Source organism: Pavona decussata, unplaced genomic scaffold (genome assembly GCF_977016875.1).
Source record: "Pavona decussata unplaced genomic scaffold, jaPavDecu1.1 SCAFFOLD_49, whole genome shotgun sequence".
NCBI lineage: Eukaryota > Metazoa > Cnidaria > Anthozoa > Scleractinia > Agariciidae > Pavona > Pavona decussata.
The window spans coordinates 627,418-692,500 of record NW_028145471.1 but is presented as its reverse complement, the minus strand read 5'-3'; the positions used below and the strand labels follow the sequence as shown (position 1 = coordinate 692,500).

Genomic DNA, 65,083 nt, shown 5'->3' with positions numbered 1-65,083 from the left:
TTTCCTTTAAATATTTGTACAGTGTACATTTTAAACCAAGCCGTGTTTTTGTTGCCTCGTGATTCAGCTAATTTTTGCTGGCAGGAATTTGCCGCATACATATGAATAACTTGCTGCTCACGTTGGCTTTATCTGATTGTGGTTGGCTAATCATTTTAGCCACCTGAGTGCACAGTACATTAGTGTGCCTTTGTTTTATACCGGCTTTGGTTATTATCGTTGCTTGCAGTATACCGCATGAGTGTACAATCCTTTTTGATCGCCTATTTCGGTAGGTGTGTCCAATGCACTGGTATTTCTGTCAAGCTTATCGATTTATTGGTGAAAATGGGCTTTGTTAATCTCCCAGGACAAAACGTCGTCGTATCAGTCGGTAAACAGCTTTTTCCTGTTTGCACATACCGCAAAAACTTGGCGGTTACTTTAATCAATTCGGCCCCTCTGAGGTTGTAATTTTCCCGCTTTCGCTTCCGTTGCATGTGGGTTAGGGCTGTCCGTTAACATCCGTTATTGTTTAGTTTATTTCTTCTCGCTGCATCATGCCACCTAAGAAGCGTTCTGCTGGTCCTGCAAGACGTGCTAAGCGTCTTCGCCCGTTGCCTGCATCTGATCTGCAAGTGGCCGAGCCAGCTACCATGCTACAAGTTCAACCTCCTCCAGCCCAGCCTCCTCAAGGCTCGGGGATGATCCAGTTGAATCTTCAAGCGCTCACCTCCACGATTACCGCTGCTGTTTCTGCAGCCGTTAAAGATGCCTTGGCCGTGCAGCCCCTAGCGAATGTCTCTGACAGCCACCCCACAGCAGACCGTTCAGCAGACCGTCAAGTTGCTCATGTGGTGGACGAGGAGGTTACCAACCTTACAGAACTCACAGGTACGCAGTCCACAGATCCACAACTTTCTACCTTGGGTGCTGGAGATCAACCCCGTCAGCTATTTACCAGTATCGGTATGAATTTAGGTGCTAGAGTTAGTGCTAAAATCAAAGCCCTCTGTACGACCCTCTTAAAATGATCACTAATGTAATAATTTTGCGCATGCAAATACGTAAAATTAATTCTAAGGCTTAGAGGTTTCAGCATTTTAAATAGTGTACGTGTACTCCACAGTTGTCAGTTGTATGTCCAGATATAAACGTTTACGTCAAGAAACAAAGGAAAAATGGTGGATGAATGACATTTCAAATATAATATGCTAGTAGTATTTTGTATTCAAATCACGGTATTTTTTTATCAATAAGCACATAAAATAATAAGATAAAAACGTATTGAACTAGTCAATCTCATTTCAACTAGTTTTTTTATTTTGTAAGATGCCCTGCCTCAATATTCTGGTCTTCAGGGTTTCATTTTTATTTTTCCTCTCCGTATAACTTTCTTAGTAAAGAGCTAGCTGTCGTGATCAATATGTCCGGTCATGATAGCACTCAAACATGTGTTGATCACCTCTTTGGAAGTGCCACGAACCCTTTAAAAATTAATTATTGTTTTACTTGTAGGCGGATCTTTGCTTACGTGGTTAGCACCACTAACGTTGGGTCAAATTAGCTAAAAGTAAATGGTCTCCACAAATTGAAAGACCTCGGCAAACTTAAGATTTTCTAAAATTCAAGATTTTACAAGAGTGTATGACCGGGTGGCTTTCCACCAATCCATACATTCTTTGTAAATACGGCAGTTTTCTCAAGCTTATCTCTCCCAGAATATTGAACATATCACAGTAATATTTACAATGATTATCAACAATGACGTGGTCTTTTAGTCACCATTTGTTCCTAGCCTGAGGCGTGATATTTGCTAAGGAGTCAAAATAAATGTAAACAAGACGTCAGCAAACTGAATGCACGTTAGTGTTGCGAGGCATGTCCATTGAAGGCAGAACACAATATGGAAAAGCCGAAACGAAAGGGCAGATTCTAACCGCTTCAGTTCTGCGATATTTTCAATAAATTGCTCCAATTTATTTTAATTTTATTTCAAATTAATTTTTTACACATCACGAACTCCGTTAATAAAACACGTACAAAATAAAACGTCGAGGATGTTTCCTTTGAACTCCGTGGTACGGACTGGATTTGCAAAACACTGACTGTATTTGACATCATTCTTTATGCTAAAGAAAAATATCAACATGATGCGAAAGTCAAGAGGCTGCTAGAAGGATACCAACGAAGAGCGAGGTTTAACACTGAAGCTTAAATATAATAATGGTCTTGCAAAAAGAAACGCACTATCACATTGCTTTATCTGTATTGTGTTTCTACTTAAACTGTATGTTAAGCACGGTGCCTATTGCACGGCTTATAACTATGCTGGGAAAGCAGGGCCCCCGTTGATACCAGTCCTGCGACTGAAGGGATCACCCTTATTAAATATGAATTATTATATCATTATTATTATTATTATTATTATTATTATTATTATTATTATTATTATCATTATTATTTTTATTATTATCTTAGCCAGGGCTATTGGATATCAAAAAAAAAATTGCGGGTAACCACGAATTTTTCGGAGAAAATTAAACAACAATAATTCCAAAAAAAAAGTTTTAAAACATACCAATGTATGTCTTTGTTATAATTATTATTATTATTATTATTATTATTATTATTATTATTATTATTATTATTATTATTTTTAATTGAAGCTCAATTAACTCTAAAAAGTAGTGGTTACCATCAATTTTTTTTTCTTTCAATAATTCTTGCTCAGATCTTCATTCCCTGCATAGTTATCAACCACGCCAGAATACCTACCTTCTGAAAGAAATTAGAGGTTCGCGGACCATCCCGAGGTACGCAGAACGGATGCCCAGTAGCAAAAGGACGAACCATCCTTAAGACTGCAAGATGTTTTTTAAATATATGTTTAATTGAAAGAATCTAGTCGTGCGATGCCAAAATTACTTATAACCCAATGCCTTCAAGCCTCGCGAATTTTTCAGAAATAAATTGGAAACAATTTCATGTGCGTTGTCAATGTTTGTTGAATTTGATTTTACCATAGCAAGCAATTTTTGACATGCAGGTTTTCCAGACAATGGAGCATTCATGTTTCATTTAATGAACGAGAAAAATTGCCCTTATCGCAGTCGACTTTTATTTTTGACTACATTTCCTGTTTTTCTACTACTCTAATTTCTTTTCGGTCAATTTTGATGGCTTTCTGAAGTTTTGGGAATCTAGAAATCCAATATGGCGGATCAGGGCGGATTCAAGATGGCCGCTGTTTGGAAATCATGACGTAATTTATGAAGTCACCACTTACGGTTACGTACCTTAAAGTAAATATGTTTGGACGAACTATTCATTCTCCATACTGTCGCAGTTTTGGCAGGGGACGGAAACCTTCCTCCCTTCCCCCGGCCACAGTTTATAGTTCGGTTTCACGAGCATTGCTTCTTTTAAATTGCGTAGAATTGCAATTCTTGGTTTTCAGAGGACGTCATAAAAAACTGAAATTCATAACTAAACACCATTTTGGGTTTTTATCTTCATCACATATAAGAAAATCTAAATTTCCATCGGCTTGCTTATTTTCAGCCGGATAGCATTCTTTGTTTTGAAAATAGAGCAGTTTGAATTTTAGATTTTTGCGCAGTGCGTGACAGAAGGATTGCTGCTCTAAACATGTCACGTACATGAAAACATCGATTTGCCTCGTGTTTTTTTTTAGGTCTGATCAGCTAACATGTAATAGAAGTGTTAATGTCAATGTGTGGAAGTTCAGCAGAGAGAAGAAAGGCTTTGAAATAGCCAAGGTAAACTCCAGATGTTTTTGATGGTTTCCGGCCGCCATGTTGGTGCCCATCAGACGGGGCACCAACATGGCGTCCCATACTAAACTCTGTAATTTTCCGTGGTACATTTTCTCGAATAACTCGATTAGGAGATATCGCACAGCCCTGTGGCTTTCACACGTTGTTTATGTATCACTCTTCTACAACATATCAATTTCTTGACTTTATCTATTGAATGGTTGAGTATTTTATTTTTTCACTTGCGTGACGATGTGTGAGGTGAAAACCACCCATAGTTTACACACTTACACACTATACACTTTCCAAATTGAACGGAATGTAAAACGTTAGGACCACGCTTTTGTTTCGTTGCAAACTTTTTCAGAGATTTTCCCTCTTCCGAAAGTTTATTCGTCTGAAAATGTTTTCGTGGTTAAAGTACAAAAATGTAGGTTACTGAGCGAACGCGAATAGACCTTGAACGCGGCGTCCATGTTGAGTCTCAGGAGAATAAAAAGCTTTGTGTTTGCACGGCAAGCCTCGCACTGAATTCGCGTCTGGGCGAGGCTTGCCTTGCGAAAATAAAGCTTTTGCCGCCGAGTGTCAAAGGTCTATTTTTCACACAAGGCGATGTGACAAGTGCATACGTGTCGCTGCTCGTAAGAAAAACAGAAAGATTCGCATGAACTAAGCAGCTTTTAAGCATGACAAGAACTGCAAAACGGGAAAGCATGGTCCGAAAGTTCCGTTGCCATGGTAGAAGTGACGTAAGCGTGGACGGGAAGTGAAACGAAAATAGACTAGATTGCAACGATATTGTTACAACATGCACACAAGAATATCTAAAAGCAAGAGTTACCCAAAATTAAAATAATCCTCGAAGCCCTTTTTTGCCAATCCTGGTGCTTCATACAAAACATACACCTTTTTTGACTATTTAAGTTAAGGCTAGATTTGTAAATTTAACTCTAGAGGTCATCTTCACTGGTTTGAACGCAAAGTTGAATCTAACGTCGTTTGCTTGAAAACTACAATTTTAATTTTTTTTTCAACACTTTTTCTATCCACCTTGCGCATGCGTTTCCATTCATTTTTGCTGTCCACCACACGTACGCGTGCTTGCTCATTTTCGCTGTCTAGTAAATAAAATGGTCAAGAATGATAATTTGTGGTGACTTTCTTGCAGGTTACTGAGTTATTCAAACGCGCTCAAAACGCGTGGCACGTAAAGCAAAAGCATGCACAAAGTGAACGTGAATTTATTTGGAAACATAATGGAAGACCGATCTAACACAGTGAACTAATCATGACTCATGGAACCACTCCCCCGGTATCCCCTCCCTCCATGCACCACCTCCACAACCCAATTTAGCCTACAACTGGTGTGAACCGCAGGACAACATGTAACCGGTGCCAGGCGCAGCGAACCGGGAAATGTTACCAGTAGTTCCACGGATATCTTTGCTTCTAAAACAATCCAACTTTGAAATTAATTTTTACAAACTTGATCATTGGATAATGCAATTCCAGAGTTTCGACTGGCTTAGTGACCATGGGATATCAACCATTAAACCGTTCTTGAGAAACAGCGGCCATTAAATGGAAATCAGCAAGATCTAGCGATATTTATTTTAATAAAACAAATATTTGTCTCGCACTTGTTGGATATAGAATGATTATAGTCCGTTAGCAATCTACCATCTCATGTTCCACAAGCGTGAGGAAAATAACTGGTGAATCAAAGAGTAAGAATGATACTGTGAAGAAAAGTTAAAAGTTGGAGGAGGGAAGAAAGTTAGACATATTTTTCCCTTCAACGTGGTTGCTAATATTCATTAAGCATTTTGTTAGGTTCAACCTTTAATTTAAATGATTAAGCCGGTACAATGCTTGTTTCTTGGCTATATGTTTCTTTTCCTCTATACTTTCTAACCTTCTAATATTTAATAACATTGTTATTTTTTAACATTTATATTTCGATTTTGATAAGAGATTATAATATTTGAGGTTCATTCCCATGTTACTCTGCACTTAATACATGTCCATATACATTTTGAAGAGATGCCACTATATAACTTTAACATGCCATTTTATTTAAAACCTATAATTTTTTTGTAAATTATTTTTGTGCGTAAAATCTCTTCATTGACTATTCAACTGACCTGCCGTTTTATAACTTAAAGATTTTTGGTGCTTTTGGAAACTTTTTGTTTGGATCACATAACTTAACACTTAGAATTTCACAAGTCTTGTTAATAAATCAACAGATAATATATTTGTATTACAAATATGTCAACATACGTATTGAAATAATGCCACCAAATACTGCTTGTACATCAGCCTAAGTGTTTTTGTCTTAATAAAAAACATTCCATTTGTTTTTATTTGTTTTTTGGTTGTTGTTATTGTTGTTGTTCTACTATTTATCTAGTTAGCTATCGAATGATGATAACTTGATACCATAAGCTTTTATAATAACATAAGAAAGGATAACAAAAACAAGTTGTTTACTCAAAAGAACCTTCGCACCAAAAATGACGGCAAGTTTTCATCGCAAAGATAAATAGACAGAAAGGTAATAAACCACTCCCTCAAAGTCACATACAGACTGTGTTACTAAACTACTCTTTTTATGTCTTTTTTTCTAAGAGGTACTAAACTGTCTTATTAATACTTATAATATACTTATAATATGTCTTGATTTAAATTCACCTTCATATCCTTTCGCGATTTGCCATCCTAAACTCAATATTAAAGAGCCTATTCAACGCTTCATTTAATTTACTTTCAGTTTCTTAACAGGGTCGTTTTCTGAAAAACTGTGAAAACTATGAAAAAAATTACATCTTACAAGAGAAGTCTGTGAAATCACTCTCACGGTTTCCGCTGTCTTACTTCAGTATTTTTTACACGACCCTCTCGATCTAAACGTCACAAGTTCTGGAAGGCTGTCATCTGCTATGTATGTTGAAATTCTCTTCATTTTACAACATGAACAGCGTTTACCGAGAGGGAAAGGGCAAACCTGAAGCATAGCATGGCGGAAATTGGTACTGAAAGCATACAAAATTATGGGATTGATCATTGCGTTAAGAAACGGAAATACAAAGTAACAAACACCCATACTAACATTACATTTATCTTTCACAAAAAAATTATAGAACAAAGGCTTTAAAGTGACATAGAGTCCAAAAAACGTAAAACAAATTGCCAGCGCTAAGACAATGGAAATAAATATTTTCATGATGTTCTGTTGCTGTTTCATCCTTTTGTTTTCAATATCGCTTAACCTTCTATCCATGGATTCTGGCTTCAGTCGATTACGTAGGATACGCATAATACGAAAGTAAAACACGATAGCAGTTACTATTGGTGTAACATTAAAAAAGACTATTCCTATCACGTAGTAAACTGTCGCTCCCAAACCACGCCAGGTAAACCTACAGGCCGTTATTGAGCCCACTTTTGTAACCCTCGCGAAATAGATATCAGGTATATGGCATGCCAGTGAAATAGCCCATGTCGCACATATCAAAGCTACCCTTAATTTACGAGTAAGCAGAATAGCTTTCAGGGGAAATACAATAGCGATGAACCTGTCCGTTGCTATCAGCACCAGGCTTAGAATGGATACTGAATGGGACACCATTCTGCCATACAACCCGACTTGGCACCCAATGGTGGCCAGAGGATTTTCTATTAGACTTCCAGTGCTCGTGATTATCTCATCAGTAAGGTAGAGAGGCCAAGTGATGATGCTGGACATAAAATCAGAAACCGCAACATTGACGTAGTAGTAGTTGACGCTTGTTCTGAGGCTTGGGGTCTTGTACACTGCAGCCATCACGAGAAGGTTACCAATGAAAGCTGCTACGCTAATCATAGTCATAACTGTAGTGAAGAATGCTGATACGTACTGGCAGGACTCGTGCCCAGTCATGGTTGTGGAATTATTCATGGCGAGCTATCGATCGTGTTTGCCTTCAACAGTCAATTTTTTGGGAAAATAATAGTTGTTATTAATCTGCAAATACAGAAACAATGTAACCCAAAAAGGTCATGTTTCGTAAGGACACGTTGGGTGGTTATAAAAATAAAGCGTTCAGAAGTGTTGATTCAGTAAGGTAAAAAATGGTTTCTCAAAACAAGGCTGTTTATTTTAAAAGGCCAGCTACTTGTTATGTCGAAAACTACCCTCAAAGTTTGATAGTTCCTGCAGCAAGTGGAAGACGTATTATGATCATTGTCAATAGACATCATTTACCTTCTAGGTTGAACACAGCACTTCCGAAGCAAGCGCTTTTGCGAATAACCCATTTTTGCCAATTTCGATTTTGCATTGGATGAAATTTTTCAAGAAAATGTAAATTTAATTTGTTTTATGATGGAAACAAAATATACAAGATTAGTTTTGCTTACCTAGGATATTAACTCTTTTGAGTTCAAGTTGTCTTCTCAGAAATATTGCCACTAGTTTTTCGTTAATGTCACCTTCAACGAAAACAGGAAAAACATTGCTAGCAATCCAAACCGAAGCAATATTATGGGAAGAGAATAGCCTAAGGGGCGCTGCATCTATACAAATGAGCTATGATCGATAACCTAAACAAATAAAACACTGTAAAATTGACTTTTAGATTATGGGTCAAATTAGTGTTTAGGAAATGATATCGCGTGTCTTTAATTAATCTGTGTTAGATTGGATTTGTACTGCTAAGTGCACGGTGTAGAGTTTTGTTTATTGAAACATGCTTTTTACTTTTGTGAGACCTTTTAATGTTTGTACGTCTTAATGCCTTTATTTTCGTGATAGAAATTTTATATTTATACCGGTCAGTTATTATACATCCATTTATTAAGTATATTTAATTTATCCGGCTTACCGTAAAACTAATGGGATCACCCGATAAGGCTTTCTGTGCCTTATCATTTAAAGGCCATTCTTTTCGGACCAGTTAAAATTTTTGGCCTCTAATAGTGTGCCGATCAAGAATAAGCTTGCTTAAAGGTCTTCAATGTGTCATCGTTCACTTGTACAAACAAAAGTAGTTGGCATTTTAAATTTAAATGTCTCAAATTTGTTTGAAGAAACTTGTTTTTTTTTTTTTTGTCTTGAATGGTACTTATGTTACAGTCCAGTTTTAACGTTTGTCGCTCTAAATTATACCAAGGGGTTCTTGTATTACAGAAAACACGTATTCTTCAGAGAGGTGAAAATAAAGATCAAACAGTCAGGAGAAAAAGTTGGCTTAAGTTAATTTACATAAATGATTGACCTTAAGCTTGAATATCTAGTGGGCCATATGGCGAGTTCTCATTCTCTTTTACGGAACCAATAGGTATTCAAATCTCTTTCCCTCCATTTAGAGATATCGTTTTTGTACAACTGTTACTTGTACAGAAAATGCTTTGAGAAAATATCATGAATAACATTAAGAGCACATGATGAGCACCAGAAAGCCAGCGAACTTGGGTAATGACTCGAATTTTTTAAAAAGTATTGAAGGTTTTGTTTGTTTATCAGTAATTGACTGCCAACTCTCATTGTGTACGCCTGTCTCGAATTTCTCTCCATGCCCTAAAGCGTCTTCGATAAAGGTAGAAAAGTTCTATTTTATAAGATAAAGGGAACTTGTCATTTCTCTAACATTTGTTTGACAAAACTGGGGATAATGGCATAATTCATCTTGTTTTAGGCAGCTAGTAATCGTCACTAAGAGCGTGTTACAAAATCGAAGCAAAAATTTATTCCTCAAAACCAACGGATTCAAAAGAGTGTTTGTTGTGTTCCTGTCCCTGTTGTTTCCTTTTTTCTGTTTCGTTTTACCTCGAAAACAAGAAGCTTCAACATGGCTGCCCTCGAGAAAATTAGACATCACCAAAGACCTGCGATGCCAACAACATATCATCGGCTTATTCTTATTTTTATCCTATTCAACCAACGTGATAAGCAAACGTCCTCTACTTTTAAGGAAATTTAATCGAGATGAATCATTCAAAAGACAGGAAATTTTTGGAGTTCAAAGTATCACTGATTCGGGCAAATTTAAAATTTATAGCACACAATAAAACTTCAAATGCTGAGTGCTAACCGAATGAACATTTTTTTTTTTTTTTTGGCTAGTTAAAAGGTCGTTTGAACGCGTGTTATTTTATTCTGATACCATTAATATTTAAACAAAGTTCAAGTAAGAAATGTACGTCCTATTTAAAAGCATATGATATTTTATATGCAAAATTCTAAAACAAGTAAATGCTAATGACGTTTCAATGGTTGAGTACTCGATGCTATCATTAGCTTTGCTAGATTATTTCGTTTCCTTTAAACAAAAGAGGGTGCTTTCTTCTATGAAAAGCTTTTACTGGCTCCTTTTCTTTCAGGAATAGCCCCGGGATCCTTTCGCTAGGGCCACAAGGCACTGATAAAGCTACTCGTTTCACATGATGGCAACGAAATACCCTACCTTTGACCACCCTTCCTCAACAGGATGACTTCGTTGTCGCCAGTGGAATATTCACCGGTAGCTAGCATAAAAAGTAAGCCCTTCTTATTTTAGCGAAAACGTGACTCATTAGTCAAGCAATAATTACATATACCAACGACGTTCAGAGGAAGTGTAAACTAAATAGATCCTGGAAACACAATAAAACTTAGCGTGGATGTTTAACAATGAACAATTCTCAATATATATCTCGACATCTTAATATTTTTCTTTCAAATTTAAATCATAATCCTATATTTTGATTTATCAGTTCCGAATTAAATATTGCCAGAATAATTCTTAAAGCATGGCATTGACATCTGCTAATTTCTAACATGAAAGTGTGATACATGTAAATAAAAAGAAAATACCATAAAAACTGCGAGTGGTAAAGGGATAACCATTTTTGAATCAATGAATTAAAATCGAGCTTGTAACGTTGTACATACCTACAAATGGCGAATCAGAGCCACAAATGACTGTTTCTTAGTTCCAGAATTGAGACGCGTTCCCAGAAAATGAGGAAAATAAGCGCAATTCCTGCACGTTTTAAATTTAAGTTAATGAGATTTTAAAATATATACCATTCGTTTCAATAATTTGCATTAAACCTGTTAACGTCAACACACCAGTTCTATATATATGTCTGCAGTTGATCAGCGTGGAAGACTACATCACCATCGTCTTTATCTTTCAAGCATTAAAGTTACGAGTCGTGTTGTAGCTGTTCAATGCAATGTATTGTTGTTGGGGCAAGGATAATTGACCAGCGCTTGCCCATAGAAACATTCCAAATGCCATCACAGGGTTTGCAGTTTTTTATGATGCAAGAAGGAACTCGCTACCCACCACTTTTTACCTCCCTTTTTTTTGTATTTTACTACAAACCGCTTACCTCAATAAACATGATTTTCTCCTAAGTCGTGAAATGCTTATGAGTATATAGAAAATAACTCCAACGTATGCAGTAAAAAGCAGGAAATGGTCGACCAAACCAAACACCGGTACCAAACCAACCCGTGGTGTCCCTGCAATACAAACCGAACAATACAAACGGACTGAACACCACACGAAGGGATCTTAAACATGGATTGTACCTAAACATAGCTCGCATTTCATTCAAGGTTTTTACAACATTCATTCCCATAACCCATTTTGCATGTGCAAAATATACATCACACTGAGATACCACAATCTCTTGCCGTCTCAGATAACCCTATGAACTAGCACCCATTTGAAGTCTTGCATCGCTGTTCGGCTTACTGGTCTACCCCTGGCCACCACACCTCAGTGCGCAGTTGTTGTTTAGTTTTAACTATGCCTTGATGGCATTTTCGTGCAAGACCCAAAACTTGCTTGAGCAATTTTCTCGGTTCAATCACTAATCTACTTCCTCTCAATACCAGTTTTCCTAGCACTGTTACTAATTTCTTACGGCTTCGTAGACCGGTTCACAGCAGTCCAGTCAATGGTGTGATGAGCACAGTTCTGTGACATAGAAATTTCCTCATCTTCAGCCGATGCTTCTCCATTGAGTTTCTCGGATTGGAATGACTGTGGGGGCAGCATCTTCTACAACATACATTCTTGTATTCAGTCGCCGACCTCGTGAGTTAGACGTGTCATAGAGTTAGCTCCATTCTGTGGGCCTGGGTGATGCTTGACAGTATACTCAAAGGGTTGGAAGGTAAAACCCCACCTTTCGATTCTTGTTGACGGTTGCGACTTACTTGAACACAGGCCATAGCTAGCATGAGGCAAGACGAGGCACTTGCCTCGTCTACGTTTTATCCCCAAATTAAAAAACAAAAACTGTTAGCTAAGTAATAATTCCCAAATGGTATTTGCGATTGCGTTCCTAGAATTTAGTGGAAAATTCAAATGATTTCATGGGACAACTTATTTAAAATGAAATTTGAGTGGCAACAAAAATTCTTCAAATGTGGCCGGAATGAGGGAACTTTTGAAAACAAGTTTTGAATGATGAGTTCACAGGCATCCTAACCTGGTCCTCTTAAATTCCTAATTTCCTTCGTCATGTACCTCAAGCAACAGCCATAAGTTCTCGTTTTACCGTGTGAAGGTGAAAAGCCTGTGCGACTTCTATTCCATGTTGGTCGCTTCTTCTCTCCTATTAACTTCTTGAGAGCTATGTCTGAAACGAGGAACGGGGAACAGGGAATGTCTAAAAGGGGACTTTCTAAAAACGAGCATCCCTTTAAAAAAGAAAGCCATTAAAATTACCTTTGTCACAAGTGTCACGCACCAGAGGAGCTTCGTCTCTCGTTCTGCGAGTTTTCTAAATCATTATCAACAAAATGGATAAATCTTTAGACTATTCATACGTGGAGTTTCGCTGAGAGACCTTTCACAATTACAGGATTTCCCAACAACCAATTATTATATTGACAGTTGTTGTCATAATCACTAGATATATAACATAAAAATGAATTGTTGTCTTCGTTTGCCCCAATATCTTTGACGGGTGTTTTAAAAAAATATGCCAAGCGATACCAAGGGGCCACATACAGCGAGAGAAATCGACTCCAGGGTTTTCTACAGCATCTTACTGCAAAACGATAAAGATGAAAGTGCCATAGGCCTTATCACGGTTTTCGACGCCATTTTGACAAGCGGGCAAACACGTCTTGAAATAACAGTGTTGTAATATCCGATGTCAAATAATTTTCATAAAACATCGCTTCTGAAAAATTCATGAATTGGAACCTTTAGGCACTATGCAAAGCATTTTACAGAAATTAACTGAGGAATGTAGCTGTGCTAGAAAGCATCCAGTTGCGTTTTAACTTTTCTATACATTTGTCTGTATAGCGAACCAGCCGTGAACTGCTACTAAAAATAGTTCGTTGGAAAAAAATACAGGGAAATGTATGGAAAGCTCAAAACACGACTGGACGCTTTCTGGCACAGCTACATCCCTCCAATTTTCTTTTCTTAAAATCCTTTTCCTAGCGCCAAACGTTTCCATTCCGTTTCCGTGTTTTTTATCCACCACATTTTCAAATGCTCCGGTCCACCCCACCCTATTTTGTTCTCGGCTGTGTTGGAGTGCCTACTGGACTCCTTTCGGAGTTTCAATGGACTCCATGAAACTATAGTTCTGAAAATGTAAAGCTTTATGGCTTAGAATCATGTTGTCAGATTTAATAATTTTGCTCTGCTGTGTTGAAGTGCCTAATGGAACTCTTTCGGAGTTTTCTTGGACACCAGGAAACCAGTACTCAGAAAATGTGACGCTTTAGGGCTTAGAGTTAAGGCACATACTGTTGTCAGATATTGGACATTTGATATTTATTTGCCTTTTTTCCCAATAAATCAGTCACTGGGATTTTAGAGATTCCCCTTTTAGAGATTCCGGCCTTTAGGGGTTCCTCACTTCTGAGATTCCTCCCCCTCCCATTTGATATTCCCACTTTTAAAAGATTCCTCCTTTTAGAGATTCCCCATTTAAGAGATTCCCCCTTTTAGATATTCCCCATTTTAGGGCCCTTTAAGAGATTTCCCCTTTTAGAGATTCTCCGTTCCCTGTTCCCCGTTCCCCGTTCCCCGTTCCCCTTCCTCGTTTTAGACATACTTCAGAGCGGACATACGGTGGGCACTTTCCGTTTGTCAGAACTAGCCGGCCAGACCGGTCAGTTCATAAACGGAATGTACCGATTTGAAGGACACATTTTATCCTAGTCCTTCGAATTTTTTCAAAATAGTACGTACCATTTTCGGAGTGATTGCTCTTCAAGATTTTGCAGCAATATCCCTTCAAAATGACGCATTCGATTAACACTCTCCAGTCTGGCCGGCCAGTTCTGGCAAATCAGGAAAGCACTCCATGAATTGGAGGATTTGATAATGTCTGAATGGAGCCCTCTGTCCGAACTGAAGGTCATTATTTTATTATGAAAGGAGTGGGAGTCGTGTAGGCCATATTTGAATGCTCCTCCACCACTCCCCTGGGTCACAGCAACCGAGGGAGGAATTAGGAACAGTGATACTTACCAGTACAAGTATCACACGACCAAGGAGCAGGTATAAATAATGTCAACTTGTCAACGACAAAAAGGTTACCATTTCACTTTTTAAAGGAATATCCATAGAGAACAGATAAAAATAGCATTTCGAAGCTTCAAAATTTCGAAAATTTCCAGGGAAGCATGCTCAGCCCCACCCCCCCCCCCCCCTCCCCCTTCCCCAAGAGCCTCGCAATACTTTGCTCGCCTCTTCTGAAAGTCTGGCTACTGGCATGGAATAGACCATCTTTAGCGGTTTATGGTCGTTTTCCAGCTCAAATGTTTCCTGTAGAGACAGGAATGAAATCTTTCGCAAGCCCAAATCACGGCCAGTGCTTCTAGATCGGGATGAACTTTGCACTAAATTTCACAAGACCCATACAACGTGCCACTTCCAATGCGGTTTTGGCCGTTCTTCCTCATGAACTACCGCTTCAACTACTTTGGATTCTCTTGGGCCAATACCATGTGCAGATAGTAAGTACCCATGAACTCTAACTTGCACTTTTTAAGATTCAGCCGGTTAAAACTCGCTCTTTGTTGGAATCCTTCTAGCAGCTTCTCGATTCTCTTATCATTTTCATGAATACAGTGAAACCTCTATTAAGCGGACCCCCAATTAAGCGGACACCCTCTATTAAGCGGACACTAAGCCGGGTCCCGAAATTAACGTCTTATATTTCCCTTTATAACGAACCCCTATTCGGCGGACACCTCTATTAAGCGGACGCGGACACTAAAATAAATTGTATTTGGCTAATTGCTCTTGTTAAAAACCTCTATTAAGCGGACACCGAACTGAATTGACAATATAAAGTATTGGATTACGTCCTTGAAAGTACAGTAGTCGGTTAATAAAGCTGTCAATAAACTGTCGATTAGACCGATATCCGGCCGGATTATTATCATCCGCGATCAAAGTTCACTCAAGAGTCTTGCACAAAGCACAGCACAGCTATTCACAATCAAATCCTTCCCTGGCAATTTTTTTCTTCAGCCACTCACATGAGAACTTATCACCGTAAAAGAGGTATTCGCAGGGAAGCTCTAAGCCATATCCGGCACCTCGGTTTACTCTTTTCCCCGTAACTGTTACCTTGCCAGAATTTGCCGGTCTCTTCAAAAACTTTGTCACGTGTAGTGCCATTAGCTTAGGAAGATGGCCAACCACTTCTTCGCGTCCGGGTTCAAACTCGTTGGGGTGTTTGAGTGGTTCCGTATTCGAGAATTCTTGCTTCCTCGCCATGGTGTCACTTGCAACACCACCTACCACTGCGACTGCATTAGAGTCCCATTTGTTTTAAGGTTCTCGCATTAACATCGCTTCTTGACCAATGTTAGGTTCCCATATTTCTTTGTACTCGTGATACCCTCTCACGAACGATTTAACTCGTAGAACATCCTTACTTGTCTCCATCTCGCAAAGTTGAAGTGAACCAACTACGTAGAGTCCACTTTTTGCCAACTTCATTAACTGCTATTTTAGCAAACAATCACTCGGGCTGGTATGTTTTGCTGGGGCAAAGGTCAACATGATCATGATGTAAACTTCTTACTGTATTACATGCCCTTGACTCATATGTTTACAGTATCAAACTTCTCGGACTGTGCTGTTTTCTGATGTTCGATGATGTCTCAGTTAGCTTGTTGGAACTGTAAAGAGAACACGACATATCGATGTCTCAAATGTGCTAAGCCTGTGTGTAATCGCAGCAGTAGTTGCCATGTAGCTGCATCGGAGGATGAGCCAGGATGGAAAGCAGGACATTTCGTAGCATTCTGTGTCCCGTGCTCTGCTTGCTCAAGAGAATCTTCCGAAATCGCAACTGAATCCATTCAGTCCACTTCATCATCACCAGCATCATCATCATCATCATCAAACTCCTCTTTTGTGAAGCCGTCAAAGAAGAAAAGCTGTAACTCCAGCTGCAACAGAGCCTGCCTGACATTGGAAAGGCGACATGAAATAATACAGTTTGCAAAGGACAATCCGACATTGGGCTACCGAAAGCTCGCTAAAACGTTTAGTGTTGGCAAAACCCAAATACAAAGCATCATAAAGAAGAAACAGGAAATTCTAGAGGCATATGAAAACAACCAAAGAAAGGGGTTAAAACGGCAAAGATCTGGAAAGTACGCAGACGTCAACGAGGCGGTTTGGGACCGGAGTGGTATTGTCTTTGCAGGTCCTCCAATATTCCAGTCTCCGGGACAATGCTCCAAGAGGAAGCCTTAGTAATAGCTGAAAAGCTACATGTTGATGGTTTTGTTGCTTCCAATGGATGGTTACAACGTTTCAAAAATGCGCACAACATTTCTACAATGGCCGTTGCCGGAGAGGAAGCAGATGTCAGTCCGCAAACACTAGAGAGCTGGAAAGAACGATCCAAAGAACTGATTAAGGGATGGAAGCCAGAGAACGTCTGGAACATGGACGAGACTGGGTGCTTCTGGAAGAGTCTTCCAGACGTTAGCCTCGGTGAAAAAGGGAAAAGATGCAGTGGCGGCAAGCAGTCTAAGCAAAGAAACACTTGGGCATTTTTTGTGAATGCTGCAGGTGGAAAAGAAGATCCCGTAATTATTGGCCATGCTGTTCAGCCTCGTTGTTTCAAACGTCTGAAAGACAGGAAACGGTCATATGGATGCTACTATTTTAGCAACAAGAAGGCGTGGATGACTAACGATATCATGGATAACATTCTTAGCTCACTAAACCAACGCTTACAGCAAAGGCAAAGGAACATTTTGCTCTTTTTGGATAACGCGCCCTGCCACTTCACAAATCTCGAGGGGAAATTTTCGAACATCACCTTAAAGTTTTTGCCCAAAAATACCACGTCAAAGACGCAGCCACTTGACAGTGGAATCATCGCAAACTGGAAATGTAAATACAAGAAGCGCCTTTTACGTCATGTTTGCAGCAAAGTCAATGTATCCAGTAATGCAAGTGAGATTGTCAAATCCGTTGATCTCCTAATATCCATTGAATGGGGAAAACAGGCATGGGACGAAGTTTCCAGTGATACGGTCATTAAATGTTTCAAGCGTACTGGCCTATATCCCGAGGCGGAAGTGGAGGAGGATGAGGATGACCCTTTTGAAGGTGAGGAACTGTCAAGCTTGCAATTTCTGGTGAATTCTCTCAATGCTTCTTGTCCAGCGCAAGAATTTGTTTGTTGTGACGACGACCTTGAAGTTTGCTCCGGCCTCGTGGACCCCTCTGACCCAGAATGGAGAGCAAAAGTGAGGGAGGACGTTTTGGTTCAAAATGATCAAGACCCAGAAATACAAGAAGAAGTTGGTGCGAAAGCGCAATGTGTGAATGACGGGGAAGAGAAGGCACCGGAAATCAAATCCGACCGGGAAGCGCTACAAATGGCCGAAAAGCTTCTCGAATATGCAAGATATAAAGGGAATGAGAAACTTTCGCTGGTCCTGTCTAAATCAACAGATCTGCTTCAGGAAATAGTTATTCGAAACCAGAAACAATTTTCAATTTATGATTACTTTAAGAAATAACTAATTTGTACAAACACTGAAAGAATCCATGTACCGCGCGTATTATCGTTTCTGTTTTGCTGTTATGTTTTTGCATTTAAAACACTAATTAAAATTGGTAATGAAAGGTATTGAACTTGAACTCTGGATAGCTTCCTTAAGGAAATGGAACTTTATCACAGTACAGAGTAGCCGTTGAATGTTAATTGTTAACAAACATTGCGCAATTTTTTACAAACCTCTATTAAGCGGATACCCTCTATTAAGCGGACTCTTGGGAAGGTCCCGTAGGTGTCCGCTTAATAGAGGTTTCACTGTAATTTGTACAAACACTGAAAGAATCCATGTACCGCGCGTATTACCGTTTCTGTTTTGCTGTTATGTTTTTGCATTTAAAACACTAATTAAAATTGGTAATGAAAGGTATTGAACTTGAACTCTGGATAGCTTCCTTAAGGAAATGGAACTTTATCACAGTATAGAGTAGCCGTTGAATGTTAATTGTTAACAAACATTGCGCAATTTTTTACAAGCCTCTATTAAGCGGACACCCTCTATTAAGCGGACTCTTGGGAAGGTCCCGAAGGTGTCCTCTTAATAGAGGTTTCACTGTATCTTTAGCATAAAGAATGATGTCAAATCCGTGTTTTACAAATCTTATTTTATCAACCCAGTCTGGGATCTATAAATCCTCTTTTATAAAACCCAGTCCATGTTTTACAAATCCAATCCAGTCCTGCTTTTAATAATTTACCATTTGCCGGCATGATTTCCTGCTTGCACCCGACTGACAGTCCGATATAAGTAATTATATACTCACGTGACAGTTGATATTGAGCAACATCACTCGGAATTGAAGTCGGTGCAGTGCGACATCATCACTGCTCTTATTCTTTTCCAGATAACACGGCGTTGTGTTTCATTTCTTTTTCCCAAATATGCGAAGTCGAATGTTCATTTGTAGAGTCAGTGGTGAGTTGTACTTCTGAAATAGTTAAATAGGATTGATCGTAATACTCAGTGAGTCATTAATTGCTAGTCGCTTATTATATAAATGAACATTGGCTAAACTGTGTAAAGTTGATACAATATTCCTATCAGTAATTGTTGCTTGTCTTCCCTCCTCATTGGCCGATTCTCGTCTTATTGTTTTGGACCCATCGGCATCATAGTTATCTGTAAGCATCTCGGTTTTGCTATAAAAATGGACGCGCTTAAGTTTTTGCTTCCATACCTCAGAGTCTGTGATGCGTGGCGGTGAAGTAAACAACTCACTGAGCGTCTTTGTATATCGTATTTTTTTTTATACTGAATTTAACTTACTGGCATTCTGTTACAGGTTTGGTGTCTGAATTCTTACCGTCAGAAGTCCAAGAGCCTTGTTTTCGAGAATACACGGCAACGGTAGGAATTTATTTAAAAATTGGATTAACTAAAATGTAGATTGGTCTCAAAGACACAGTCTGACGTAGTAAGTTGGCTGAGCTACTGAGCTGCCCAAACAATGCAGAATAAGAAAAGCGATACATCAAAAACTCCTCGAATTTCTCAAGCAGAATTGACAGCCTTAAACAATCCTTGGGTACTGTTTTAAGCTTGGTTATTGCCGTGATGAGCCATGCTTTAAACATTAATTAATAGGACAGTGAAGGCGTCATGGCCTCTATCATTGAACGTGTGGTTTTCTGACTTTACGAATAACCCGTATACTCGGTTCTATTCATTATAAATTCAACCTGTTTAGTTTAACCTGGGGCTATAAATGGAAACGTCAATAGGTCACAGTTGCTTGAACCCTTTCAGACCATGGAATCACAATACACAACTTGTGGCACTAACTTGGCATATAAAACTTTAACTTGAATGCACTCCTTTGTAGTATGAAGACAATGAATGAGGTTACGTTCAGCTGACGCATGACCCAAACTACTTCTGCACAGGACTAACCGGAAAACGTTATTTAGCCCTCAAAAGATGCACTTAATTCCTCAGAGGGTCTTAATATATCATGATTTTGATTTTCATAAAAGGAAATAGCTTCTAGTCGCTGTTCAAGTCCACTCTTTTTTTACAATAGAACTTGCTGCAGACGTTTTCTTCAGCTTTCATTATTTCAAAATGGTCAGAAGAAATCGATCTACAGATAATACCTTCTACTTTCTTATAATTTAATGCTTCAAGTCACTGCCTTGTTGATTCACACGGGTTTTCATGAAATCTAATTAAAGAATCTTGATACTTTGAATTAAGTTCTTCCTCTATTTATCTCTCTCTATCTTTTAACAATTTTTTTTTGAAAATTCAATTAAACTTGTTTTAATCTTAAATTTGAGCCAGTCCCATTTGGCCCGATTATCTGACAAATTTTAGCATCTTCCAACCAATTACGCAATACATTGCTTATCATTTCTGTGTAATCTGCTCCAGCAAGTAAAAAGGTGTTTAATTTCCAAAAACCAGGTCCTCTGCAGCTCTCCTCAATTTCCTGAATTTCTACTAGTTCTTGTATTATAGAAGTGTGGTCGGTTTTTATCGCAGCCAAAATATCAGCATGTGTACCTAAATCATTAAATAAGCCAATAATCGAGTCTGCAGAAAATGAAGGGAGAGTTTTTGCTCCAAGTATAGCTACGAGTATTCCAACTATACTGAATATTTTCAATTGAGTTACCACCGATTTCATTGATATGCGACCCTCGAATAAAAACTCCCGCGAGCATTTGGCGATTCGCTTCCGTCAATCATGCGCTCCTTATGCGGTGTTATAGGAACCGTGCTACACAGTCGCTGCATGCCATATTTTTGAAAACAAGAGCGGCATTCCTATAACACCACATAAGGAGCGCATGATTGATGGAAGCGAATTGCCAAATGCTCGCGGGAGGGTCGCGTATCAATGAAAATCGGTGGTAAGCGGGTGCTGTCGTGCCTCGTGGAATTAGTATTCTGCCTCATTTGTCCATAGTTGGTGATTTAAAGGACAATAGCCCAATTCAGGAGCTTATCACCCGGAGCCTCCATCTACCCTATACAGGGGCAACAGCGTATTTACACCTTGGGCTATTTTTAGGATTGAGCATTTCCCGCGAAATTTGTTACATGATACCTTTTGCGTCCGCATTTGAACATTGAAAAAAAAATGGTGGACAGAAGGCAATAGTTTTGCAAGGAGGTGGTAGCGCAACTCCACCGTTCCAAGTCCTTTATTTTGCTCTCGTCGATTCCCCCCTTTTCCTAATAAACTACCCATGATACAATGCGGTGTTTTGTGATCTTCATGTACAAGAGCGATGGGAAATGGCCGGGAAGTTTGTGTCCGCGTGAAGACATTTGGGCTTGTGGAGGCGTCTTGTCTTTGAGGGGATACAGGTTTTTCGTTCATTTCCTGTTGGTTCTTTTACATTTTTACACGTTCGTATCGACTATATGAATAATAGAATTGAATTGAGGAATACTAAACACACCGTTGTGTGCGCTCCAGCGTGTCCGTGAATGTTAGCAAAAAGCTTGTGCAGAAGTTGATTTTCATCTTGGCTTCCGCTGCTGGTAGCGTCTTTCAACTTATAAATGAAGCGTTTTGGCAAAACAGTTTTTTCAGGAGATCAGACGCAGGAAAAGTTTGCGAAAAAGAGCGACGATTCTGGATCTTGTACGCCTTCCAACGATGGCAATGTTCCGGCCTCTACTTCGAGCTCGCCTTCGACTTCTGAAGGACGTCCTCTCTCAATAAAGAGCCTCTTGAGACAGAAAATCCAGGGAAAACTCAGTACCGAAAAGGAATCTGGTGATTCATCGAGCAGAGAACGAAGGCAACTCGACGAGTGGTGTGGGAATTTGAAAACATCTGGATTTATTTGCGAAGTGATTTCCTTGACCGATCGTTACTCGCCATTTCTTCATGAAGAAAATAATGACATCCCTGGTTCATCAGCGTTAGTAGTTTACCCATCTAAGGATCATACGTACAGCAGTGAAACGGGACCTTTCCAGCCGGTAAGACTTGTCATTTTCCCCGATGGTTCTTGGCGTTTGCAGTGTCCTATCTATGAATTTCAGGATGTGTCAAAAGGGAAACTTTCGCCTTTCAGTTGTGAAGAAGTGCTTTCTCTAGTCTCTAGTTGGTTTACCCAGTACCACGCGTTGTGTCCTGGTCTAATTGGTCTAGAAGATGTTGAAGGTAAACTGGGTTATATTCCTAAAAATGTGAGAGTACTAGCAGACCCTGTTAAGATTGTGCAGGCGGTTTCTTGTAAAGTTTGGCATGTTCCAAGCTCCCAAGCACGTAAGGATGAGTCTGATGCAAGAAGGTTTCATGTTTGTGGAGAATGTCTCAGAGCACATAGCTATGTTCAACGGCGAATTACTGAAAAAAACAATGTCGATACACCAACTAAATGTAAACGTCAAAGCCCTTCGAGCAACTATCCCATCAAATACCTCTCTCCGAACAGCAAACAGAAGCGCTACTCCCATCTGAAGAATGACCGACTGCGCCTTAAAAGGAGAGTTGACCGGTTCTACAAGAAGACCAAAATTGAGCTTCCAGAGAACCAATCCATTGAGCTTTGTCAACTTGTAGAAGCCATCGAAGATTCAGAAGATGGGAAAGACGAATTGAAAAAGATAGTGATGGAAGGAAATGCATTAAAGGACAACAAAGGAAATTCCTCTGGTGTTATCTTGGAAGAAGTGTGGAAAAAGGACCGTGTAAGTTTCTTTAAAGATCAGCAAAGAAATGGTAAGTTGTTGTATCTCTCATTAATAATTAGATTATGAGCTGAGATTAGTTCCTACTATGTGATAAATGACAAGGGCACATCCCAAATCAGCTATCGCACATAGAATTGAGAGCAAATCATTGGTCTCAATACTTTAAATAGTAAATAGTATAAATCTCCACTAAGGAAAAGGTAGATTATGATCATTAACAATGTAACAGAAATAGGTCAGGTCAGGTGCATGTGTTTGGCTTATTGCTTTTTCATTTGCTTTTTAGTAACTGGTAAAAGAGGAAACAGGTGGTCCCTGGCTACCATACGAGTTGGTAAGCTCTAAGAATGGCTTTGATTTAGAAATCTGCATCAATTTTGCTTTGAAACAACATTGTTTGATTATGTAATTCATCCTTAATTACATCCTCAATTTGCCATGCACAGTGGAAGCCTTGGTCATACATGCAGCTTCTCTGATGTTTTGCTGCTAATATTTATGACTACCTTTATATTGTTATTGCATGGTTTTATGATTGCTTCTTAGCTCTTGCAGTTTTCACCAGAAGCCCCTCTGCATTTGACGCACTTCATGGTCTCAAAATCCTTCAGCTTCCTTGCTCTAAAGTCCTTAGGAAAGTTTTGAAAGATGGCGCCGAAAATGCTGGTATCGATGAGGAGTACCTTAAGGCACAGAGTTGTAAATTTCAAAGTTACCAAGAGCAGCGAGAGAATGACCATCATCCTAGACCACTTGGAATTGGAGTAATGATGTGGGATGAAGTTAAGGTATATAGAGTACATATGGTTGAATTGTGATACCAAGACACATCCAGATTGTGGATGTAGATCTGGTTCCTGATGTACCTTTGGTATTTAATTTCAGGTCCAAATGAAGGTTGCCTGGAACTTGAAGGGTGGAGGAATAACAGGCTTCACCATACCGGAGGATGAGCTAAAAGTGCTGCATGATGTTTACACCTCCACAGTGGAAGGTGGTGCCAAGAAGGCCAGCTACATCATACAGTTCTTATGGAGAGATCTCACCTCTGGATATGATCTAGTGGGACCATATTTTCCCATTGAGGCTTCCATCACATCTAATACTCTCCAAGAATTTGTCATGCTGTGCTTGAAAGCATTCACATCATATGGCTTCAAAGTGGCAATCATCCTGTGTGATGGAGCTTCTTCTAACCTCACAGTATTGAAGATCCTTACTGGTTATGAAAGAAAAGAACTTCCAGTAAATGAGGCAGCTGACAACTTGCGTGATAAGTTTTTCTTGGATATTTCTTTTCCTAATCCAGAGGATCCCTATGGCAGGCCCATATTTGTCATGATATGCCCAAGTCATCAGGTTGTAATTCTTAAGATGAACAAAAAGGTGTTCCAATTTAATAAAGTTTCAATTGGATTTTTTTTTTGTTCAGATCCAACAGCTTACAGTTTTGAAACTACTTGACAGTCCATTACCTGCACTTCTTGTTGATCTTTGCAATGATGAAAATTTACATTGTACATTATGATTTGTAATCTAGACTTGTTAGTGTTGTAAATATGATTCGACCATCACAGACACTGACAGGTAGAAATATAGTGGGAACCGAATGAACATGTTTCGGCATGAGTATGCACAAAATAATAATATAATGATGATATATTATCATAATTTTTTTTGTTCTTTTAGCTAAAGAACATGATAGCAGCATTATACAGCTCCAGGCTTAATGGTTCCAAATCATTCACTCGTGCGGGGTCAACATTTGGATGGGAAACCATTGAAAAGGTTTTCAGAGAAGAAATGACTAGAGCTGAAACTGGGAGAAGCCGCAAAGTGCCTGGACTGAAATATGCCTTTGTGTACAGAGACAACTGGACTCGTCTGAATGTGAGACCAGCCAAGATTATGCAGGTACATGATATTGGCGTGCATGAAATCGAACCCAAGCAGTTTCAAAAATAATGCTTGGAATTAAAGTTTAGCTGTCAAAAATTAAGGACTTGAATATATGACCACATAGCTTATAGTTATATCATATGACATTGTGCTGCCTTGCATGCAGTCTAGTCTTGTTTAGGGTACAGTTAGGCCCTCCCTAGCAGTCTAAAAATCAGGTTAAAATCACATGCGGCTCCCATTTAATAGTAAAAGATTTATACTTCTGTGCACTGATCAAGAAACAGGTAGACATGAAAATACACTGGACAGGTTTAAAATTAGTTCATTTTATGCTTACCGGTAAATGCTTCCTTTAATAATTTCAGCAACGATTTATGATAGCAGCCATCAAGGATCTCACAGGCCCATCACCACAACAAGTAGCAAGATATTTAGATGCCTGCAACCTCATTTTTGAAGAAGGATTGTTGAGTCGGCGGAGGATAAACAGTCTTCAGAGCCCTGTCCTGGCTAATATTAGAAAAGGCATGGAGTTCTTTGAAGGATGGCACAATACCCACTCTGAGACAGGTATTTATGTTTATTTATAATTTACAGAATGGTTGCTTGTTGTGCTGTGATAATGGGGTTGCATGGACAAATTCAAACGTTTCTACCACTAGTAGGGTTACAGATGCCATGAGTGCTTTCAAATGTGCCAAACTCCCTTGAGTGTTTACAGCTCAGGATAACACAGTGGCAATTTTGCATTTGTATTATCAGTCACATCTGACAACCCTGATCATAGTATTTATTATCCAATGACTGGTATCAGATGTAATAATTAACCCTTTTTTCACTGAGATGGAGGTGAATAGTCATGGGTATTTATACCTAGAGATTGCATAATAAATCAGAATGTGTATAAAGTACTATTTACTTCTGTGGTATATGTACAAATAAATATTGTTCATGTAAGTAATAAAGGAGTTTCAACAGGCCGCAAAATTCTTGGTATAATTGCCCTAAAATTTATTGTTGGGGTATGAATTATTGTGTACTTACACTTATTGTGTACTTACAGTAATTTTGTTCTACTTTTTTTCTTGTATTAAATAGTTTATATTTGTATATCTATTCAACAGTGTATCCTGATAACTCAAAGAAGGCAAGGCAGAAGAGATTTCTTGCTTGGCAGGTCAGTGTCACTTAATCTTTCTTTGCACTGTTCCAGCTAACATAATTTATATAATATGTGCACATGTGTATGTGTTTGAGGTGTTTTACTGGTAAGAGACTTTGTGATGTATTGTTTGCTGTCAGCAGACACGTCTTGAAAATTATAGTATAGTTATGCTCAGTGAGCATCCACTTGAGGACTTGCATGTGAATTGAACTGCTCAATTGTATTGTAACTTTCAACGCACTAACAACATGCCACTTTTTTTCAGACATGGGACCTCCTGCGAATTGTTGTCTATGGCTTTCTTGCATTCTGTGAATGGTTTTTCACGAATGTGTCTCCAGATGGGAAGTACTTTATAAGCCCATTGAGAATAAATGGGAGTGCTTTAGAATCTGTTTTTAGTGTTCTAAAGCACACCAGTGGGGGAAACCTTTCAGCTTTGAACTATGGGCCTAGTCTTGGGAGGTTCATTTACAGGAAAGGGCAGGTAGTTGTCAACCAAAACTCTGAGACAGGCTACCGTGATGTAACTTTGAATTTAGATGGAGAACATTCTCATGTAAATAGTCATTTAATCCAGGTCAAAGGCAACCGTGTAAATAATAACTTATGCCAGTATAAATTCCCCTTGGAGATCTCTCAGTCAACAATAGGAGGGAGGCAAGGTAGTAATGCTTGCACTTTAATAGCGATACAATTTGGGGCATACTGTTTCAAAGAACAACTCGACATTTCTCTTCTTTGGGAACAGCTGCCTCAAATTTGGACTAATTCATTTATCAATGCAATATGCGAAGGAAATGCACTATATGATGAACTATATGGTGACACTGCAGTGTATCTTGATGTCGAGGATGTAGTGAATGCCGCTGGTGATGAATGCTGCATTGAGTCCATTTCCCCATTATATGGGTTTACTGATGCGGACCAGTTCAGTGAATTGATTGAGCATGTGAGCCAGTCCTTAACCAAAGATAGGTATGGTGTTATGATAGGATGTAATCGAACTGTTGGTGTTTTCATAAAACAAAGTGGTATATGTGCACTTATTGACAGCCACCAAGACATTGGAACCAACAGTGGGGCAGTCATATCAATAGCAAGTTCGTTTAAATTTGCAATTCTTGAATATACAAGAATGCTGAAAGATGTTCACTCAGTACAGCAGTTCACAGGCACATTAACATGGATTGAATTCATGTAAATTTGTTGTGTGCCTTTTATCACTGCTTCTATGGAATATTGAAAGTATACAGTTTATGTTGTGACTTAATTTTGTACAAACAATAACAATTAATTTTATAATGAACAATGTAAGGAAATAATTTTTACCTAGGCCATGTAAATACCTTTCATACAAATAAGGGGTTACTGTACATACTATGTTCAAATAAAGGAATTTATTACAAGCTAACTGTTGATGATACATTCATACAACAAAATTTTATTCAACGACTAGTTTTATCTGATTGCTAAACAAATTACGTGCCCTGATGACCCTGAGCAATGTAGAATTTACCGGAATGAAATTACAGGATATGACCAAAATCCTGCGTAGGCAAAATAAAGTTAAAGTTTGTTGTTGTTACATCATTTTTCCCACGCAGGCTTAATTTACCTCCAAAGGCCAACTCGATTAAAGCGTAATTATACCTCACGTGCCATTGCTAGTAATATGAAGCGAGCAAGGTCATCCATTGTTCATTTTTTTTTGCGCTTGGAAACTATCGCGTATGATTTTAGTTTAGGTCTAAGCATTTCGTCTGCGTCCACCACTTTTCCTTGTACTTTCAAATCTCTCTCAACTTTAGCGTTAAGAAACTCGTTTATCCTCGTGTTTGCTAGCTTCGAAACTAGTACCCGATAAAGTCTGTCTACAACAGATGCTTCCATTGCACATTCAACTTCGGGCAGCAATGAGCCCACAAGTTCTCTAAAATCCGTTTCCAAACGCTCATTGTTTTTAACACAGTTCTGACACATTTGCAGAAACTTTGATGGGTATTTCCGCAAATTACTGTCTGTGGTGAATTCTCGAACTTCGTTGTCCACCGAACGCAAGAAAAATATAAGTTCATCCCTAGGAAATATTAACTTGCCCGCGTCTAGGTTTTTTAAACTCTGGGAAATACCCGATTTGTCTTTCATGACAAGACCCTCCAAAATTTCCAGCTCTTTAGTCATAATAGGTCTTTTTTCAGAAGACGGTTTTATGCGCTTCTTTTTCCCAGCCAGGGATTCTCGGCGTAATTTCAACATTCTTTGAAGCGCTGCTCCACAATATCGGTACAATGTATCGTCCGATTCTTTGCTCAGCTGTCTCGCACTACTACTGCTCTCAGCAGTGGAATGCTCTTTCCGTGATCGAACGTGGTCGTGTATTAATGTGTACACCATCTCGTGGATAACACTGAGGACTGAATGAACATCCTCGTGGGAGAATGATTTGGACGCCGGCAAACAACGCTCGATAACAATCCTCTCTTGTGACGTCTTTCCCGGCTGGAAATTAGATAACATTTTCATCCACGCTACGGAGAATGCAGCTTTCCTCTCTTTCGGTACATTACTACTATAACACTCTTTTGATAATGTAGCGAATTTCCTGCAAAAGCCGACGATCAACAGGCTGAAATTGTCCTTCTGCCCTTCGCTTGTCAAATGCAACGCGAAGTTTCTGCGCTGTTCGAAAGCTTTCAATCTGGTTGATTCTAAAAGCCGTTGGCGCAATTCGCTTTCTACTCTCTTAGCCTCTTCGGCGGAGAAAACCCAAGATGATAATTCATCCATTTCGGCAAAGCTGATTCCCCTTGCAACACTTTTTTCGGTAGTTTTGGCTTTTTTCTTTCGACTTCCACGTGCGGTCGTGTTCGTGGCTTGGGGTCTCTTTGTACCAGAGTTTGAACCTTTAGCCGAGGGATTCTTAGTTCCACTGTCCGTTTCAGCAGTTTCGCTTTCTGAATAGCTTGATTCTAGCGAAGAAAGTTCATCGCTGACGTTTGAAATTTCAGATTGACTATCAGAGAAGCACTCGCTTTGGTCCGCCATTTTTTAATGAATGCGTAATAAAGGTAAAATGAAAACAACCACCTGATTGGTTGAAAGCTGTGGGCGGGATAGGGGTGTGTCCGACCGCGAAATATTATCCAAGTAAAAGTGGTTCCAAAAATAACCCAAGGTGTAAATACGCTGTGTCGTAGGGTCAGTATGGGAGATGGAGGCTCCGGGTTATAAGCTCCTGCCCAATTTCGATATATTAAGATTCAGCCTGAAACAGTAACATCACTGCGAGGCTCAGGGGAATAAATTGTAGAGTTTATATGGGTTTATTCTCGGAGCCTCGCAGTGATGTTTATTGTTTCGGCTGAATTTTAATATATCGAAATTGGGCTATTAAAATCTCCACCAATAACAATATTATCATCGCCATCGAGCTCCATCTCTCGTAATGCTGTCAACATGTTTTGATAAAATCGAATTGTTTCCGCATCTTTGTTTGGATCACAAACATTAGCCAAATTAAAAGGAAATTTTTATCCATAATTTTTGCCTTAATCATTATAATTCTAGTGTTACTTAGCCACCTGTTCTCGTTGAACGAAAGGAGGTTCATTCTTGGGAAAGACTAATTAATCTTCAGTGTTTTCTCTTTATTTCCATAACTTCCCACTTTTCATTTGTAGTAGAGAGAGTGTTTTCGATAATACCCCAGGAGGCTTCATCGGGTCACACCACAATCATTAATACAATAGGTTTTCGTATCCGTGGTAAGGAGCTAGGTTACCTCGATAAATATAACACGCTTAACATTCAGTTGCCAGTTTAGTAGGGTGGAACAAACCGTCAATGTTCTTGTTGCTGTAAATTCCCAATTTCTTAATCTAAAATTAGTAATAGTTCACCGGTTGTTATATATTGTAAGCAACCTAGACTATAAATAGAAGGTATTTTTGTCAACACGCTAATTTTTCAAATTAATTCTTCAACTGTGATCTCACGAAAGGATAGAGTCTTGGTTCAGTATGTTAGCCATGTTAATTACCGACTGAGTTTCCTTAACAGTCAATCATCTATTTTGATAATAGCGAAAACGAAGAGAAAAGGGCGCAAGGCTTATTGGAGAGCTCCTCCTTTATTAATCTCTGCTGAATATGACGAAAAATACGTGCTAACAAACTTGACCTCTCGCCTCTTATAAGTTTTAAGGAGTTTTAAAACATAAACTACACTTAATGTGCAGATTTCAAGACAGATAAAATTTGTTTAACGAATGGATCACAAATGGAACATACTTATTCGGTAAAATAGTAAAGCCTAATCATGAAATTGCCTCAAATAATTTGAAGACAGCTCGTGTTGAAGAGACTAACGCCAAATTCGCATAAGTATTATTTTCTTACTCTATTGAATAAAAATCGTTTAATTACTTATTAAAAAGTTATACCTACGATTAAACTTTTGAATATTTCATTTTGGTTTTGGTCTTTTAGATAATCAGTGGACGTGATGCAGAGATTTCCCTCGCATTCTTGTATATGAAGTGACTGGAACTAAATTCGATTAATATAAAATAATACAAATAATATCAAAGAAATGAGTCATAGAGTCGAGCAAGAACGCGCTTGTGAGAATCTTGGTGATGCCTGTGATAACCTCGGCAATTTTGAACTGGCCATAGAGCACTACATGCAGTATCTTAGCATTGCCAGAGACGTAGGCGACAAAGCTCATGAAGCGCGTGCCTGTCGCAAGCTGGGTGATGCTTTCGAGAGTCTTAGTAATTTTAAAGAAGCAATAGAGTATCACAACAAGCATCTCAGCATTGCCAAAGCCACTGGAGACCAAGCTGAAGAGGGCGTCGCCTATAGCAATCTCGGCAATGCTTATGAAAGTCTCGGGATGTTTAAGGAAGCCATAGAGTATCACGAGAAACATCTATCCATTGCCAAGGAAGTGGCAGATAGGGCTAGCGAATGCGCTGCATATTGCAATCTTGGCAGAGCAAGTCGTTGTATTGGTAATTTTCCAAAAGCAATCTTGTGTCATGAGAAGGAATTAAAAATTGCCGTAGAATTAGGGGACAGAGATGGAGAAGGAACCTCTTACGGCAATCATGGGAATGTTTATGAAAGTCTTGGTGACTTCAAGAAAGCCTTGGAGTACCACAACTTAGATCTCAATATCGCCCGAGAACTGGGAGACACTTTGGGCGAAGGACAGGCCTATAGCAATCTTGGTAGAGCTTATAGTGGTCTAGGTGACTTTAAGAAAGCGATGGAGTGCCACGAACACCATCTAAGGATCTCTGAAGTAAAAGGCGATAGAGCTGGAGAGGGGGCTGCTTACTGCAATCTCGGCATTGTGTATCAGCGTCTGGGTGATTTCAAACAGGCCGTTAAGTATCATAACCTCGACCTTTCTATTTCCAAAGAATTGGGGGACAGGGCTGGAGAAGGCAGTTCATACGGCAATCTAGGCAACACTTATCATAGTATCGGTGATTTTAAGCAAGCCATCGAGTACCACGAAAAGCATCTAAGTATTGCCAAAGAGGTGGGTGACAGAGCCGGACAAGGAGCTGCTTATTGTAATCTTGGCAGGGCGTATCGTTGGGTAGGGGATTTTAAGCAAGCTGTGATGTACTTCGAGAGTGATCTTCGCATTGCCCAAGAGCTGGGGAACAGAGGTGGAGAGGGGACTTCATACCGTAATCTTGGCAGTGCCTATTTTGATTCTGGTGACTTTGAGCGGAATTCCATGGCCTACCACCAGATGGATCTTAGTATTGCACAAGAAGTCGGCGACAATGCAGCAGAGGGACGTGCCTATGGAAAAATTGGCAGAGTTTATTTTGCTCTTTCCAACTTTGAGAAAGCCAAAGAGTATCAAGAGAAATTCCTCAGAATAGCCAAAGAAATAGGGGACAAAGTTGGAGAAGGAAAGGCCTACGGAGATCTTGGCAAGATATTCTATGGCCTCGGAGACATAAGCAAAGCCAAAGAATACTATAGAGGAAAACTACGCATCGCCAAAGACATTGGAAACCGCGCTGGAGAAGGAGGTGCTTGTTTTTTGCTAGGTCGTGTTTTGGAGTCCACAGGTTCTTTAGATGAAGCCGTTGGTTATTTTAGATCGAGTCTTGAAATTTACAACAATTTGAAAGCTCTTCTTCAATCTGAAGATTCGTGGAAGATAAACTTTCGTAAAAACTATTACGATGCATATACCGGTCTGTGGAGAACTTTGCTTAAGCTTCGAAAGACCAATGAGGCTTTGTTAGTTGCCAAACAAGGACGAGCAGAGGCCTTGGTGGATCTTATGAAATCACGATATGGAACTGACGTACCTACGTCTGGTCCAAATGAATATGAAGAAATGACATCTGACATGCTGACTGACATACCCACACAAACAGTTTTCGTAGCGTTTGAAGGTAACACAATCAATCTTTGGGTACTCTGCAAAAGGAAAGAGATTCATTTCAGACAAAAAGAAATAGATTGGGATGCCTCACAGCGTCTACTAGAAAATGCTGAAAGAGTCATTTTCTCATTGGATGAGCACAGTTCTTTGCAGCTTTTGTACGATATTGTCATTGGGCCCATTGCAGACTTGCTTCAAGGTGATGAAGTAATCATTGTCCCCGATGGTGTCTTAAACATGGCTCCTTATTCCGCCTTCATAGATCACGATTCAAAGTACCTTAGCGAATACACCAGGGTCCGTGTTATTCCCTCACTTACAAGTTTACAACTGATAAATCGGTGTCCTGAAGGGCAGCACCTCAAGAGTGGAGTGTTGCTCGTGGGAGATCCCCATACGAAAGAAATCGTCACGAAAGCAGGTTGTGAAATTTTTAAGCCGCTGCCATATGCCAGAGAAGAGGTGGAAATGATAGGAAAACTTCTTAAGACAACTCCTCTCGTTGGGAAGAATGCAACCAAAAGCGAAGTGCTAAAACAGATCGGTTCAGTTGCACTGGTGCACATTGCAGCCCATGGACTAATGGAAACCGGAGAAATAATTTTGGCTCCAAATCCCTCTCGCAAATCCAAGATTCCTGAACAAGAAGACTTTCTTTTAGCGATGAGCGATGTGCAAGCGGTTAGGCTACAAGCAAGGCTTGTTGTGCTTAGTTGCTCTAATAGTGGTAGAGGGAGCACTACAGCTGAGGGAATAGTGGGCATTGCACGGTCTTTTCTGGGTGCTGGTGCACGTTCCATTCTTGTAGCATTCTGGGCAATTGACGATGAGGCCACCATGGAGTTCATGAGAAGTTTCTACCAGCAACTAGTAGATGGAAAAAGCGGAAGTGTGGCTCTTCACATAGCGATGAAATCTCTTCGAGACTCTGAGAAGTTTGCTGACGTGAGGTACTGGGCTCCATTTGTACTCATTGGTGATGATGTCAGGATAGAATTTGGAGAAAAAGGAGAAGAAAATGAGGCAGCAGCAGATAGAGGAGCTCGCGCAGATGCAGGCGCAGATGTTGATCCAAGTCGACAGCCAGAAACAGAAGCGGACGCAGCGATAGAGCGAGCAGAAAAAGTAGACGGAGGCGCAAGCACCGAAAACACTGTAAGTTGAATATTTTTAGACAGCATAATGAGTGCCACACAGAGGCTAAACGTAGAAACGTAGACGCCATTTCTCGTTTCGATGCCACGTCCAACAACGGGTCTAACTACTTGAAGTCTGACAAAAGTAAAAAACACTATAAGCAGCATAATTATATGTAATATAACGCGTCCCGTACGTCCAGCAACTTTGCGTGTATACTCAACACAAAAACTGCTTTTATTGGAAAGAAACTACCAGGATTTGTATGAAAAACATCACAAGAACATTTGTCTGAATGTACTTTTTTTTTCTAGCAATCCGTTAAGAAAGTTAGGAAGCAACCACGCTGGCATGAGGCCTTAGTTCAACCCCTTTAAACAACGTTGTTTTACAGAACACTGTATATCCTATTGGGCAATGTTTAGAGCGTCCAATGACAAGCAACCTGAAGATTTTTAGTTAAAAGACTGGGTCCAGCCGCATAAAGCATCTTAGGATAAGTGGAAATTTTCTGCAGTTGGTTACTTCATTCCAAAGGATCCTCCTGCGCTTTCTTTGTGTTTCCCGCCCTCGGTCAACCGGAGGAGAATGGCCGGGTTGCAGAAATCTCCCACTTGTATTAAGATGCTTTATGCACCCGCGTCCTGATCTCTTGCGTTATAATGTTGCCTCGGTGTCAATGTCTCTCCCCACCCAGAGACATAAATCGGCATTAGCGAATCATTGCGGAAGCCCAACAACATTCTAGGATACTGAGGTTAGTGATCCATCCAGGAGGGTCCAATATTGCTCCTAGTCGCTTTATGGTACAGAAACGGAGACTAAGTGCTGTGCTGGTGAGCCACTAAGCTCTACGATCTATAAGATTATAATAGACTTTATGTTTGCCTCTATTACGATTTGCGATTTTACTTCGTATGGTAGCTTGGAAAAGAGCACGTGCACAGATCTTTCTTATCGCTATAAATTTGGGCTAGTTACCTTAATTTTAACAGTTTAAATAGGCTTAGAGCTACGTATATATGTATCATTCGTCATTAGGTTTTCGGCTGTTTAGCTTTCACTATCGCTTCTGTAGAAGTAAGTGACAGTAGGTCACAAAGACATAGAAAAGTGGAAATTTAATGAAATCTTTGTGTCCGTGTAAAGTTATTTATTCAGCTACGTCTGATCCTTTACGTTCTTTGTTGTTTCTATATATGTCTTCAACATTTCGGCTTTAGGTCTCGGAAGAATAATTGCAATTAGATTCTTCTCGCCTTGACAAAGAATTAAGGTGCATTTAAAGAGATTATGCAGTTTTGAAGAGGATGGGTCTTCTGATCATGAACACAGCCCAACCTCTCTTAAGCGGACGCCCTTGGGATAACATTTACGTGTGCGGTTTGGAGAGGTAGCTCCTTGTGGAAGGTTGAAAATGTTCTGTTTCGATATGGCTGGGAGCTGGAATAAACCTTGGAATAGGTATCCGCTTAGGGGAGGTCTATAGGACGTGTCTGATAGCAGTGGTTCAACTGTATAACATTCTGATAGTAAGCTTTTTTTTGCAGAAGTAGAACAATCCGGACAGGTTTGAAGCCGGTTGCACCGACGTTGTGGGAAGGAAAGTAACCGAGAGATTGTACACACACTTGCTCTTGGAGACATTGACAAAAAGCCTAATTTTAATTCAGCTCATACTATTTTTGCTGTAATTGAGTGACCCTCATACAGTCATACATTTGTCCTATATAATTGGAGACATTCATCGCCGTACAAAGATCAGTGCAGTATCACCGGAGATGTACATTTTTGCCCTAAATTTTAGATTACCATAATTAGCTGTTTACTTTACCTAACCAAAGAAAATATCCAAAGTACACTGCAAGGTTAAAAGACCAACAATCGAATGAGAAGCGGAGGGTGAGGAGCTACAATAAAAAAACAAACAAACAAAAAAAACAAGCCACCTTGGAAAGTGTGAATGCCCTAGCCCACAGGTCTACCAATCGCGTTGGAACTATCTTCAAGATTAGAAATGCTCAAAAGAAGGACAATCGATGTAATGTAATAATTTGTAATGACGGTTCTGGCAAAAGAGGTCACAGGTTTACCAGAATCATAGTACATAAACCAATATAGTCGGAGGGATTTTTCTGTTTCTGTCGTTTTACTTTTAGAGGGTGATGCTAAGATGACGTTTCATTCTCGTTAAGCTCACAATAGCGCAATTTGCAAGCAATTGACGATTACTTTATGAGCTTGCAATTTCTGTAAGGTGTTATAGTTCACCACAAAATTTTATCGTAGTCTGATTGGTTTAATTTGGTCATGTGAGACTCATCATATCTTAACCACGGTCAAAAGTTGAAAAATAAGACAAAACCATTAAAGATAAAGTTTTCACTTTGAGAGCTCAAAGCTGATACGTTTTTTGTTAGTCTGTGAGTTTACTAAATCATAATACCATTTCCTAAAAAAGTTTCAAGTATATTAAAGTGAAGTATGCCACATATTCAAAGAATAGACATAGACACACGGTGCGATCAGTCTCCACATACTTCACTTTTAAAAACTTGAACCATTTTTAGTAAATTATAAAATGATTTATTAAACAAAAACACGAAAACGATAATAAATATTAAAGCTCATAAAATACCTTTGTTAACCTCGTTTTACAGTTTTGTTGTTAGTCTTACAATATGGGGGTGAGTCATCTTGGTTGAACACAAGATAATGAAGACTCTTCATTATCTTGTGTTCAACCAAGATGATTCACCCCCATATTGTAAGACTAACGACTAAACTAAACGATAATATTCTGAAGACCAACGAACGACTAAAGAATGTTACTGCAAATACCATTAACCATGAAGTGAACGAAATGTATACTGGTAACGTTCTGATTGACATTCAAGAGATGACCTAGCCTCGTTCACAACAGTCCCTTTACGCGTTATTTGAATGTGATGTTAAAAGAGATAGCGCGCTCTGCATTTACAATTTGCCCACGCATTGGAGAGGAACAAAATGACACTGAAATGGTACAGAAGTTTCTGACATTGAAAAGAGGAACACTTCTGGAGATACCACAAAAATTCCGGAAGGAATTTCCCTAAACCTTGTGATCTCTCTGAAAGCAAATTCCGGATTTTCCCAGCTAGTATGCAAACCACATTTGAAGTTTATATTTAGTTATAGTGGTTCTGTTTTCCGGATTACCTCAAAACTTAAGCCAAACGTTATCGCTGACTGCGTTTAGTGTCCAAAATAACTGTCAAGACGTCCGAAATACAAAACTTGCCTCTACAAAAGCGTTTGAAACTTGACTGAGTAATTTGTAAGGTGTGTTAATTATGTCGGAGAAAAACCTTCTAAGGTTTACGAAATTACAATACATCTACTTTATATAGAAGAAAGAATTTCGCAGTTATCTACTCAACCAGACTGTTGGGAAAAACCCTGAAAAAATTCAGGCTTGAAATCCCATTCAAGCCTGAATTTTTCAGTTTTCACGCGTTTTCAGTTTTTTCGCAACAGTTGATTGCGTAGATAACTGCGAGATTCCTTCTTCTATATAAAAAACTTATACTTATAATCTTTCATCCGCAGTACTGCGTGCCTCACAATATATCTTCTGCGTGCTTCACAATATATCTTCTTCATTCTCAATCTCTCAGCCATGCTTCATTACATTTTACTAAAACCAGCGCCAGAAAACAGTAGACGTGCGACAAGGTCACGAGGCAATTGTGTGAAGTAAATCAGAACGTGATACCAGCAACTAAACTACAACGCATGACAACGGAGAAGTGGACTTTCTTTCGCTCTCGCTTCTCGTTTCCGGTCTTTTTGCCAAGTCAAACTCCCCAACTGAGAAAACAAATTGAGCTCGATCAGTGGGGGCAATTCTATTTATGTGGCTGCTGCTGATGTTAGCGATGATATATAAAGTTAAGGAATAAATGAACGTACGTATACGAACGTACAGAACGAACGAAGGAGCAAGCGAGGGAACGAACGAACGAGCGAGCGAGCGAACGAACGAACGAACGAACGAACGAACGAGCGAGCGAGCGAGCGAGCGAGCGAGCGAGCGAACGAACACGCAAACCGAAACTCGTTAGTCTCTCTTCAGCGCGTATAAAGACAGTAACGCAAGAAAAATATATGTTGTGGCTCAAATTTATGTTTGGTTTAAATTTATCTCCCTTCTTGGGCATGGTAACGTGTGATAATAACTTTGAAAAAATTGAAAATAAAATTTAAGCCGAGGATAAAATTGAACCACAACATATACGCCAGCACATACAAAAATCATACTAGCTGAGTGAGACCTCTCTCGTTTTACTGTGTAACACGAAAATAAGCTAAAATATTGTGGGTGTTTTATTTTGCGGATGGGCGATCTTTTTGCCATTTACTGGAACTAGTTTTTGCGGTTCGAGATGACTGAAATTTCTGCTGGGAACTAATTTTTGCGATTCTCTGTTCAAGCAGCAGAACATTTAAGTGGAAGAAAGGCCATAATAGTTTCAACTTTCATTGTACGGTGTGTTGAGTCGCAGTTCACACTAGTTACATATTACACTGTAATACCTTACTGCGCAAAGGGACCCAACAACAACGAAACACAAAAAGGCCTACCACTACCATGCACAACAAAACACTGTTTCATCAATACGGTTAAATAATACAGACTACCGAATGCATCTAAGCTCCGTGGTTGCTTAATGTTCTTAATGTTCTTAAATCATCTTAATGTTCTTGTTTAAGTCCAATGTATTTCGTCCCAGTGGAGCGGTGTTTTTAATTTGTCTTAAGAGAGTTAATTTTTGCGGCGTTTTATTCTGCGGTTTTTTTTTTCTGCGAGAACTAATTAATCCGAAAAATGAGCAAAAATTAAAACCCGCCAAATTTTCATGCGACACGGTAATACAGAAGGGCGCGGATTTAGGAAAGTGGGGTGGTTGTGCTTGTACTTAGCCTGTCTCTTGTACGCTCAACTCGCTGAAAGGTTCTATTTTTTAAGGAAAGGTCAACTAAAAATAGGAAAACCGTTTTTTTTACAAGCAAAAAACGATTAAAAGCTTTGCAAATTATAGCTGTTTTAGCGTGCACCACCCAGTTTTGCTCCACTGATGCTCTAATGACAATTACAAAATCTGTTCACTCCCCGGAGGTTTTACGGATTACAAAATTAGTCTCAGATTTCCGCATCCGTTTACGACAAAGCGAAAAGTTTCACTGCACGCGAGCACGCAACATTTTTAAGATGTTCTGTCATCGTGTTCACCGCCCACGCTTAAAGGATAAAATTAAAACACAAATTAAAATTTTCTACTTTTGTAATCAATTCTTGCAGTGAGCGGTATCCACCAGTGGTGGTGATGGAGGGGAAGAGGAAGACTACTGCCCCGACTCTGGGACGGAAAATGTTGGAAAATTTCCCTCTGATGCACTGGTAGGGGGCTGGGCACTGCCGGAATTTGACTGATGGTGATGCATGGGATCACTCCAGAATTGATTTTATTTCCCCACTCCGGAAACTACGAGGAGAGTGGTATGAATGAAAGATTCTGGGATCGTTTGGGTAAACGGACGGAAATTGCGTCGATATAAAGGTGCATTTCTTGGCAGTCAGTTGCATAGGATATACTACTGTTGGGTAAAAACTATTTAACAAGAGACACGCTATCAGGAGAAAATGCCGAAGAATCAGTACTTATTTGTCGGGGCATGCGCAATGTCCATCCCTCTACCCAAACGATCCCACAATCCCTTACTCGTACCAGTCTTCTCCCCTTTTTGTTGGGTGTGGAATTGAAGTCTCCACTTAATAGGCAATTTCCGAGTTGCTGTGAACTTCTTTATGAAAGCGAGGCTAAGTGTAAAAGCTTTTCATATGAAAATTAGTTTTGTTCTTTCATAATAAAAACTTTGCACTTAGCCTCGCTTTCATAATTAGGTTCACAGCAACTCGGAAATGGCCTATTGGTATGTCAGCTGCTGCGTCAAGTTATCAGCTAATCTAATGAACACCAAAATTATACTCGCACTATTAAACAATGTCTACTATTATTAAACTATGTACGACAAAATATTTCAAAATAAAAAGTTGCAAGATTAAAACATGACGTTTCGGCGACGAAATGTTTTTCCAATCTTTCGTTTATGCTGTTTTAATTTTCTTCTTGACGAAAATCGAAATTTTGTTTTCTTTAAATTTTCGGATGTCGAATCTACTCGTTTTAAATGGAAAGGACTTCTCAAATAAGGCTTTCTATAATTTCGTGCTGAAACGACGAAACAAAACAAAAGAAAAAAAAAAACAGCTGAAAAAGAACATACGAGTTTATCAGGCTTCGGTTTCATTCCGAGTTCAGCTGATTTCTGTATCGGTTGTTACACAATGGAAGCTGACTCTATGGTGCTCCTTTATCGACTGCAACAAAGACTACTATAAGTGAAAACACTTATCGATCGTGTTCAGCGACATGATAGAGACCAAACCGAGAATCAAAAATGCAACCGTGGACAGCTGTTTCGATTTGGTTGCTTCGTCAGCACGGCTTTAGCAGCACGGAAACAGCCTGCAGCATTCAGTTTCGTTCGCGGTAGTTTGCAGTTTATTCTTAAAGGGGAAGTATCACGAAAATTTGCTGTCATTTCAAAACCCAAAAATTTTTGACTGTCAGCAGAAACAACGAAATAATTGTCAAGTTTGTTAAAAATTATCACCCCTATGCAATAAAACTGTCGATTAGTGCCTCTGGCCAGAGACAGAGTAGGGCGGTATGGATTGAAACTTGAAAAATATTAGGCTAATGTTTTTCAAGTTCTCGCATTTTTGTTTCCAAAATGCGCTAGAACAGATCACAAGTTGTTTCTTTCAAGAATTGAGTTGATTTCGTTCCTCTCGTCATTCTAGAATTAAATAAGTGACAGGTGATTGAAGGTCTTATTTCATCATTTTTAACAAAAGATATCAAAAACCCCATGATACTTCCCCTTTAACTGATACACCTGTAGTACACTATACAAGAAGATCCAACGAGAACATTAAGTAGATCAAAATACTTCAAATGTTGTCTCCTGTACGTGTTCCCATTTTGTGCTGTCATTTTGCCGAAGAAAACATATGTGCAGATTTTCTTTACGACTAAATCCTAATTTCTGAGGCGGTTATATTCAGTAAGGCCTTCGGAACATATCCACCCAAATGAACGTTGGCTGCCCTTGGCAAAAGCTGTCAAGTATTCTAGCCGTTTTATTGTGAAAAAAGGAAAAGAATTAGACTGGCTCGGTTAGGTATCATCATATGTACTATACCCGAGCTGGAACACATCCCGAAACTGAAAAGTTGTCTCAGGACCAGAACAAGCGCTGACGTAGTTATTATTTTCAGTTCTGACAAAGACGAAAACATCTAAGTAAGATTTGGCCCAAACACTCAAACTCTTGGGCTGTTATCGCAAACTGGAGAAAATAGCCTTTGGTTTCAGGTTTGTTGGTTGCTGTCTGTAGTGTTAGTCCAAGGGTCTACAACATAGGTGTGACTGGAACTAATATTTTGTCATCGGGGAAACCGGTTTTTCCTCCGTACGTCAAATTTTAAAAAGCTGTTTCGTTAATCGTCATCCCCTTATTTATAATTGTTTTCGACGCAAACTGACTCCGATCCACTTTCAAAAGAAAACTGTTTCGTCTACAAGTAGGATCTAGTTTATCTGCGATAAGGTGTGAGAGAGTGTAAGTGCAAAAAAATGAGAATGTTGTATATTTAAAGTTTTTTCTAAATAAAGATATTGCAAAATTACGGAAATATCTCGAATGCTCACGAATCTTGTGTCAAACGCTAAGGGCGTGACGTAATTCAGGCGTAGGATCTAAGCTGTCTTCTGATTGGCTGCGGTTAACACACCTAATCATGTTCGCTTCCAGTCACTTACTTTGAATTGAACTTATGGCCGTCCTCGGTAGCTAACGCTACGTTCTGTAATCCAAGGCAAACGAACTTATATTTAAAGAAAGAAGTTACCTATTTTGTCGTTTGGTTTTTAAATTTTTAATTGTTTATCAGAGGTTAAGACGAGGGAAAGTTGCACGACATCTATCGCCATTACCTTACTTTCAAGTATGGCGTCGGGCAAATGGAGCGTTCGGCACGTTTTAGTCGTATGGAGCACCTTTATTTGTGCTTCTCTTGTCATAACAGCTCCAGGTAAGCCTAATTCTGCTTATTTTATTTAGTTTTCTGTTGAGTTGGTTAAATCCTCGTGCCTGCGGCTACAATGCGATATACTTTTTCTGTAGCCGTCGAATTTTTAATTGAGCGAAGTGCTCTCAAACAAAATTAAGACTTATCGAGTTAGAAGCCTTTGCAAAGGCTTGTTTTGATTTCATTCTAGTTTAAATTACCACCTAAATTATTGTGTTGAAATAGTTGGTGCTACTGGCCTGGTAAAAGCCTTTAAAATGTTGTTGAAAATTCGAATGCTGGTGGAGTATTCGAAGCTGTAACAAATACGAGGTTGAATGGGCTTGCGCTTGTCGCTAGAAAAAAACATGTGACCTCTCAAAACATCGTGTCGATGCGTTGAAAATCTTTAAAATCACCGTATCGATCTCGTAGAAATCTTTAATTTCATTTTATAGGTTTTGGCGAGTTCCAAGTTAATTTTTGGTACGTTAAATTCAGTTTAGTTCGGGTTGGGACTACAAGCTTGAATGTGCATTTCGATCATAATTTCATCTTATTGGCCTCTGTTCTAGTGTTATAACTTAATCATCGAGTTGACCGATCCGATTTTTCAGAGACGATAATATTGTTTACACACACTGCTATACAAATTGCAGACACGGCTCCATTGTCATGTCTTCAATGCATAATTATGTTATGATTGGCTTTTCCTTTTGTCTGCTTGCTTGTTATGGCATCCTGCTGTTTATCAGCCCTGGGAAAATTCTTCGCATTGTGTAATTTATTAGATTGCCCTCTGATGCTGGAATATGACACGGGGCAGTTGTTTAGTCCGGCAGTAGCTGGATAATCCGCTCAGACAGTTTGAGAGTTTGGCATATAAGTTGCGTCGATACCTTAGGCAGCGTTTCTTTTGAGTCCAGAGACTGGACATAAATTATTTCTTTGTGAAGTTTAATGGTCAGCCCCACTAGCACTTGTGCTATAAACACTGCGGAGGATAATTAAAGCTTATTCATTTATTTTTGTTTACATAAAGCTTGATTGCTTGCTGTTGTGAGGTTCTTATAATTCATCCTTTGGTTCTGATGAGGACCTTGGTCAATCCACTGACTACAGTCAACTCCCTTTATTGTGGACACCCTCGGGACCACGAGTTAGTGTCCTTAATAGCGAGAGTCTGTAATAGCTGGAATTTATTTTTGCTGGAAATTTAGCTGCTGTCCGTATTATTGGGGAGTCCATAATACCTAGGTTTCCCCAAGGCAAGAGTTGACTGTAGTTTACAGCCAATCCACCTCATGTGTAACCGGTATTTTTTTAAATTTGAACTGAGTTTTTAAATTTACATGTCAGTTTTGAACAATTTTTTTTTCTCTTAAATAAATCTTTGCACCTGTTCGAAACATATTGCGCTATTTGGCGCCTTTTTCAACAAATCTTGACTTTTCAAAGGCTGTAAAAGTTAGGAAATCTAGTCATCATCTGTCCCATGACCGAGCTAGTAAAGGGCATGGGTCTATTCCTTACTTGACGTCTCAAACTGATTTGCATTGTATTATGTCTTTGTGAAAATGCATGCAAAGCAGTTTGTGACGTCATGTAAGGAATAGACCCATGCCCCTTACTAGCTCGCTCATGGAACAGATGATGGCTAGATTTTGTAACTTCTACAGCCTTTAAAATGTCAGGATTTGGTTGAAAAAAGGCGCAAAAAGGCTCAATGGGTTTTGAACAGGTGTAAAAATATAAAAGCTATTGATTTTTCTCTAAATTACAGCATTAAGTATTTCAAGAATAACAATAATATTGTTTCCCAAGTATTTTGAATAAATTTTTTCTAGCTAATGTGTATTTTTCGGAAAGATTTCCAGAGAAATGTTCATTATTCCATTCAAATGCCGGACATTACAAAGAGAAATTTGAATGTTCATTTCATTCTCTGAAATACTGGTCACACGGATGTGGGTTGACTGTAATATTTGAGAGTTTTGAAACATAAAGAAAGTCACAGGACACTAGATTTACAGTGTCCACTCACTATTCCAAGAAATGGCAAAAGCTACATGTATAATCCAGGGCTAGAAAACTGCTACTCTTGTCTCAGGAACACTGTCTGGCACTTTTCAGGATAGATCCAGGACACTCTCAAAAGCTGCTGAAAACCCTGATTAGGTTGGCACGTGCGAGGGAACTTATCCTCGAAACTAGTCTATGTAAACAATTCCAAGCGACAAAGCTCCCTAGTGTGAATATTTGCCCATTCCATTCAAATTGCAGTTGTGGGGAATGAGGCTTGTCCAATCACAGAGCATCCATAGGGATCCTGTGACTTGTTCAGTTGTCAGGTCTTGTATCTTCAGGTTCTTTCTTTTCATCTTTGTACTGTTTATGCAACTAGTCCATGCATATTATCTACATGTATTCCAATACCAACTGGACAAGACATTAGTGCCCTTGTATAAACAATTCTATTTTATGTCCAGACTTGTTGCTATGACTTGCTCCTTTTTGTATGGTGTGTGTACAGCGTGTTGCAACAACTGTCACTGCAAGAACTCACTGTGACTTGCCCCGTTGTGTGTGTTGACCTTCTTTTAAATTAGACTTTTCATTTTTACCGGCTTATTTTCCTCTTAACTGGTTGTGTTTTCCCTTGGAGAAGCCAGATTCATTAAGCACAGAGTATTCACCAATGACTAGTAACGGAAACAAGAAAACATTGTTTATCACAGCTGTTAACGTTTCTTTTTTTCATAGACAGCTATTTCAATTAAAATTGTTGAAAAATCTGTGTGGCAAGGCCGCAAGGTGATATGGGTAATTTATTAAAGACTTAGCCAATAGCTCACCCTCCAGAAAATAATCGAAGGGGTGCCTGGAAAAAAGCCCTACATGTTAGTGACATCTGATAAATTGCTAAATTCTCCTTCCAAATTGCCTTGTTAAACAAAAGGAGAATTTTCAAGACCTTACATACATGTACATGTCCATCAAAAGTCACTTAGGATCCTATTCCGTGCACCCCGTCAAATCATGTACAGCTGTATATGTACAATGTATATACAGTGTTATTAAGCATTGGTATTACAAGGATGAATTGATGCTGATCACCATCAGGGCTTAAAGGGTTAAAACTGAACTTAACTAACACTGAAACATTGTGAGATTGTACAATGTAATACAGTTCACTTGTATTCAATATGGATTAAAGAATATTCATGATCAGATGTACATGTATTTATTTAATAATTGTTTATTTTCTGCTACAGGTGTAGGGGCCTTAAGATTCCTCAATGATCCTGAAATGATCCTGGTAGGGCACTTTGGCTATAATGTGGACTTTAACTGTACGACTGATGATCCAAATGCTACCGTAAGCCTGTTTCATTCCCCGCAGTTTGGACCTTTGACTGAAAGACCTCTTACACCAGGCAAACTTATTTTAAATGGACAAGTTTTTACGCTGATAAACCTTGTGAGATCAGATGGTGGGATGTATGCTTGTAAGGCAACTAGTGAATCAGGTGAAACTATCCAGTGGCCATTTGGTACGGGAAGGTTGCTGCTGTCTCAAAGTGAGTTGACGTACAGTTTTAGAATTATTGTTTAAAGGGGAAGTATCACACAAATCTGCTGTCATTTCAAAACCCAAAAATGTTTGTCTGTCAGCAGAAACAATAATATTGTCAAGTTTGTCATAAATTATCACCCCAGTGCAATAAAACTGTCGATCAGTGTCCTTGGCCAGACACAGAGTACATGTAGATCAGAATGGATTGAAACTTGAAAAATATTAGGCTAATGTTTTTCAAGTTCTCGCATTTTTGTTTCCAAAATGCGTTAGAACAGATCACGAGTTGTTCCTTTGAAGAATTGAGTTGATTTCTTTTCTCTTGTCATTGCTGATTGAAGGTCTTATTTCATCATTTTTAACTAAAGATACCAAAAACCCCATGATACTTTCCCTTTAAAGTACATTTTGCATCCCAGCAGTTACATGCACTACTGTAATTGCATGCCACTCAACAAACTTCCCTCACGTTGTCCAACGTTGAATCGTAGTAGATGTCAATCAGAGAAAAGGTGTTATAAAAGTCATTTATAAACATTGCTTCAATTTTTCTGTTCCAGTCTCAGTAAAACAGAGCCTTAACATGAATTCAATTATGGATCACTTGAATCAAATGCATACCCTAAAATCCCATGATGCATTTACTGTACATTGAAATTTTGGTGTTGTAAGTGGGCATGTTTCTACTTACATTTGAGATACTATTTTACATGTAGCACAAAGAAATTGTGTGTGAAAAAATGTTACATTATGTCTTGTGAAAGAAATGTGATGTTATGTCTTATGTCTGGTGAATAAAATGATAGAGTAGTTTTTCAGTCAATGGCACAGGCATGAGTGGAATCAAAGGCTCCTGTGAGCCAACTCGTGAATGTAGATGACACATAGTAATTGAAATTTAGACGGCTACGGAAACTTCCTTGAAAGCTAAAAAAAACTATATCTTTGCCCGATTATGTAACGAAAAATAACCATTCTTATACTCTTGTATTCTGATGCGCCGATTAAAAAAAAATCACGTGTTTCGTTATTCAAAGTTCATAGAAGCACGCCATGTGCAGCTATGTCATGCAAATTCGTGTCTTCGATAGTCCGGGGCTACTGGATTTTGCGATCGGGCTAGTGGATTCTAACCATCACTTGCCCGATGGGCAAGTGAAGTTTTTTTGGGAATTAAAATTACAAAATTACTGTAGGGCAAGCCGATCTCACAAAGGGAAATCTGTTCAACAAAGTATCGCATTACATTTCATGCCCGACATAAATGCGTGAAATTTTTCCTTTGGAGTTCAGTCCACGTAATCCTCAAGTAAAAATAATGAACTATGACAAGCTCTTGCTAAATAAGAATTATGTATCGACCGCGTCCTTTTGCTTTCCCATAAATTACCAGTTGTAAATTTCGAAAATGAAACATTTTTTCCCTTTGAAACCTCGATGAAAGCTGACAAGATCTTAAAGTGTTCATTTCACCAGAAATTCGCATAGTTTTGTTTACGACGTCAATGATGCGTGACATGGCACGGTCCGCTTTTGCGTGAAAACTGACAAATTAAATTATTTTTTAATTAAATTATTTCTAAATTAAGTTATTTTTAATTCTTAAAAGAAACTGCACTTTGTAAAAAAAAAAACGGAAAAAACCTATAACTTTGCTCAGACTCAACGAAAAATCTCCATTCTTACACTAAAATGATTGTCAAATTATTCATTACAGAATGAATGAGAGAATTCTGACGCGTCGTGAAAAAAATTTTCACGTTTTTTTGTTTTTCACTAATTGAGTTTACGACCCCGGACTTTCTGAAAAACTAAAAAAAAATTGTAACTTTGCTCAGATTGAACGAAAAATCTCCATTCTTGCACTGAATGATCGTCAAATTATTCTCTACATATTGAATAAGAATTTCCTGATGCGCCGTGAACAATAAATGTTCGCGTGTTTTTTTCCACTAATTGAATTTAAAACTCATTCACTGCGCACGCCCGAAAGTTAACGACAAAACCGACCGACCGACCGACCGACCGACCGACCGACCAAGTCAAAAGTCACCTATCGCTATAACTCGTTCATTGCGCTACGCGCATTCACGAGTTAAAAAGAAAATCCAAGTTCTCCCAACAGGATTTGAACCCACAACCTTCTGATTACTAGTTTGGATGCTCTACCACTGAGCTACAGGAGACTCCTGTTGAGAGGACTTAGATTTTCTTTTTCCAAGTATGCCTGTGTCATTGACTGAAAAAATACCTCTATCATTTTATTCAGCAGGCTTAAGACATAACATCACATTTCTTTCACAAGACATGTACACTGTAACTTAACATTTTTTCGCACTTGGTTAGTGTCCAGAAAGAATGAGCCAAGAAAGGGAACATTAACAGCCACTTTCCTTTTTTTGGCTCATGGCTCGTAAATTTAGAGAAATTTGGACTCCAAGTCCAAATCATCACTTGCGCCGTTTACATGTATTATCAGGTTAATTTCCTCTTAATTTATTAATATATTTAATGTTATGTTCTTAACCTGTCTTTGCAGATGTACTACCAAGCCACTTTGTGTTAATACCATCAAAAGCAATTTTTGTGTTGCAAGGAAAAAGCGGAAGTGTCACCTGTGAATCTGAAGGTGTTTCAGTTGTTACACTAAAGTGGGAAAAACAAACTAGCTCAGGATCATATGTGGACGTCGCTGCTGGCTGGGTGACAGTCATCAAAGAGACAAGTACCAACATGATTAGGGCTGTCCTCAAGATTACAAATGCTAAAGAGGATGATGCTGGTGTCTACAAATGCACAGTGGCAATAAGGAATAAATCAACTTTTAAGCTGATGCGAATAAGTGTTGTTGGTAGGTTTGTTTCTGCATGATGCATATGTATTTAACTTGATGTCAGTGGTGTTTATACATGTGTAGCACAAACACTACTTAGGTTACCTGCCCATATGCAGTTTTGGTGCATTTTTTTAAAATGGCAGTAGTACTGTACAGTGATGATCTAGCTGGGTGAGTGCTATTGATGAGTCCACTACTAACAACCCTAAGAATGTCTTTTTAGCCTTCATGGTTTGGTTGGGAGGGGCAGACCTTGATACATGCATTTTTCAACGTTTTCATTTCAGGTTCACTTTTGCATATGCCTTTAATTTTTGCACAGTTGCTACAAATTTTTCAAGACACAGATACATTTACAACTTACATTGCATTGCCCATATTTTCCTTGAAAAATAGTTATTGACATTGCAACCAGGATTATTCATGATTAAACTAACACTAGAATGATTTTACACTAGCTAAAATATGTTAAAAGACGAACGTTTAAAGTAATATTGTTTAAGAGATTTTAAATTATTGATAATCTTCAATCTTAATTTATTATATTGTATGATAAAATTAAATTGTGGTACTAAAAATATACATGTACATCTACTTGTACACGACATGTAAATACGGTCCTTAATTATGTAGAAAATACTATACAGTGGAACCTCGTTAATACGACCACCTTCAGGCCGTGAAAATGTGGTTGTAATAACGGGGTGGTCGGATTAACAAGGTTGTAAAACTGAGGAAATGACTGGAATTTCAATTCGATCAGGACCCAAAAAAAATGGTGGTAGAAATAAAGAGGTGGTCGTAAGGCGGGATTCCACTGTACTTCAAATTGATAACCTTCAATCTTAATCAGTACACAGAGTCCAAAATTGCGCTTTCCTGATCGCCAATGCGACTAAACATTTTGCACTGGCGACCAGAATTTCACTACTCGTCGCCAGCGGGCGATTAACTATTTCATGCGACGATCATTATACAAACAATAACTTTGATTTTCAGCCAAATCGATAAAAATAAAATTCAAAGCGGCCCGCCAATTGGTCACTTACTTTTTACCTTTCCACTGTGTTTGAAGTATAAAACTGATTTTCCTGTTATTATAAATCTATCACAACGCTTCACAGCTCGAGCAGTGCGAAGCTTCGCCGCCATGTTTTTTGAACGAGAAATGCTGCACGGTTGTGGCCCGGTGCAAACAACATGGCAATCCGTCGATCGTCTTGACAGAACGCGAAAGGAAAGATCGTTTACGGTTTTGAACATAGAGCAAAGAACCAACCGGCAGTTTTTCAATCGGGTACATTTCTTCTCCAAAAGGTAGAGACAGAGACAAGAGAAGGTATAAAGTTGACTTACAACATTTATAGCAGTCGTATGAAACTGCGTATATAGCCGGCATTCGATTCATTCGTCGTGGTTTTTCAGTGGTAGGTGTATAAATCGCCATTGCGGCCCCAAACGCAAACGCGTTCTCTTCGTTCTAATTCTTAAAAGAAAAATTGGCGACCAGAATTTTCCATCTGGCAACCAAAAATTTTGGTTTGTGTTTCGCTGCGAAGAAAAAATTTTATTGACGCTTTTTTTTTCTGCTTTTTGGCGATCACATTTTTCCATATGGCGACTGAAAAAAAAATTTCAGTCGCCACTTGGCGCCTGCCTAAAAAAGTTAATTTCGGACCCTGGTACATTGTGTGATGAAATTCAATTGTGGTACTAGAAATATAAATACAGTTCTTAATTATGCAGAATATGATAGATTTTCTATTGAAATGTCATTTTTTCTTTTATAAAAATGCTCCTTTTTGAGTTGAACATATTGTTTTGAGCCAGCATCAAATGTTATCTGTTATATGTAATCTGTTATTTTTGAGAGATATTTATTTCCAAAGGAGCATTTTAAAAGGAAGTCATAAAATTACTTATTAAAAAGTTAGTATTCCTTTTTTTTTTCTGAACAGCACAGGGAAGGGCAGGGTATACATAAAAAAAAAATCTCTGTGTATAAATTGAATTTTTCCTAAATGATGGATGGACAGCAGGGCTGCAAATAACTAACGGGCAGGCGCCGGTCATGTTGTCCGGTCAAACATGTTTTTGCTCGGACACTACCCGTTTTTGGCCGGTCAAATTGTAACAGTCGTAACTCTTGCGATAGTGAACCCAGATTGCACAGTAATCCTTTTATAACTAAAAAAACGACTGAATCCAAGTTGGTTTGGCAATAAAAATTACAAGTTACATGTAATAGTTTTACTACTCTTTACTGTGAAGCAGCCTCGCATTCAGTACGTAGAACGGTTACGCAAGATACAACCGCAATTGTCTGTTTTACTTTACATCTGGCCAAATCACTTATAATTAAATATTACACTTTCGCAATCGCCACATCATTTCTACAACTGAACTTTAAGTAAAATGTGCAGAATATATGAAAGCTGAAGGGTTCAATCAATCTCTTAATTAATTTGAAAAAAAGAAGCTAACTGAAACGTAAACATAAACAAGAAACACTTAACTTTAATTCATAAATTATCGTCTCAGGGTTTCGAAATTCGGCAGCACTGTATGCAATTGTATTAAATGCATGGCGTCTTATTCCAAGTACAATTGTTGCGCTCGCTGACTTTCTTCCATTTAGAATCCCTTTAAGACGACCTTATTCTTCCACTTTTTGTTATACGCTCCACTTTTGAGTTGCATGAAGTGATGAAATCACCAGAAAGCTTAGTAACCAGGTTGTGCCGGAAGTAACGTATAGTTTGTTCGCTTTTCGCACTTTGCAGCAAATGCTTCGTGGAGTATTCTTGGTGCCGCGTGATTATTCTTCGTGAGGGTGCTTTCGGGTCATTCATTCAATCAAACAAACAATCAATCACTTTATTTAAGAGTCAATCATGGTATCTAGCCAAAGGTAAAACCCTCTACTAATTGAAAATAATGGAAGACACGATGATTTGCGGTCGCGACAGGACTTGATGACATCGTGGAAATGTGCGACTACCGGGAATTTCTCGACCACAAATTTGTCTAGTTTTATTTTATTTTATTTATTTTTTTTTTTTTTTGGAAACATGAATGTTGTCCCTCGTGATTATCAAATAACTTTAAAAACTTAAAATTTCTCTGAACGAATCGGCAAAGGACCGGACAAGATGTCCGGCAATCCAAGGATTTGTCCGGTCAATAACCAATTTTGACCGGACATTGTCCGTTGACCGGCCGTTATTTGCAGCCCTGGACAGACTCCAGAAGAAAATAACTTGTATGTAGGGCTTTGTCTTTAAATTTAATTTGAAGCCATGTCATGTGCAAAAAGTAAGGCAAATGTGAACTACTTAAAATTTGACATACTGTAATGTGGATGAAATGCTCCCTGCTTAGAGTACTTATACCGTATTTGCATGTGTGTAGGCTGCACTTGTGTATAGGCAGCATCCCAAGTTTTGATCATGTTTTTGTAGAACAAAGTAATTTATTGCTTCTGCAAAAGGGGAAAAAAGTATGGCAAAGTTTATTCAAAATCTGCAGAGCATTAGTGGATCAGATCAATGGAGAAAGAAGAAGTATTGAACTGTAACATGGCAGCCATAAGGATTAAAACATGAATGGCTGGTTACATACATTTATATTTAAACAGAGTCTAACTTAGGCCCGGCTTAAGACAATCAGTGGGCCTCCAGATCTGTTTATTAGTGGTTTATGTTAAGTAGATATTTACGTTCGCAGAACGCCATTCTAATCTTGGTTGGTGTTCTTGTGGCTTACCATACCAAGAAAATTTGAGAATTTTTGGGTTGACAGCCAAATGTACCCCCTTATTACATTTTTCAGGGGTGGGCCGGTTGGGCCTTGGGCACAATTGTCTTGATTTCGTGTAGTCTCCCACGCAGTCGTTTTTAGGGGGACTCGTTTTACCTTGGGAGGCTGTCGTGTTACATTGTAAAATTGAGCCGAAGCAAAACAGGAACTAAACTCGATGGAGTTTGTGTAAAGTAGCCAGCAGACTGTGTTTGTCTCAGAGGCTTTGTTTCTTTCACTCTTCGACGAACGAGGACATATACGGGCCGCCCCTGTGACCAGTGCGTGGGAAGACTGCTGACCCGCAATGTTTTGAGCTTAACTTAGCTTAAATTTCATTTAGCCACATTTAAACTCATCATCAATAGATGATCTTGGGAACAGGCGCATAAAGGTGGTGGAGCCGGGCTGAACTTTGGCGGCAAGGAGGTATCCATGGCAACCCTGCGAACGGCCACCACCCAACCCCTCCCTCATCAGAGGTGCTTGGAAAAGGAGGGACCCGAGAAGCAGCAGGGGGAAATGGGACCTCCTACTCTGCACCCACCCAAGCACCAGCGCACAACTGAGCAAGCCAACACCAAACTTACCACACGTATGGAGAACCTTACAGGCGCCAACCCCTATGCTGAGATGGCCAAGCGGCTAAGCCAAATGTTTTGACAGGGTGGTTAGAGCTTCTGACGGGGTACAAATGTAAGACTGATAGGCGCTACTGGTCCAGCGCCCAAGTGCCTGTATCAGAATGATGATCAATCAGGTAGGCCACTACGAGCAGCGACAGTGGCTGCCCCGATCCGGAAACTGTGGCTTGAAAAATTCCCAGAGATGCCCGCTGCCAACAGTATCTGTCAACCTGGCGCATGACAGAGGCTGACCGTTCTGGAGAAGGAACAACGGACCAGGTGTGTTACCTTGAATGCCAAGGTACGCCATCATCGCATGGACAGCACATAGAGGAAAACTACCTCTGCCAATATGTATCGTGCACCCCTTGCGAAACGGATCTGTTTTATAGGCCTTGATTCTCACCCACATACAGGAAGGCAATGAGGAGGAGTCGAGCGAGATATCACGAACTGACAGCTGCAGAGAAGGCGAAAAGCTAGCTATGCTAGGGACAGTGAACTCCGCAGAACGAAGGGAACCGAAGTAAGCCAGGGTGCAAGCAGTCCAGAACATGCAGTGGTCAAACAAGGACATGTCTAGGGCCTTCCAAATGACCACCATGATGTTATCTGTGACCGGGAGGCGCTGTGTCGCAGGGGAACCCTGTACCCGTTTAATCCCCCTCAGGACCTGCTGTAGCTGCAAACAGTTCTGCAACGGATCAGGAAATCCTTGCTTGATATACAGGGAATGAATGACGGAAAGGTTAACTTTAATGGAGGAGTGCTGTACCGAGTCCGCCAAAAAAGAACCAAATAAACACAGAGTCCACTCATTGGCTGGGCAGGGTGAACCACTGGCATGGAGTTTCCCTGCCTGGCAGCAAAAGGTGTAGAACCTCCTCTGACTAGTTGCGTATGTCTGGTGAGTCGAGGGAGCCAAGCCATGCCCAAAAAATTGACAGAACCGTTGCTCTAGCAGACTGAGATCAAGCGATCAAGGAGAGGCTGTGGAATCTGGCAGGGAGATGGCTGGGCCTCTGGGGCAAGCTGCCTGAACTCCTGCCAATGAAAACGGGAAAGGGCATCAGCAATCTTTTTTTGTAGGCCTGGGACATGACATGAAGTAAAGGTAAAGCCAAAACGCGCAGCGCAATGCAAGAGCTCACGAAGAAGATGCATTAAAACTGGCACTTTTGAAGACCTCGCACAAAGTATCGCAATCATGGCGGCATTGTCAGAATGGAACAGTATGTGCCTTCTGGTCCATTGAGAACCCCACAGGTGAGCCGTGATCTCCACATGAAAAAGTTCCTTGTAAGCGGTGGACTGCTGAACCTGGGGTATAGCCCATCCGCCATAGAAACCACATACCCCGGAAGTAAGCACCAAAGCCTATGGCACCAGCTGCATCTGAAGTTACCTCAAGATCAGTGGCTGAATCCATACCAGGATAGAGCCAAAAACGGACGCCGTGCCAAGAGTCTAAGCACTCATGCCACCATTGGAGATCAAGCTGAAATTCCTGATTGAGGCAAATGGGATGATCACCCCGATGAAAACAGCACAATAAGTTGATCACGCGGCAAATAAATGTTCTCCCAGGCCATATCACCTTGGCTGCATGATGCAGGTGCCCAATGAGGGATTCCAGTTCTCTCCTTCTGCACCAGTGACTAGGGCACTAGGAGTGAATCAGATCCCGAAGAGCGGCGAGTTTTTCTGCAGGCAGACGCGCAACTTGGTGAACAGAATCCAGTTCAATGCCAAGGACAATTAGAGATGTGGACGGTCCTACGCACTTTTTGGGGTGTAGGGGTAAACCCAACCGCTTGCAAACGGATAAGGCAGTGCTGAAGTTAACAAGGCACTGGCTGGAATGTGGAGGACTGGCGCTAATGAAATCGTCCAGGTAGTGTAACAGGTCAGAAACACGATGACGGTTCAACAGAATCCATTCGACCATATCCGCCACAGAATTAAAAATAAACGGAGCCGAGCAGAGGCCAAAGGGAAGAGCAAGCTCCACATAAAGTTGTCCACGCCATTTCATGCCCAAAAGAAAACAATCGTCAGGATGGACGGCGATGTTAGGATAGGCGGATTCAACATCAAATTTCGCCATGATGGTTCCAGGCCCATAGCGCGACACCATTTGAATGATTTGGTCAACTGTAATGTACTGCAAGGTGAACTCGTCAGGTTCATTACCATCGTTAACGTTGGAGTCCCCGGGAGAGGATAAGTCAACGATCAGTCGCCACTTACCCGGTTGGCCCTTTTTTGGAATAACCCCAAAGCTACTGACATGGAGCCTAGAAAGGGGAGGGGAGCTGAAAGGGTCCGCAACCCTGCCCATCGACACTTCAATAGCCAAGTACTCGTCAATGACTTTTGAATGAAGGCAAGCTGATGTCTTGTTTTTCTTGGCCGACCTAAGTTTTTGGGAGGAGTGAAAGCCCAGTTTGAAGCCATGCTGAAGACCCTGAAGGACAAAGGAGAGTAGCTGCTGGTTGGGGTGACCCGCCAATTCCCGAGAGAATTCCTCCACATTGAGAGGGGACACCATGGACACTGGGGGCAAGATGGCCTCAGCTAGGGAGACAAGAGAAAAAACATCTGCATAGGAACGACTTGACACAACAATAACCATGAAGCAAAAACTTTATTAATAAGCTATGGAGCTACGAGCTACGAGCATCTAAACATTAACCACTACGGCAAAATTAACGTGCGCTGCGCAAACTTAAGTGCCAAACGCACGGGCACTGCAAAGTGACAAAAGCTACCACTGCAATGCAGGTAGCTAGGAAACAAAACAACAATGTGCAACAAAAGCAAGCGAAACGCCTATTAAGAGCCTACATTACGCACGACTAGCCCACGACAAGTGCTGGACCACGTCAGCCAAGCTGGGGCCCGCCGAACTAACGGGATGCTAAAGGCAACAGCAGAAACAGGGTGAAAACAGAACCGATAGGCGGAAAACAGGTCACGTCAGATCCCTAGAAGCGCTTGGACTTGGCTTGGGGTGCAGAGAACGGAGCTGGGGAGGCTGGACAGCGTTTTGACTCGCGCGTGGGTCGACTCTCAGAGCACTCTGAACACGAAGAAGAACAATGACGTGTACGCCAGAGAAGATGTCGACGCGGACGACGAAGGCTCTGGAGAAAAAGCCACACTGGACAAACTGTTGTTCATGGTCTGCAAAGAAGGCATAGCTCCAAGAAACGACAGAGCGAATAAACGATGAAGCACGATCGAGTAAAATCACAGCAGCAGACAAACAGCTAAGTGCAGCCAAGCAAATGCAAACAGCGAATGACCTTTGGGCGAGCAAAGCAACTAAAACAACTGCATGAAAACGTCACAGTGTCCCTGCTAGGTCTCCCGGGCCACCCCGTGACCATGTGTGGGAAGACTGCTGACCCACATTGTTTCGAGCTTAACTTAGCCTAAATTTCATTTAGCCACATTAATTAAAGACGTTTCGAAAATATTTTGCAAATGTCACTCAACCTAAATTATAATTTTTCTCTGTCAGATCTGTCACGTACTCGAGTTTGCCCATAATCTCGTAGCTTCAGGGTGAAAAAGTGAAATAATCCCTCATGCTCCAGATGTTTCTTCACCCTCAAAGTTAAGATTTTTATTAACTTTGCTTTATTCAGGCTGGGTAATTAGCAGTTAAACTGTGGTTATTAATTTGGAAAGGAAACTTCAAATATTCTGTGAAGATGATGATTATTGCAATAAAGAAAAGTTGCATAAAGAGTAAAACGAACGAAATAAGTCAAATTAAAACGAACAGGAAAGCGCCCACCATACCTAAGTTTTGTCCTATGTAAGGAATCGAACACACTCCAATAATCTGATTACTACTAGTAAATATTTTTCTAGTCTGGGATGCAAGCCTTCTTGTAACTGTCGGCAGTAGACAATGTTTAGATACAATTGAAGGGGTGCCTGGAAAAAAGCCTTAAGTGACTTCTGTTAAATTGCTAGATTTACCTTCCAAATTTTCTTGTATTCACTTGTGAAACAAAAGGAGAATTTGACCTTACATCAAAAGTCACTCAGGGCCGTATTCCGCGCACCCCTTCAATTGTTGGCAAAATTGAAAATGACTTCGAACGTGGTTTTGACACCATCTAAACTGACCCAAAGAAACTTCTTCGTAATGTGTTAATATACATGTAGCTTGGTTAAATTTTATTGTTTATAACATGTTTATGCCCATGAGTAGCGAGAAGAACTGAAAATGAGACAAAGTGATGGTAAATGTACAGTATATTGCGTGAAATACTTAGGGTAGAGAACAAAGCAGATTGGCAGCTACTGTAAAGATATGCTTGGTCCATTTCTTGATTGAAGTTATTGGTAGATGTTGAGCCCAAGACATGCAGGACTCTGAGCAGGAACTAGGGTAACTAGGATGCCCAGAGAGACTATGTGGCTGTCATTTGGGCGGGGTGTAGGATATCACCATGTGCTTAAGAAAGATTATTATTGACTGTATACTTTTGCGTAAACAAAATTATGTAATTTGCACACTAAAAGTCGTCAATGTTGCGGTGAGTTTTTTTTTGGTGAAGTTTGACTGTACTGCATCATTGGGGAATTTGTGGCTTAATATTGGTTGTGCTAATTGTAATACTTTTTTTTTTTTAATTAAAGCCCCTGGTCCACCCTTGATTAAACCCTATACTGGGAAAACAGCAATCAAAGAGGGAGAAGAGAAGTTTCTTAGATGTGCAGCAGAGGGTTCTCCTAAACCAGATGTCGCTTGGTACAGAGATGGCAAGAAGCTGAATACAACAGACTGCAAAAATGATCCAAAGAGCTGTGAGAACATTGTGTACGAGGTTTATGAACAGGGCGATGACTCGCCACTGCACACTAGATACACAGATGGAGTTCTTAAAATACGAAAAGCATTGTATCCAAGAGACGATGGAGAGTTTAAATGTGTTGCATCAAATGGCAATTTGCCAAATGCTGAGTTGACTATTGACCTTAATGTGCAAGGTATGTCTGGCAAATATTGTAATTGTTAATTAATAATATTGTTATCTACAAAGCCAGTTATTTTCAGTTGATTTCCACGTACAGTGACTTACAAGGCATGATTTGCCTATGACGACTTCATGCAGAGATCTAAGACAGTGTTTCAGATTAGAGAGGGATCTCAGGTCAAAAACCCGACAAGCCTCGCTTCCTGACTCGACAAAATAAATGGTAAACTAAGAAAGATTTAGAGAGAATCAGAGCTATTGACCCCTCAAAATTCTTCATTGACTCTCTGATTTTGAAAGTTACAGTACACTGTAACTGGAACAATATAAGAGCCAGCTAGCGCTACTGATGAATTTCACCATCTGAAATAATATTTCAACAGAACACAGATACTTGAGGCTAATTTTAAAGTTACAGTGCACAGTCCAAAAGAGCCAGCTGGGTTTACTAATGGCCTGCTAAGTTCTGGGTAGTCTATCTCACAACCAGTTGGATTTAATACAAGTCCCCCTATGAAATACATAATATCTTATTCGATGGTTTTACATATAATACGCGCGGTTATTTTGCGAGTTGCCTAGTATTTTTCCGAGCCCCAAAGGGGTGAGGAAAAATATGAGTTTACATTGAGAAAATTACGTTTAAGGTGCATCTGTACCTTAGCAATCTACCAATTATTATTTATTATTCCACTATTATGTCATTTCACCAAATAAGGTCAAGAGAACGCGCAAAATATGAGACCATAATACACTGTAGTGTCCCGGTTTGACCGGTTTACAATAGAGCGAATACAGACAAAGACATTTCACTGGCTTTCTGTGTTGTTTACGTCATTCGCACGCGCCGAAACTGATGGACAGATACATAATGCTGGGTGTACTTCAACACTCTTTCTAGAAAGGAAAAGCTAAAATAACAAAATCTTTTGTAGTGGAATAATAAATCTCTTATGTTATATGTTCCCGGTGTTGTGGTCTGGTCTTTGTGCGTATATTCCGTATATCTTGGGTCCGCAGTAATTGGCCTTAGCTGTTGCGGTATCCCTGTCCATATTGGACAAAGCTAAATAAATTATGCGATGGTTTTACATATAATACGCGTGGACATTTTGCTCATTGTAAAAGAATTTTTTTAAAAACTTTTTGTTCAAATGAGGTTACTAGGTGCGTGAAAATCCAGTGAGCAAGCTCTTTAAAAAACTTCATTAATTAGACTTTTTCCCCTGGATAGATGACTTTTTTGGATGACATTACTGTACCTCAGTTAACTTTTGTATCTGGTCTTATTCCACATACATACAGTTTCACCCAAGATCCATCATCACATAAACCAACACGTGGCTCAAGAAGGCAAAGAAACAGAAGTGTTTTGTGTCATTGAGAAGGGCAACCCACTGCCGACATTCAAATGGCAATACCAACCGTTGGGTTGTACCGATGAAACCACAAACTGCCCCCCTGATGAAAGCCAATGGGTAGCTGTTCCTACAAGGCTGATGGTCACACCTACAGCAACACCAACGAATAAGAGTATTGTTAAAGTTGAGAAAGATGAAGCTAATACATTTTACCGGTGCCAAGCATCAAATTCTTTGGGAAATGACTCTCAGGTCGTAAAATTGGTTCGAACTGGTAAGAAAGGGTAGTTTCCTTTTAAGTTTTTTTCTTTTTCAACTTGCATGTGCTGCCATTTTCAATGTTACGTACATACACGTAGCAATCATCTTTTGACATGGCATTTAAAGTGCAAATGAGGGGAAAATCAAATAATATGTTACAGGTTTTTGGGCTTCAAGGTGATATAAATTTTTTAGACCTTGAACTGCAAGAAAAAGCATTATTCAGACCAACCTGACAAAAGTATACCCATAAAAAGACTGCTCAAAAGTATGTACATGTAAAATGCATCCGATATTAACCAATATTTACTGAGCCTGAGGCAAATTAAAAAAACAACAATAATTAATATTGTTTTAGTATAATTACTCAGGTGATTATCAGAGAAAAACAAGAAGGGTCCCCAAAAAATAATGTTGATTTTGCTGGTTTGTTTCAAATAATTTGTCATGCGCCAATGAACAGAGACACTCAGTCTGCTGATCACATGCCCAATCAATAAACTGTACACGGCCTCAAGCAGAATGTTAGTATTCTTTTAACTGCCGCTTCATTAAGGCAAAGCATTGACTTCTGTGAATGTTGTGTTTCTCCAACCCATTTACCAAAATAGATGGAGATTAACTAGGCTGTTTGGTGTAAAACTCGAGGATCACAAGTGTTATCGACAGTACTTTATTGCACAATTTTTGTTTACTTTATTGCACAATTTCTTGTTCATTATTTCGCCTGTTAACTGACTTTTATAAATTGCCCTCAAAGATACTTGTGAGCTGCTTCAGGTAGGAATTAAGAGTGCCTGACTGTAACTTTCGAGAATCGCTGGCCAAGCTTGAAAAATCGAAACTCCTGATAATTTGCCTGAAGTTTACTTTTGGGGAACTATCTTCGAAAATATTATTTGAATGTTCTGGAAATTTTTAGTTTTCGAGAATTTTGGAGAAAACGAAATAACGGGTTTTGCCTCATTAATTATGCAAAAATCTCACTCAAAATTAGCCAAGTTCAATACGCTTGTGTTGAAACAGTACGCAACGCTAGAAAGCGAGGTCGGTTTTGAATAAGATCATAACTCACCTAATTTCTATCAATGGGACCTATGTAAACTTTTGTAGAACTTTGGAGGGTTTTATGGCTCTTTGAAAAATTGACATTTTGAGGACTTAGCGATGAGGCGAAAATTGAGTAAGTTTGAAGGTTTAAAATGCATCTTGGTATGTCAGGTATCGACTCGAGAGGAACATTGTGATAAAGCTTGGGTCTTCGTCTTTAATAATACGAAATAAAAAATCTGGGCAATCAATGCACGCGCTGACGAAAACCAAAGTTAGAGAAGCTTCGTTAACAAATTTGCATAATTCGCAACTGTTGAGAAAATGCAATGTTGTGGCGACTCGGTGAAAACATTGACCCAGGGTATCTTCAAATGGTTATTTTACCCCACATTGCATTTGTCTGTTTCTTTTTCTTGTTTAATAACGTGGTAGAAAAGGTCTGGAAAAAAAATTCGTGATCGGAAAACAAAATATTCGTCAAATTCTGGTGGGAAATTTGCATAGTGCAAATCTTCCAATAAATCTTTCTGCAAAGGAATCTGATTGGGAAGGTTTCGTTAAGAGACCATTTGACCGAAACACCCCACATAAAAGGAGTTAAAACAACGTTTAATAATTCGATTTTAACCAATTATTGTCGAATCTTAACCTTTAAATTAATAGTGCCAAACTGATACTCGCTATTGCGTTACCTGCGTCACGTCAGTAGCTGTCGATAAGTCTTAGAATATAATGCCCACAAACCAACTTGTGCTGCGAAATTGCCAATTACAACAACTAGAAAACAGACCTTTATTTACTGGCATATGAGTGGTTTTGATAAAAATAAAAAGTTCACATGACACTTGAATCACGTATAAAAGATACATGCTTGTCAAATGAGATGCGAAAGTTGGACATAGGGTCGGTCAAAGTGAATATTTTTAATTAAATCAAGTTTGTTTACTGGAATGCATGCTTTTTCAAATAGCTAGTCCAACCTTCTTCAGTAGCCTTTCAAATAATGATCACTCAGAATTGGGTCAGTCAAAAAAACTCTCAATTCGTGTTGTTTGATACTGCACCTTCGCAAGTGACTGAAAAACAATGTCAGCTGGCACGCCATATTTTAACGTAATTACTGGTATGAAATATCACACATGCACGGATACACGCTTCAAAAAACCTGTGTGCCAATTTCCCTTTGACAAAATAATAACCTACCTACAGTCCACATTGGCTGTAGGGCATGCATTTATCTTTGTCGAATGTCAACAACAGACACACGGGTATCTCAGTGACACTTTATACACGCAATGTTTACTACATACATCACAGGTAGCCGAAGCTCTATGACCTTTGTTTGACCTTTATATTTTGATGTCACGATGAGTGTTACGCAATGGCGTTAATCATTACGGTTTGTATGGGAATTTACGAACGTGTTTTGGAGTCGAAAATAAAGGGCATAAATTGAACAAAAATTGCTTACCTTGTCTCCTTGATCTCTTGCCAGTGTTTGTGCGCCATATTTTGGCCATTTTAATACGATTCCAGTGGGTTTTTAAAGGTTTGCTGAGCATATTCCTCGCTCTATATCCTGCTATATATGTCCCCACTTCAGTAGCAAAAGTTTTCGTTGCAACGTAAACAATGAGGTCAGTATAAAGTCTGAGTCGCGGACAAAGGACTGCGGACCACGGACTGGGTATAAAAGAGAAACTAAAGTGAGCGGAGGACTTCGGACTACCGACTACGGACTACTGGGTTTAAAGGAGAACTGAAGTCTGAAAATAATATCTTTCTTGTATTCATTCTCAGTAAGTTTAATATGTATCAAATCAAGTTTCGGTGGTTGTTTCTGTCCCTTTATTGTTTTTTTGTTTTTTTTTAGAAACAAAAGAAGGACTTGGAATAAAATAGTGAGGATCGACGGTGCAAACATAAAATCTTGCTTTATCTCAGCGAAACAGCTGGATTTTTAATACGCCGCTGAAGAGAACCGTCATTTTAGTTTTAAGCATTCATCTCAGGGTTCGATAAATTCGCAAAAGGATGTTTGATGATCATGATCAGCCAATGAGCCCACGTGCACAATCATCTAGATGTCGTACATAGGCATGTATGCAGTAGACATTTCGTGTATACAGTGTCACTGAGATACCCGTGTTTCTGTTGTTGACATTCGACAAAGATAAATGCATGCCCTACAGCCAATGTAAACTGTAGGGCGTGCAGTCAGTCCATAGTCCGTAGTCCATAGTCCTCCTATCCTAATACGAATTTTATGCCCACCCCGTGGTCTGCAGTTCTTCGTCTGCGACTCGTGTTTTATAATGACTGCGTTGTTAACGTTGCAAATTTATTTCAAAGAATACTATTGCTACCAAAGTGACCTCGATTTTGGAGATCTACATCTATTTAACAATTAGATTATGAGCTCGAGATTTCTATCGCGTGATAGCTGATGAGGGCGCAGCCCGAATCAGCTATCACGCATAGAAATCGAGAGCGAATAATCTAATTGTTTTAGTATAAATCTACTAGTCGGTCAAAACTAAACAAGTAAATTATCTATTTCCTCATCGTAGACACTTCGAAAACGCGACGAAGCGGCCGCCATTTTGTTGAAAACCGCTACTCACTATCTATCACAGAATAGATAGCGAGTAGCGTAGCCAATCAGAGAACGGCATTCGTGATAGAACACTAGTAGATTTATACTAAAGTGGGATATCGTATAGAGGGAGGAAAATTTTCAGCAAACCTTTAAAAACCCACTGGAATTGTACTAAAATGGCCAAAATAAGGCGCACAAACACTGGTAAGAGATCAATGGGACAAGGTAAGCAATTTTTGTTCAATTCATGCCCTTTACTTTCGACTCCAAAACACGTTCGTAAATTCCCATACAAACCCTTATAATTTACGCCATTGCGTAACACTCATCGTGACATCAAAATATAAAGGTCAAACAAAGGTCATAGAGCTTCGGCTACCTGTGATGTATGTAGTAGACATTGCGTGTATACAGTGTCACTGAGATACCCGTGTGTCTGTTGTTGATATTCGACAAAGATAAATGCATGCCCTACAGCCAATGTGGACTGTAGGTAGGTTATTATTTTGTCAAACGGAAATTGGCACACAGGTTTTTTGAAGCGTGTATCCGTGCATGTGTGATATTTCATACCAGTAATTACGTTAAAATATGGCGTGCCAGCTGACATTGTTTTTCAGTCACTTGCGAAGGTGCAGTATCAAACAACACGAATTGAGAGTTTTTTTGACTGACCCAATTCTGGGTGATTATTATTTGGAATGCTACTGAAGAAGGTTGGACTAGCTATTTGAAAAAGCATGCATTCCAGTAAACAAACTTGATTTAATTAAAAATATTCACTTTGACCGACCCTATGTCCAACTTTCGCATCTCATTTGACAAGCATGTATCTTTTAAACGTGATTCAAGTGTCATGTGAACGTTTTATTTTTATCAAAACCACTCATATGCCAGTAAATAAAGGTCTGTTTTCTAGTTGTTGTAATTGGCAATTTCGCAGCACAAGTTGGTTTGTGGGCATTATATTCTAAGACTTATCGACAGCTACTGACGTGACGCAGGTAACGCAATAGCGAGTATCAGTTTGGCACTATTAATTTAAAGGTTGAGATTCGACAATAATTGGTTACAATCGAATTATTAAACGTTGTTTTGACTCCCTATATGTGGGGTATTTCGGTCAAATGGTCTCTTAACGAAACCTTCCCAATCAGATTCCTTTGCAGAAAGATTTATTGGAAGATTTGCATTATGCAAATTTCCCACCAAAATTTGACGAATATTTTGTTTTCCGATCACGCATTTTTTTTCCAGACCTTTTCTACCACGTTATTAAACAAGAAAGAGAAACAGACAAATGCAATGTGGGGTAAAATAACCATTTGAAGATACCCTGGGTCAATGTTTTCACCGAGTCGCCACAACATAGCATTTTCTCAACAGTTGCGAATTATGCAAATTTGTTAACGAAGCCTCGCTAACTTTGGTTTTCGTCAGCGCGTGCATTGATTGCCCAGATTTTTTATTTCGTATTAGTAAAGACGAAGACCCAAGCTTTATCACAATGTTCCTCTCGAGTCGATACCTGACATACCAAGATGCATTTTAAACCTTCAAACTTACTCAATTTTCGCCTCATCGCTAAGTCCTCAAAATGTCAATTTTTCAAAGAGCCATAAAACCCTCCAAAGTTCTACAAAAGTTTACATAGGTCCCATTGATAGAAAGTAGGTGAGTTATGATCTTATTCAAAACCGACCTCGCTTTCTAGCGTTGCGTACTGTTTCAACACAAGCGTATTGAACTTGGCTAATTTTGAGTGAGATTTTTGCATAATTAATGAGGCAAAACCCGTTATTTCGTTTTCTCCAAAATTCTCGAAAACTAAAAATTTCCAGAACATTCAAATAATATTTTCGAAGATAGTTCCCCAAAAGTAAACTTCAGGCAAATTATCAGGAGTTTCGATTTTTCAAGCTTGGCCAGCGATTCTCGAAAGTTACAGTCAGGCACTCTTAAGTCCTTTGTTGACTTCACTAAACAAGTACTTTGTTGTCGCAGATGGAAATTTTTTGATGTGACTTTAGATGGTGGTTGAGAGCCGCTCGAACCGACAACAAACTAGTTTCAGATTATAAAAACTGTTGTCTTTTCTATTCACTGAAACGTACAGTAAAACTCAGAGAGACATTTATTCATCTCGTTTACTTCCATTCTTTCAACTTCTCTCTAAAATTCATTTTGTTTGTGAAATCAAAATCTTGCTCGGATTTAGCTTAATTTTTTGTTTTCATTTTAAGCCATCAACATCGACAACATTTCCACTGCAATTTACAAGGGCTCTGTTTTACAATAATTAGCAAAATTTTCATACCTTGCCCTCAAGAAGTGCCCTTCAGAATTGCATTTTCTTTCATCCTATTTTCTTCTTCCTCAGAAACGTCAACAAATCGCTAAGTGGCCATTTTGAAAATTAGTGCTCCCGCTATAATCTTGCACCTCGCCCGAGGCAATTATAGCAGGACATGATGCAATCCTTGACCAATCAGATGAACAGAATCTCTATAATCACCTGAGTAATTATACTAAGTAGGTTTTATCTGTTTCCTTCAGAATGCTCTAATTTTTGGCGTATGACCTGTGACAGTTCATTAGAGAAACCCAAAAGCAACCATAAACTTAACATGTGACACAAAAATTGTGGTGCCAGTCCTTCAGTTTTTGATAATGATGAACAAGACAAAAGTTTACAAACCAATTACATTCATCCA

The 65,083-nt window shown here is 39.4% G+C and overlaps 6 protein-coding genes across 8 annotated transcripts in view; 4 read left to right on the top strand and 2 right to left on the bottom strand.

Annotated features, from left to right (window-relative positions):
* Window positions 1-5,572: 5,572 nt before the first annotated feature.
* Window positions 5,573-8,602, bottom strand: LOC146481495 (tachykinin-like peptides receptor 86C). The gene is made up of 2 exons (XM_085108185.1): window positions 8,160-8,602; window positions 5,573-7,764 (listed from the first exon to the last, which is right to left on the bottom strand). The coding sequence occupies exon 2, from the start codon at window positions 7,696-7,698 to the stop codon at window positions 6,637-6,639; it is 1,062 nt and encodes a 353-aa protein (XP_084964311.1). The 5' UTR covers window positions 7,699-7,764; window positions 8,160-8,602; the 3' UTR covers window positions 5,573-6,636.
* Window positions 8,603-18,582: 9,980 nt separating this feature from the next.
* On the top strand, window positions 18,583-35,745 carry LOC146481491 (uncharacterized). 2 transcript variants are annotated; one of them, XM_085108245.1, is made up of 4 exons: window positions 18,583-18,717; window positions 19,085-19,149; window positions 30,013-33,100; window positions 34,633-35,742. In XM_085108245.1, the coding sequence occupies exons 3-4, from the start codon at window positions 30,116-30,118 to the stop codon at window positions 34,636-34,638; spliced, it is 2,991 nt and encodes a 996-aa protein (XP_084964371.1). In that variant the 5' UTR covers window positions 18,583-18,717; window positions 19,085-19,149; window positions 30,013-30,115; the 3' UTR covers window positions 34,639-35,742. The 2 variants fall into 2 exon arrangements, with proteins under 2 accessions (XP_084964371.1, XP_084964370.1); XM_085108244.1 differs by having other exon boundaries at window positions 30,013-35,745.
* Window positions 21,006-23,919, top strand: LOC146481494 (uncharacterized). 2 transcript variants are annotated; one of them, XM_085108229.1, is made up of 4 exons: window positions 21,006-22,483; window positions 22,742-22,789; window positions 23,002-23,243; window positions 23,341-23,919. In XM_085108229.1, the coding sequence occupies exons 1-4, from the start codon at window positions 21,313-21,315 to the stop codon at window positions 23,917-23,919; spliced, it is 2,040 nt and encodes a 679-aa protein (XP_084964355.1). In that variant the 5' UTR covers window positions 21,006-21,312. The 2 variants fall into 2 exon arrangements, with proteins under 2 accessions (XP_084964355.1, XP_084964356.1); XM_085108230.1 differs by lacking the exon at window positions 22,742-22,789 and having other exon boundaries at window positions 23,176-23,243.
* Window positions 24,147-27,159, top strand: LOC146481493 (uncharacterized). The gene is made up of 4 exons (XM_085108231.1): window positions 24,147-24,369; window positions 24,723-24,927; window positions 25,482-25,534; window positions 25,788-27,159. The coding sequence occupies exons 1-4, from the start codon at window positions 24,154-24,156 to the stop codon at window positions 26,724-26,726; spliced, it is 1,413 nt and encodes a 470-aa protein (XP_084964357.1). The 5' UTR covers window positions 24,147-24,153; the 3' UTR covers window positions 26,727-27,159.
* On the bottom strand, window positions 27,224-28,741 carry LOC146481492 (uncharacterized). Its single transcript, XM_085108232.1, has one exon. It carries the CDS (start codon window positions 28,568-28,570, stop codon window positions 27,224-27,226), a length of 1,347 nt encoding a protein of 448 aa, XP_084964358.1. The 5' UTR covers window positions 28,571-28,741.
* Window positions 35,746-41,006: 5,261 nt separating the features above from the next.
* LOC146481490 (vascular endothelial growth factor receptor 1-like) overlaps window positions 41,007-65,083 on the top strand; it is a 36,858-nt gene continuing 12,781 nt past the window's right edge. The window contains exons 1-5 of the mRNA XM_085108237.1: window positions 41,007-41,285; window positions 44,537-44,842; window positions 47,378-47,689; window positions 56,758-57,108; window positions 58,401-58,730. Coding sequence (XP_084964363.1) covers window positions 41,201-41,285; window positions 44,537-44,842; window positions 47,378-47,689; window positions 56,758-57,108; window positions 58,401-58,730 — 1,384 coding nt within the window. The 5' untranslated portion in view covers window positions 41,007-41,200. The remainder of the gene's footprint in view (window positions 41,286-44,536; window positions 44,843-47,377; window positions 47,690-56,757; window positions 57,109-58,400; window positions 58,731-65,083) is intronic.

Excerpts from the sequence above, each read along its gene's own strand:
- LOC146481495 (XM_085108185.1), bottom strand. The coding sequence starts at position 7,698 with ATGAATAATTCCACAACCATGACTGGGCACGAGTCCTGCCAGTACGTA.
- LOC146481494 (XM_085108229.1), top strand. The coding sequence starts at position 21,313 with ATGAAGCGTTTTGGCAAAACAGTTTTTTCAGGAGATCAGACGCAGGAA. Across the intron at positions 22,790-23,001 it reads CCTGGCTACCATACGAGTTG|CTCTTGCAGTTTTCACCAGA; the intron begins GTAAGCTCTAAG and ends ATTGCTTCTTAG. Across the intron at positions 23,244-23,340 it reads TGATGTGGGATGAAGTTAAG|GTCCAAATGAAGGTTGCCTG; the intron begins GTATATAGAGTA and ends ATTTAATTTCAG.
- LOC146481493 (XM_085108231.1), top strand. The coding sequence starts at position 24,154 with ATGATAGCAGCATTATACAGCTCCAGGCTTAATGGTTCCAAATCATTC. Across the intron at positions 24,370-24,722 it reads GACCAGCCAAGATTATGCAG|CAACGATTTATGATAGCAGC; the intron begins GTACATGATATT and ends TAATAATTTCAG. Across the intron at positions 25,535-25,787 it reads AGAGATTTCTTGCTTGGCAG|ACATGGGACCTCCTGCGAAT; the intron begins GTCAGTGTCACT and ends ACTTTTTTTCAG.
- LOC146481492 (XM_085108232.1), bottom strand. The coding sequence starts at position 28,570 with ATGGCGGACCAAAGCGAGTGCTTCTCTGATAGTCAATCTGAAATTTCA.
- LOC146481491 (XM_085108244.1), top strand. The coding sequence starts at position 30,116 with ATGAGTCATAGAGTCGAGCAAGAACGCGCTTGTGAGAATCTTGGTGAT.